The sequence below is a fragment of the Physcomitrium patens genome, chromosome 17 (genome assembly GCF_059467195.1).
Source record: "Physcomitrium patens ecotype Gransden chromosome 17, ASM5946719v1, whole genome shotgun sequence".
Taxonomy (NCBI): domain Eukaryota; kingdom Viridiplantae; phylum Streptophyta; class Bryopsida; order Funariales; family Funariaceae; genus Physcomitrium; species Physcomitrium patens.
The window spans coordinates 10,906,778-10,978,299 of record NC_143426.1 but is presented as its reverse complement, the minus strand read 5'-3'; the positions used below and the strand labels follow the sequence as shown (position 1 = coordinate 10,978,299).

The following is a 71,522-nucleotide window of genomic DNA, read 5'->3' as shown; positions in this document are numbered from 1 at the left end:
AAAAATAAAAAAGTATGTATTCCACATTATTTAAGTTGATTTTCTAGGGTACATCATTTCCAACAAAAGATTAATGATAGATCCTAAGAAGGTCTAAAATATCATGGATTGGAAGGTCTCAAAAATAATTAAAATTATATGATAATTTTTTAAATTTTCTATTTATTATCAAATCTTTATTAAGAACTTTTTTCAAGTTGTGACTCTTTTTACATGTCTAATATGTAAAGACAAATTTAAGTGGAGGAAAGAAGCAGAAATATCTTTTCAAGCGTTAAAGACATATTTATTTTTGCACCAATTTTGTATCATGGAAATTTTTCTAAGATGTTCTTTATGAAAAAAGATGTATTAGACTTTGCTAAAAATATTTTTCTATCACAAATGGAAGTAATAATAAGCTCTATTTGATTACTTTTTATTCCAAGAAATTTTTAGCAACTAAAATTAAACACGAGATCCATGATAAAGAGCTTCTTACAATTGTATATTCATTTTAAGAATCACATTATTATCTAGAAGGTGCTTTTAGTCCAATTATTGTATATACAAATCACAAGAACTTCAAGTACTTCATGTTGGCATGTGTTTTGAATTGTCTCCAAGCTTATTAGAATATGTCATTATTAAGATTTGATTTTAAGATAACTTATAGATTCAAAAAACAATAAGGTTTATCAAATGTCCTTCTAGACATTTTTATTTTGTACTAAAAGAAAGAAATCCAACTTTTGATCAATAAAGAACGATTCTCTTGAAGCTAGAGTATTTTCATCTTTAAGCAATAAAGTCAACATTGATTATTGATTCAACTTTTTTCAAGCAAATTTAAAATAGTATATCATTTGATCTTCTTATCCATAATATCAAGAATAATTCTTCTAAGTCTTATGATACTTTCAAGTTTGAATTTAAGAATAATCTACTCTACTTTGAGGAATGATTATACATTTGAAAAGACAAAGTACATAAAGTCAATGACAAAGAGTCCATAAAGTCAATGACAAGAAGTCATAATAATATATAATCATTTTCAAATGTATAATCATAATTATACTTTGTCTTTTCAAATATATAATCATAATTATACTTTGTCTTTTCAAATGTATAATCATAATTATATTTTATCTTTTCAAATGTATAATCATATAATAGATCATTTTATTAAGATGATATATTTTGTACTATATACAAAATCTATCATAGGTGAAGAAATGGCTAAGTTTTTTCTTCATAATATCTATTATTAATATGGATTATTCGAGGATATTATATTGGATAAGAAAACTTATTTTATATGAAGATTTTAAAAAATTCCTTTTAAGATATTAAAAGTGGATATAAAGTTCTCTTCGGCTTGTCATCTTCAAATTGATAGGCAAATAGAATTGATGAATCAAGTTTTGGAGCAATATTTGAGATGTACTATTAATTGTCATGAAGATGATTGGACAACTCTTTTGCCATTATAAAAGTTTGTGTAAATTAATTTGGTACATTCTTCTACTCAACAAACAACTTTCTTTTCTAGTTATGGTTACCATCTACAACTTGATACTTTTGACTTTTTAAAAGTTGATAATCTTACGGCAAAAGATTTAACAAATCATTTGTAAAAATTAGATGCAATAATGAAGGCATAATTAAAGGAAGCTTAAAAATGACAAAAGGTCGATGAGGATACTTATTGTAAGAAATAACCTTAATTCAATGTAGGTGATAAGTTATGGTTACTTTGTTGCAATATCAAGACTACTAGTCTTTGTGACAAGTTGGACTATCTTATGCTTGGACTTTTTCTTATTAGTAGTCAAGTCAATTTTGTTGCTTATCAATTATATCTACAAGAATCTTTGAAGATCCATCTTATATTTTATGTATCTCTTCTTGAGCCATATAAGACAATGAATATCTTGAGACAAAGACAAATGCCACCTCCTCTTATAGAAATAGATAATAATCAAGAATTTGAGATGGAAGAAGTCTTAGATTCAAGGCGATGCCAAAATAGGTTAGAATATCTTATTCATTGATGCGGATATGATATTAGTGAATGCACATGGGAGCTAACAAAGAATCTTATAAATACAATAAAGAAAGTTGAGGCTTTTCATTGACGACATCCTTCAAAATTAAGATAAAGAATAACAAATCTTTGCTATAAAAAAATAAGATATAGAAAAGATAGCAATCTACCTCTATTCATATTTGGTACTTTTGTACATTTGTGATGCTAAAGTAATGGAGAACTAATAACCTATAGATTCAACTCAAGAACTATGACTTATTTACTTTATTGAATGAAACATTATGATTGTTATAACCTTCAAGATGACGTAATTGAGATGAAGATTTTCAAGAATAATCATCTTCCCTTGAATAGATGGCAAGATACAACATGTTTGGTATCACAACCTTAGAAGAGACTCTGGACGTTTGGTGATTTTATTAGAGGTTGGAACAATTTTTGATGGTATTTCAAATGTTTTATTTGAAAGAAGTTGCAAAGGTCTCATTAATAATTAAATAGTAGGGTGGTCTTCCAGCCCTAGTATAAGACACTATCAATGGCTAAGAAAACCTATCAACCAACTTTGAAGAGAATAAAAATCAAAGTATGTGGCAAATTTAATTTGCTACATTTTGGATTTTTACAACATATGTTGATCATCCTTTGTAGAACTTATTCCTACAAAAAGATTGTAATGTTATGGATATATATATATATATATATATATATTTACTATGATATTTATCTATATGATTAAGTAGAAGTAATTAAAAATAAATTTATTTCATAATATTTTTTTAGAATAGCTTCCTAAAAGCTTCATAGATGTTGTTTTGACTTTACATGTATTTATAGTTGATTGATAGAATAGAAACTTGTTCAATAAGTTAACCATGTATTGATAGCTTGCGGAACAAATTAACTATATGGCATACATATAAAAAACTTACCTTATAAGTTAAAATATGTGTCTTGCAAAGTCAACACATTTTGGAGGTCCTATAGAATATCACCATGTAGCTCTTAGTTAAGAGTATATACAAAGGCAAGAGTGAGCCTTCTTCACTTTTGTCAACATCTTTTTAGTCTTTAGTCTTGTTTCAAGACTTTCTAGTCTTATTGTCTTTGGCAATAGCCATTTTAGTTTGATACTATATCATCTTTGAGTGATTTTTTAATATTTTTTAATGGCACAAGAGTATATTGACATTTTAGTTCTTTGAGGTTTATGTCCTTGACAATAGTAAAAAAGAGATTTTACTTTTAATTCTCTCTCTCTCTATATATATATATATATCTATAAATATTAAATAGATCCAAGTTTTTATTAAATCCATCGTAACCATCATTAAAAAAAAATGACCTCTAAATTCATTTCCTCACTATTGAATCTACAACCAATAAAAACCATCCACATTCATCATGATTACCAGATTCCTCATTAAGGGTGGATCTATTTAACAAAATCATAGATCTATTTAATATTTTCTTATATATATAAATATTGATGCTATTATATGCAATACAATCTAATAAATACAAAAATCCAATAAAGTCTTGTTAAAAGGTATATATTTTTATCATCTATATATTAGTTTTAATTATGATTCTATAACAAAAATTTAATATTAAATTTATGCTAGTTAATACTTAATAATGCATATTTTTTTCCAACAAACAAGAACAAGTAGGCAAACTTAGAAGAGGATCACAATCCGTAGAAGAAGCTTACTAAATAATATACACACACATGTAAATTCTAAATATTTGACCATTTTTCATGGTCAAATTCTACAATACACAAAACTTTCTCAAATTTGCAAATATTTATATGTATATTTATATGATATGGACAATTTTTGAGCAAATAAAACAGAACTTTTCTAAACGTAACAAGTATCCATATCTTCAAAACAAATATTTTCTACAAAAGGAATAGCATTCTTGGTTTCACAACACAACAGTGAGGAAGAAACGAGAAGGGCACACTGCCGAATACAAATGGGGGACTACTTGTGACGAAGACGCTTGCAAGCATACAAATGCAAGCATCGAATATGTTACGGAGGAGAGATGTGTATGAGGGGAATTGTACCCATCTACGACGGCCTGGTGATGGCACTAGTAAGTAAGAATTTCAAGGGATGAGAGTGGAAGAAGACTCCTGCTTGCTTGCTTGTTTGGAAGAAGGGGCTGCCCACTCACTATTATTCCATTCGAACTCTCACACAAACAAACTCTCACAGCAACAGAGGGACAGAAGGAGAAGAAGACGACGAAGAAGAGGGACGAAGTGGGAATGGGAGGGCACCACCGCGTCACGAGGCAGAGGCGCTAGGCTATGCGGGTGTCGTCGTCGTCTCAGTTGCTTTGCTTTGCTCTACTGCTCTCCCTGGTCTCGTCGCATTCCGAGGCCCGACTACTCTCGGCTCGGCCCTCGCCCCCCGTCCCTCTTGCTCTGCCCTTGTCGCTCTCTCGCGCTCTCTTCTGTTCTGCTCTGCGAGGGCCGCACTTGCACTTGCCTTGGCTTCTCCTCCCCTCTCTCTGCCATTCCGGCTGCCGCCCTCTTCCCGCACCATTGCCGCCCTCTTGGGAGCTCTGCTGGGTGCTTCCTCTTTCGAAATCGCGTTTGCGTTTCTGTGCTTGGCGCTTCCTCTCCCTTTTTGCCTGATTCTTGTCGCTAGCGCGGGTCGAATTTGGAGGAGCGCTCGGTGGCGTCGTTGCTGTGGCTGAGCGGCTTCTTCTGCTTCAGGTTCGTGCGTTTTTGGGTGCAAACGCTCTAGGGTTTTGCATGCTTGAGAGGTTTCTGGATCCGGGTCGGGGGTGGAGTTTGGTTGCGACGGCGGACGGGTTTGGGGTGGAGGTCGATTGCGGAGCGCTCGGTCGTTGGACGGTGGTGCTGGAATCTTCCGGATGTTGTTTGGTGTCGTGCGAGCTGTGTCGCGCATTTGGGGCATTGGTCCGAGGACGAGAAGACGCAGTTTGGGTTAGCTGTGGAATTGGATGTTAGCTGACGTGCGCGGAATCGAATTGGGAGCGTGCACGCCGGCTCCAGTCGAGGGGGTTTGGATTTTGTAAAGGTCGTATTTGAGGGTTTTCGAGCCCCATTGGAGTGGTGGTCGTGTTGTGGATGTGGGTCAAGGGTATGCCTGGTTGGTGGAAACGGCGATTGTGTGGGACAGTTGCGTGATAGCTCTTCGGGGCATGAGGGCACGATACAGGATGGCCAGTCTGTGAGATGAACAGGAGCACCCGGGCCGGCTGCGTACCGATGCGGCTTGTTGTGGCGGTGGTTTAGAGCGACTTGCAAATGCAGTGGTCGCTGGGAAGCCAGCATTTGAGGAGAGTGTGGTATTAGGTCAGGGATTGGGACTGCTCACGGACACAAGAGGACCAGAGATGGTTTTCAAGTTGAAGCGCGTGATGCAGCGCGGGACCAAGGGGAAGAACGACAATAATGAGAAAGCTGACGCATCCGCGTCGGCACCCAACACATCTGCTTCAGCTCCTGCGGGGGTGGTAGGTCAGGCAGCTGCCAGCAAAGCCGGCAACAATGTGGGGGCGCGAGCAGCGGTTGGTGCCCCTGGCGGCATCAAGGCGGGAGGTCCTGCAGCAGGTGCGCAGGCGGGTGGAAGGCAGGTGGATGCGGGGAAGATGGCGCCGGGGGCATTCGAGGCGCTGCCGTCGTTCAGAGACGTGCCGACCTCGGACAGGCAGAGCCTGTTCGTTCGGAAGCTGGTCCTGTGCTGCCATACGTTCGACTTCACGGATCCGACGAAGAATGTGAGGGAAAAGGAAATCAAGCGACAGACGCTGCTGGAGCTGGTGGACTACGTGACGTCGGGGTCGGGGAAGTTCACGGAAGCGGTGTTCGAGGACATCACGAGGATGCTGGCGGCGAATCTGTTCCGAACGCTGCCCCCGTCGTCTCACGAGAACACGGGTTCGGAGAACTTCGACCCGGAGGAGGAAGAGCCGACGATGGAGCCGGCGTGGCCGCACCTGCAGATCGTGTACGAGTTTCTGCTGCGGTACGTGGTGTCGAGCGAGACGGACGCGAAGCTGGCGAAGCGGTACATCGACCATTCGTTCGTGCTGAGACTGCTGGACCTGTTCGACAGCGAGGACCCTCGGGAGAGGGAGTACCTGAAGACGATATTGCACCGGATATACGGGAAGTTCATGGTGCACCGGCCGTTCATCCGGAAGGCGATAAACAACATATTCTACAGGTTCATATTCGAGACGGAGAAGCACAACGGGATCGCGGAGCTGCTGGAGATACTGGGGAGCATCATCAACGGGTTCGCGCTGCCGTTGAAGGAGGAGCACAAGCTGTTTTTGGCGCGGGCGTTGACCCCGCTGCACAAGCCGAAGTGCGTGTCGATGTACCACCAGCAGCTGTCGTACTGCATAATCCAGTTCGTGGAGAAGGACTTCAAGCTGGCGGACGTGGTGATACGGGGGCTGCTGCGGTACTGGCCGGTGACGAACAGCCAGAAGGAGGTGCTGTTTCTGGGGGAGTTGGAGGAGGTGTTGGAGGCGACGCAGAGCGCAGAGTTTCAGAGGTGCATGGTGCCGCTGTTTCGACAGATCGGTCGGTGTCTGAACAGTTCACATTTCCAGGTATGCGGCGGGATGGGTGGGAGAAGTGAGAGGAAAGGGGGGCGTTGCATGCGCAGTGGTCGGAGGTGCGGGTGTCGATGATGGGATGTGAGACTGGCACATTGGTATTTTGCGCACGATGGCAGGGGTCCAGAGATGGCAGTGCATGATGTGCAGTGCGAGGATTTCGGGGTAGCTGCCCAGGTGGTGAGGAGTAGGAATTGCCGCAGTGGGTAGGCGTAGGGCATGATGTCGCGGTGTTTCAGTTGGACAGGAGTTTTTGTGATTTTGGAAGGGATGAGAGTTTTGTGGAGGGGCCGGGATGTGAGAGCGTGGTGAAGTAGAACAGGGATTTGGAGTGCCGTAGAAGGCACGGGGACGACTGTGAAGGTGCAGGGTAGGTAGGTTGCGTGGAGGAGTTGGGGAATGAGTCGCGAGCGGGAACGATCTGGTGGAGAGGGTGTGGCGGTGTGGGTATCATGGTGTGGGGTTGAGCGCAGGAGCGTGTGTCGTGGATCGTGCAGGGGGGATGAGTGGGGGTGGGTAGAAGTGTGGATGTTGTAGCGTTTGTGGGCGTGTATGTGAAGTTGGTAGTGTCTGACGGGACGGATTGATGGGTGTTGCGAAACACAGGTTGCGGAGCGTGCGCTGTTTTTGTGGAACAACGATCACATTGTGAGCCTAGTGGCCCAGAATCGGCTGGTGGTGCTACCGATCATCTTTCCGGCGTTGGAGAGGAACACGAGAAGCCACTGGAATCAGGCGGTGCACGGGCTGACGCTGAACGTACGAAAAATGTTTCTGGAGATGGATCAGGAGCTATTCCAGGAATGCCAACGGAAGTATCAAGAAGATGAAGCGAAGGCGAAAGGGATGGAAGAAGTGCGGGAGCAAACGTGGAAACGACTTGAGGCTGCCGGAAGGCAGAGTAGTAATTCGAGCAGTGACAATGCCCTTGCATCGTCGAATGATGTGCCGATTGTAAGGACGGTTGCAAAGGGCACATCAGGGACAGGAACCCCAATAGCCGCTCAGGGTGCAGCTCCAATGTTGGGAAAGTAGCGCTATTGCCTCTTTTCCTTTTCCTTTTGATTTTATTTTTAAAAATCCTCTAATCTTTGCTCTTCTTTGTCCTTCTCCTTCTGCCTCTATTTCTGTTTTTCGCGCCCTTTTTTGTTTTTTGTTTTCCCCCCCCCCCCTCCCATCCTGTTTCCGCTGCTTGAAGAAGCCCGGTTTCCAATTGATGCAAACCTGGATGCTCCTTGTGTCTAGTTGCAGATGAGTATGGTGGCCAGGGTTGATTTGGAGTAGGAAGCTTATGTATGCAATGGGCACGGCGTATTGGCCTAGTTTCGGGCTCTTTTGAGACGGTGCAGAACTGGTCTATAGAACGTCTTTGGTTGGAGACGTGTAGATTTCGTGTGCGGTAGCTTTTTAAGTGTTTCTCATCTTTTGCATCGTTTTCTGGTTTTTGCTCCTGTTCTAGGTATGGTTGAGGCGGAGGGTTTAAGTCAGGTAAGATTGTGTCATCAGTAGGTGTTTGTTTAGCAGGGCATCTTCCTCTCTTTTTCTTTTTCTTTGCTTCCTCTGCCCTCTTACGTCTTTCAATTTTTTGTTTTGTTTTTTTTTTTGTTTTTTTGTTTTTTTTAATTTTAATTTTATTATTATTATTTTTTGTATAGAGAAAGGTCAGGAACAGGCCTATCAAAATCCCTGTGTGAAAATACATCGTGGTGTTCGTTATTTGAAGAATGGTTTATCTGCGAGTTGATAGATGTGGGAGTTTGTCGAGTAGCCGGAGATATCTCTCTCTGGAAGTATATAGAGAGGGATTGGAGAGGGATTTCTGAGCAGTTACGCTGGAAGTGCAGAATTGAGAAAAACGTTACAGGAAGATTGATGACAGTTGGTTAGGGAAAGCATTCAAGCTGTGGAGAAGAGCATTGTAGCTAGGAGTTTTGCTGCACAATTACTTTTATATTGATCAATCATATCGTGTCGCCATGAGAGAGCGTTTGTGACATTTGGAGATGCGCAAACCTGTTGGGTTAACATTGTAGTCTTTCATTAGGTTCCATTGTCTATCGTTGGCTTGGTGCGAACAACTTATCCTGATGGTGCTATATTCTGATTTTATTAGATTGTCGTATTCTCTGTTACTGGAAGGCGTTGGTGGTCTTTGCTGTACTTGCTGTTTAGGATTTAAACTCAGTTAGTTGCAATGAGTAAGAAATTTAAAAATTGTGATTGTGTTGGAATTTTTATTTTTAATTTTTTTATGGCTGAGTGATACTGGGTAGCTTGTTTTATTTTATTTTATGTTATTTTATTTATTTTCAAGGTTGGACACTTAAAATTTATTTTCTTAGCGGTATGTATATAAAAAAATTTACATACTGGAGCTATTCTAGGCTTGCTGGTCGTATGTAGTACGTGCCAGTTATTTGACTATTGGAGCTCCAGCAGAAGCTTGACGCTTGTTTATTGATTTACGTTGTTACTCTGCCTAGTGTTGCTTTTCGCTCTTGTTACTTTTAGACCTTTTTGTCACTTGGATACGTATCTGTTTTGTTGAGGAACCTCGACCGGTGAAATTTACTTTCAGATTGGTGCTAGACGACCTGCGGTGTGGTTCAAACACGTTTTTTTTTCTTCTTATTTTGGAGTTCATTTTGCAATAGAAGTTGTCTCTCGGGAAGATCTGCAAGTAATTTGGATGTGAGCTCGTCTTGATTGGTGCAAGAAACTCATCTGAAAGTGTGGCTGTTGAAGTGAGTTTCTTGTAATCTTTGGCTTCTGACATCCTCAAATAGCTACGGATCTTTATAACAACTCTCTTTTATGGAGTTAGGTACACGAGATTCTATGTTGAGAATGAGAATATGACTGGTAATTTTTGCTGGTCTAAGCATTTGCATTTAGAAATGCATGTTCCTGATGAATTTCACAAAGTCTACAGAATCAACTTATTTACCATGGTAAAGCATCTACTCTATAAATTCAAACCAAATGTCTTGATTTGTTATGATGTGGTGAAGGACCTAACAATTTAAGTAAAATAAGAAAAAGAAATTCTATTTATCAGCAGCCCTCTGAATGTCTTAAATTGCATTGGTAGTTTGTTAGTTACTTCTATTGTTAACAAGAAATTTTTAGCACAAAAAATACCTTATTTTGAAGAAACACTTCTATTTTTTCACCGTTCAATTGTTTTATTGGCCAGCCCCTTTCTCCAACCTGATTCATGTAGAAGAAACACCTCCAAAAGAACTAAATTGAAAATAACACCTTCTTTGAGAGCAAATATGAGTTATATGTTAGCTTCTCAGTAGTGCTTTATTTCTTGCTATTGAAGTGAATGCTCTGCATTCTATTTCTCACATATTTGGAGTACAACATATTCTAAATGTTGTAGCAATAGTTTAAATGTACACTAGTTATTAAAAATAAGGGATTGTTGCCATTTTTCTTTCATCAAAGTTTTAAAATTTGAACTTCTAATCTAGTGAAGAAATACCTCCAACTTGTTGTAGGAAACATTCTCTTACTATATTACAAATATTGTCCTTTATTTTACAAAATGTGTCCACACTTCAGATCCAAAGCTTTTTAGTAATATCCAATGGTAAAAAAAATTCAAAAGCTTTGTTTGTATCTACCACTAGCTCAAAATCTTCAATGTGGTCAATTTATAAGTAGTATGGTGAAAGAGATTGATAATATTGACTTTTGGTCTATACCATAAAAATGACTACTTAGGTGTTTGCAACTATCTAATATTGTATTGACAATATTTTGCAGTTGAAAAATCTTGACAAACTTGAAAAATATGTAATTGTGCTTTATTTTTTGGAACATCTAAATGTATTTTAAAATAAAAATATTGTCCATGAATTCTAAGTTAGAAGTATCATGTCATTTAGAAGAATTAATCTTGATATCATGTATAAGAAAATTTGAGGATATGATTGTATATAATTAATAAATATTAAATCAATAGTTAGTATTGATTTCATTGCTCAAAAAATATTTTTTAAAAATTTAAGAGAATTATTTATTATTATTATTTATTATTTATTTTATTTATTTATTTTTTCTCTTTTGATGCAAGATAAGATTGTTTAGAAAAGATGTTTGATAATTTTTATTGTTTTCCTGGCCAATATATGATATTGAATACAAATTTTGACAACATGCTTCAATTAGCTTGGCAACAATTCAAAATGTATGCTAACTTGAAATACTTGAGATTCTTGTGATATGTACAAATAATCACTAAACTAAAAGCACCTTCTAAATAATGGTACCATTCTTGAAATGAATCCACAAATCTAAAAATTTCTTTGTGTGGATCTTATAGCTGATTATGGCTACTTAAATTTTTTCTTGAATAAAACGCTATTAAGTGAAGATTGTTATCTGTTGTCATTTGTGACAACGCTACATGCAAGATAAAGTTCAATATGCTTTTTTTTAGAAAAAAATGCCTAAGAAAAGTTAACATGATATAATATTAGTACTATAGTAATAATCATCTTTAAAGCTTCAAATTTTGCTTTGGCTTCTTTATTTCACTCAAATTTTTCTTTACAAGCCAAATATGTAAATAAAATTGTAATTTATAAAAAAATCTTGATAAAGATTTGATAATAATTGAAAAATTCTAGAAAATATTTCACATCTCTTATAGTTCTTACAATCTTGCAATCCATGATAGTTTGAACTTTCTTAAGATCCATTATAAAATTATTATTTGAAATCATATATTCTAAGAAATCAACTTGAGTTGTATAAAATATACACTTCTCCATCTTGGCATACAATCTTGTATCTATAAGTTTTTGTAATATATAAAGAACATAAAGTTCAAACTCTTCTATATTCTTAGAGCATATTAAAAAAAAATCTAGATAAAAAATAATATAATTATCTAAAAGCTCTTTAAAAACATCATTCATGAGATGTTGAAAAATAAGTGGTGCATTTGTAAGTCCTAAATGCATAACATTATGTTGAAAATGCTTGTACTTAATTCAAGACACTATCTTCTATTTATTACTTTTTTTTAATATATATCAAGTTGTATGCTCATTTTAGATCTATTTTTGTATAGATTGTAGCCTAGTTCAATTGATCAAGAAGTTCTAACATCAAAGGTAGATAATACTTATTCTTGATGGTAAACTTGGTGACTCTTTAATAATCCACACACATCTGCAATGATCTATTTTTTTTTTCTTTACAAACAAAATAAGAGCTCTTGCTTGAGATTTTGAATATCATATAAATTTTTTGGCTAAGTTCTTATTAATGTACTCTTTGAGTATAATTGATCTAAATGATGTTTGAGTTCTTTTGTGAAGATCAATTGGGCAATCATAAAAATAATGTTTTTAAAAAATATTTTATTTATCTTTTCAAAAACGTCTTGATAATCCTTATACTTGATTAGAATGTTGTTTGAAGTTTTTCCTCCAATAAAAATAGATGTGGCATAAATAACAAAAGATGATTAATTTTTGCAGCATGTATTCAAGTTTTTGAACCTACAAATAAGAGTTTGGTTGTACTAGAATTAGGACTTTCTACTTAGTTAGTAAAAGTCTTGGTTATATTATTAAAGAAATTAAAAATATGAAAAATCAAATATATTTAAAGATCATATGCTTCTAACCACAATAAGTCTAAAATGACTAGGTTAGAGATAGATTTAACGATATTAAATATCACTAAGTTATTATAACCATATGTTGCTATCTCTATAAGAGTATTTTCATGAATAACATCTCCAAAAGAAAAATGACAACTATCTATGACTTTTGTAAATACATGGTTAAATTTTTTTTAATAATGATATTTTATGTCTTATAACAAAGAATTTATTTTAAAACAAGTTAAGGCTTTTAATTCTAACAAGGTAGAGAGTTTTTGATTTTTAGGTCCCATATAAACATTGTTGTGTTTTGTATGAATTAGCTTAGAAATGCACTAGACATCCAATTGTAGAGGGTTTGTGATTTTTAGGTCCCATATAAACATTGATATGTTTTGTATGAATTAGCTTAGAAATGCACTAGACATCCAGTTATAGTAGAGTATGATTTTATCTTGAAGTTAGATTTATAGTCCAACAAAATAATGCATAAGGTGTTTAGAAAGAGATTCATCTTAAATAACCTAAATAATTTTATAATAATATATTTAACTTAAAATAAATCTTAAATAATTTTAAAATAAAATCTTTATTAAATCTTTTTAATTTTTTTTTTTAAATCTAAAAATCTACAACAAATCATATAGAAATCTTGAAAAAATCCCAAGAAATTCTAAAAAAATTACAAAGAAAATTTAAAAAAACTATAAAGAAACTATGAAGAAATCTTAAATAAATCCTAATTGAACCATCATAGAATTCTAAGAAAAACTTAAAAATCCTAACCAAACTTCAAGTAAATCCTAACAAATCTTAGTTAAACCTTTAAAAAAAAAATACTATATCAGATTTTATACCTTAATAATTATTATGTTAACATTTTATTTTGATTCAAATTTTTTATTTTTTTGCTGAGTTTTCTAAGTATTAAGTATAGTTGGAAAAAGTATGCTGCGGATCAACAAGAGTCCACCAAGAAATGTAGAAGCATTTGATTGAAAGTAGAACCAATTTACACACTAGTAGAGATGTCATAATTCCTTTGAAAGCTCGGTAGTTTAAATAAAAATTCTAAAATATTAGCTCACTATTGATCTGCAATGCAAAGCAGAACTTGAATCACCAGTACTTAATCATGCTTTAATCGTTGTGCAATCCTTCCAACTTCAGTTTTACAGCCGTCAACAAATCTCTTGATCCCATCTATTGCAACCGCAGACATATCTGATACAATACTTTGTGCACCTCGTAGCTTCTCACTGACAATGGATCTTGAATCCTGTACCCTGTCACTAGTGGATACAAAGGCGCCTTGAAATGCTTGTAATACTCTGCTCCTCTTTAACTCCAATAACTCCCATTGACTGCACTTGCGGCCTTTTCGAAATCGCCGCACTAGATGCTCACAAGCACCATCAATCATAGACCAAGTGGCACGCCGCTCTTTCTTGACTGCACCACACCGAAGTAGAGCCACCACCACTGATGGATGAGCCGAACTTGTCTCCAGTAAAACGCAATGTGAATTCTCATTCTCCATCTTCCGATTCCATGCTCACATATACACTCACTTCGAACGCCAAGCCGCAAGGAGGGGGGGGGGGGGACCTCCAAATTCTTCCTTTCGCATTTACAGCGCAATTGCCATAATCTACTTGACTAACAACAACTTTCAAGACACTGGAGCCCAGCAAAAAGAGTTCCAACACATACAACTACTCCGGCTCAGCACTTATCTTTGATCTCACATCCATGCGCAATTCCAAATTGCAATGCAGTTCACAGGAACAACCTCATGCAAGATTGACTTTGTCATAGTGTATGCCTTACAATATGTCGCTTATTGGAGGCCTACAACTTCCACTACATTCACAATATGTCTCTTATTGGAGGCCTACAACTTCCACTACATTAATGGGCCGCCTCCGCCGACTGCAAATACAAATGCATAAATGCCACACGGGGAGGATTATGCACCAGAAATCCACAGATTGATGTGCTAGGTCTCGAGTTCTACCTTGTAACAAAAACTCTCATTCAGCTAGCGAAATAGAACGCACACAGGCATTATTGGACCTTCGCTATGCTAGATTTCAGATAGCATCAACAACCAATTGGCTACAAAAATCATCCAGATAAACTCACACCACACCACATTCACATGCTCTAGGACGCAGCCGCGGACGGAAACAATGCTAGAAAAGAGACAAGATTTGATGCTGAATCCCAACACCAACTAGGAGAAGGAAAGAAAAATGCCGACACTCTTCCACACTCTAGCAGCACCACATTGAATAAGCAACAGCCGCTCTGCCGATTACAATCGAAACAAAATCTCGTATACAAGAACACCTTACTAATCCATTTTTGAGGCGAACTAATCAGCAACAATTTCCGCTTACAACCGTCCTAGCTGCCGAATCAATGGAAGGAAAAACAAAGCGTGCGTCCACCACTTAAAGTCGCCACTAGTAGAGAATTGCTCCAGCCGCAACACGCCTCCACTACTTGAACAACCTCGCAGTTGGATCTCGAGAAGAACATGCCAAGAAAAAAACGAAGAACTTCAAATTCCTAGCTCCACGCTGATCACAGAACAAAAGGAAAGAATGTTGCACTGCAGCATCTCCAAGGGGGGATGAAGAGGAAGAATTGTAACGACACACAAAGGTGAGGGAGACTCACCAAAATTGATTTAAAAAAAAAAATCCAGGTCTTGTACTCACTCAATTTTGTGACTTAAGGTTTCCTTTTTACCTTGATTCATAACCAATTCATAACAACTCTTACGGATTTCAATCTCTGTAACAAAATACTTTCTTCTTTCTTTCATCCAATAATTGTGTTACTACACAAAATGTCTATTATAAAATAATATAAATTTTTTGAGGAGAGAATATGACAATTACTAGGTGTTGAATAAGACTCCAATTAAACAGTCTCTATTTTAATTGAAAAAACTTTATTTTTAATACACCATCTTCATTGATAGCAATGTTTGTCATTTTGTGGTTGCATTGCTTCTTTAGACAATATTTAATAATGTGCTTAGGTTCTTTAAAATATAACCACAATCTCTTTTGATGACATTAAGATTTTTTTTGCTTAAACTATTAAAATATATCCTATCAATTTGCATAGGTTTTGGCCGTAATAAATTAGTTTCTAAAAGTTTTAAAGTTATTTTCATAACTTGATTTATTCTTCTTCAATCAAATTTTTGTTCTTGGTACCTTTTAAAAAGTTAATTCTTGCATGCAATGGCTTTAGTAATAATTTTTTTTAAAGAATCTATTTTTTTTATTGATAATAAATATTTGATATTTTCTTTTAATTTATATTAAAATTAATTGATAAAAACTTTATCATTCTAATCCATGTTATAAGCAAACTTTGGAATTTAGTAGCATATATGATAGTTGATTATGATTATTATTGTAAAAATAAGAATTTTATTTTTGCTATCTTTTTTTTTTTTTTTTTTTTTTTTTTTTCCAAATATGACTATAAACACTTCTAGAAATGAATTTAGATCATATAAGAGTTGTGAATCCTTTTCTATAAAAAAAAAACCAATATAAAATATCACCTATAAATCAAACTTGAGTTAATTCTTTAGGATATTGAAAAGGATGTAAGCTTAAATAGAGCTTCATTTGTCATAGAAATCTTCAAAATTTTAATCTTGTTCTATCAAACTTCATTGAGATGCTAATTTTTGCTTCTTTCATATTTGTAATAACAAGGATTTTTAGATTTACTTGTGAGAGTAATTTACTTGCTTCTTTCATCCATATAATTTTTTAGCATAAACATTAGATTTCATATTACATACATTAATATTTATAATACTAATAAAATAATAATAAGAATTAAGTAAAAATAAAAGTATTTTTTAATAATATCTTAAAAGAAAGTTTCTTATAAGTTTTATTAATAAAAACTTTACTCTATGAGTGATTGTAGGTCATTGGTAGGTTAAAAATTTTGCTAATAAGTTAGACCCATGTTGGACATGTTGACCACTTGTTTTATAAGTTGACTACATATTGCACATATTAGCCACTTGTGGTACAAGATAGTTATGTGGTGTATATATAAAAAACTTATTTGGCAAATTAGACTTGTATTTTGCAAGTTGGAGATATGTTGAATAATCTATAAAATATTGCTACATTGATATTTAATTAGATAGTATATATGGAGACAAGAGTGATATTTTCTTCATTTTTTTCAATGCATTTCTTTTATTCTTACTTTAGTTTAAGAATATCTAACTATTTGTATTTTGCAATAGTAATTTTTGTCGTATTTTATATCTATCTTTGATTTGTCTACTTTTTTTTTTGGATGTTACAAGAGTATATTGATTCTTTAAAGATTGTTTATGATTTATGTCCTTGACATCTTATTATTGACTTCTCCTATAGGCATAGGAATAATATTTATATAGTTAAAATTGATAATACGTGAAATTTCTACCTTAAGAGTATTAACAAGCTTGTAAAGATTTATAATACTTACAAATTTATTTTTTCTTCAATTAAATGTTATATATATATATATATATATATTATTTCTATTATAATTTTGAAAATAAATCTACAAATCAAATTAAAACATGATAATCTATAACCTCTAATATCAAATAAAAATTTCTACAAAAAAAGTAGTTAATTTTTTTGAAGACAACAATAAGAAGTAATATAATCTATTCACTTCTAAAAAAAATATATATATATATATATATAACAAATTAATACCTCTTATCAAATTGCAAAGGATATGAATCATAAAAAAACTCTACAAAAGAAAAATAGTCTTGTAATATTCAAAAAAAGAAAGTAAACAAAATAAAGATGGATATAAGATAGAAATTAGAATAATTTTTATCAAATACAAAGAGATTGTAGATTCTTGAATTAAAGCAAGAATACAAGAAAGTCATTGTTAAGATAGAAGAAGGCCTTATACTTATCTCCATATTTACTATTAAATAAAAAAGCTATATAAAAATGTTTTCTATGTCATCCAACACATGTTCAAGTTATAGGACATATATCTTAGTTGTAAGATAAGTTTTTAAGATGAGTGTGACATGGCCAACTTATACAAAAAATGACCAACATGTATAATATAAGGCCAACTTGTTGGCAAAGTTTTCAACCTATCAATCACCTATAAATACATATAAATTCAAATCCTTATCTATGAAACTTCTAACAAGCCTCTCTATAAGATATTATCAAATTTATTTACTTCTATTTATTTCTACTTAATTTCTATTATCTTTACTAATATTGATATATCCATGATAATATGCTAGGCCATTACACATAAAGTATTTTTAGATATAAATATGGATACTACTATATATAAATATTATTTTTACTATTGTCGAGATTTTTAATTACATCAAAGGTATAATTAATTAATATATCAAGATATCAAGGACAAGAATTCAATGAAGACAAATAAATAAGTAAAACTATTTTAAAAAAAGATGATAAAATAAAAATAAGTAGGTATGTATATTTAAAAAGGAATTAAAATGGCTATTGTAAAAAGATAAGAAAATTAGAGACTGTTGAAACTAGACTAAAAGAAAAAAAATGAATTGATAAGAAAGAAGAAGGCTTTATTTTTGCCTCTATTATCTAACTAAGAACTACATGGCAATATTCTATAGAATCTTTGATACATGTCTAATTTGTATAACTTATATCTTAACTTATAAGACAAGTTTCTTATATGTATGCCACATGGTTAATTTGTATCATAAGCTATCAATACATGTGATAGGTGGCTAACTTATTGGCTAAGTGTTCAATCTACCAATTACTTATAGACATGTATAAATATAAATCCGCATCTATAAAGCTTCTAAGAAACTTCTTTATAAGATATTATCAAATTAATTTACTTTTATTTATTTCTATCTATTTATATTATTTAGAAAATTATTAGAATAAATATTTATATCCATGGTATTATTCCTTCTTCTAGGAATAAGTTCCACAAGGAGCGATGATCACATGATGATAAAGTTTAAAATGTGACAAATTATATTTGTCACATACTTTGATCTTTGTTTTTTTTTAAGATAGTGGATAGGTTCTTTTTGCTACCAATGATATTTCATTCTAAGATAGAAAAAATACCTTAATATTTGGTCATTGTTGAGGCCTTTGTAACTTCTTTCAAATAAAATATTTGTAATATCATCAAAAGTTGTTTATACTTTCAGTGAAATCACAAAATATGGAAAGTCTCTTCTAAGATCATGATATCAAAAGCATTGTATCTTATCATCTATTCAAGAAAGAACATGTCTTTTTTGAAGGTCTTTGTTTTTTTTACATTGACTTGAAAGCTGAGACAATTATAATGTCTTATCTAATAACTCAGCAAATAATAGTTCTTAGGTTGAATTTGTTGGCTCTTGATTCTTTACCTTGTTAGTACCACTAATATAAAGAAATCATAATAAAAGATAAAAATAAAATATAATCTTTATTAAATATCTTTTTTTTATAGCAAATATTTGCTTAACTCTTCATTTTGATTTTAATGGATGTTATTGATGAAAAGCTTTTATCTTCTTTGCTACATTTGTAAAATTCTTAATTGGCTTCTATGTGCATTTATAAATATTGTATCTATGCCAATAAATAAAATATTCTAACCTAAGTTGGCAGTGACTTGGATCTAAGACTTCTTCTATCTTAAATACTTGATTATTATCTGCTTCTATATGAGGCAATGATATTTATCTTCTTCCTAGGATATTCACTATCTTATATGGCTCAAAAAGAGATACATAAAATATGAGATGGATCTTTATAGACTCCTATAGATATAATTAATAAGCAACTGAATTGATTTATTTATATAAAAGAAATGATTAAAGTCTACAATAATCCAACTTATCACAAAAAAAAGTAGTCTTCATATTTTGACAAAATAACTATATCTTATTATTAATATAGAATTAAATTTGTTCTTTGTAAAAGGCATTCTCATTGATCTTTTGTCATTCTTGAACTTCTTTTAATTGTATCTTTATTGTTGTATTTAGCTTAAATAAAAAACTTGCCAAATATTTTGCCATAAGATTATCAAATTTTGAAAAGTCAAAAGTATTAATTGTAGATGATAATCATAATTAACAAAAAAAAAGTTTTTATTAAATAAAATAATGTAGTATGTTATTATAAGTAAATTTTTTTAATAAAAAAAGAATTTTTTAATCATTTTATTGGTAATTGATGGTACATCTTAAATATTGCTTCAAAACTTAATTTATATACTCTATTTACCTAACAATTTAAAGATAAAAAACAAAAGATAATTTTATTTCCACCTTTCAAATCTTGAAAAGAATTCTCTAAAATCTTGATATAAATTCATTCTTCTTATTGGATATAATATTCTTTGAAAATCTATGATAACAATAAATATTGTTAAAAAAAATATAGTTATTTCTTTACCTATGATAAATTTTATTCATGATACAAAATATGCCACTATGGTAAAACAATCTATTATTACAAGTATAAAATCATAAGAATTTAAAATTAAAAGATCGATAATAAAGTCTATAGAAGCAAAAGACCATAGTTGATATGAAATAGGTTATAGCTAAAAAAGTCTATAAGGTTGATGACAAGAAGTTTTTGATTTTGAACAAATATCACATGATTGTACAAAGTCTTTAATTACCTTCTATATTTTTAGCTAAAAAAAATTTCTAAATATTACTTTCAAAGTCTTGTTGTATTCAAAATATTTAATTATTAAAAAATTATAATAAGTTTAGAGAATACATAATCATGTTTTGCCTTTTAGAATATATAAGTTTTCCTTGAAATAGTATAGATTATTCTTCAACTTGAAGTTAAAAGTATTATGAGATTTAATAAAATTATTTTTAATATCATGAATAAAAAGATTAGAGGATAAATTCAATTGAATTTACTTGATAAAGGTTGAAACAATAGTCAATATTTATTTTATTGTTAATAGATGAAAATTCTTTATCTTAAAAAAATTATTTTTTAATAATAAAAAATTGCATCTTTTTTTTTTTAGTACAAGGTAAAGACCTCTAGAAAGGATGTTTAATAAACCTTGTTGTTTTCTTAGTTAATAAGTTATTCTAAAATCAAAACTCAATAAAGATATATTATAATAGATTTGGCAATGATCCAAAATACATGCTACCATAAAATAATTAAGATTCTTCTGATTTGTATCTAAGGTAGCTATATTAAAAGCATCTTTTAGGTAATGATGCTATTTTTGAAATGAATCCATTATTATAAGAAGTTATTTCTTATAGATCTTTATAAATGTAAAATTCACTCATCAACCCAAATTACAAGATGGCCTCAATTAAGAGTTGCTTGTAATTAGAGGTGTGAAGTGGAAAAGAAAAAAATAAGAATAAAAGAAGAAAAACACAAAAAATTGAAATAAATGAAATCAAACAATTATACAATCCAAAACTTGATCTAATTTGTTCATTGAATTTTTATCTCATAAAAAGTAAAAAAATAAAAGTAAAAAAAATATTTTTTAAAAGATATTTTTTATCTTTTTAATGATGTAAGAAACATATAAATTCGAATTACTTTGAGTAGGTTATGAAGGTTTAAAAATAACTAGTAAATAAATAAAAAGTTAAGTAAAAATATTTTACCTCAAGGATAACTTTTTTATAGATCAAAGGATCGAATCTCACCATGGCTCACATGTAGTGTATAAGGGTGTCTTAGAGAGGCCACGAGGCCTTAAACTTATCCTCCTAACTACCTTCAAGGTGCTATAATCCACATAGGACTTGTGCACCTCCTTTCTTTCAAGAACTACACTAGTTGCTGGTCCTCCTATTTTCTACTAGTAAAACCAATAATTTTGCATTTTTGACTTCACCATGGTGTTTTAAAACACCTTATTAGCTCTAGGATCTTGTGCGGCCTTCAAATCTTGCTTCATTTCTTCATAATGGCTTCTGAAGTAGTAGAACTTATTTTTACCAAAGTCTTAGAAATTGTTCTAAATAATTTCTAAATAAATTCTAAATAAATTCTAAATAAATTCTAAAAATTCTTATAATGGTTCTATAATACTAATATCAGTTTAAGGCTATAATTTCCTATCATGATGATTTTTTGTAGTAATAAAAATAATATAAATCTACTATAAATCTTACTTTTTATATAAATAATTAAAAAGATATGAGGTTCTTTTTCATGCTTCTTTTAGCTACTAACTAACATTTATAGTTTTTTTATAAATAATATGTATAGATATGTGAGTCATCAAATTGACTCACTAGTTATTTTAAGACAAAAGAATATATTTAGAGTGCCAAGATTACAATTGTTAGGTAAAGATGTGCTTAGAGGTTGTTAAATTAAGGAAAATAATTTTAATAGAAAAGAAATGGAATCCTAGTAAGTCTTAGAGGCAATTATCTTAGTTAGTTTAGTATTTTTTATTTATTATTGAATATTAAAGAATATTTATTGAGATCAATATTTATATTGGCCTTCTATCTATACATATTAGTTATAAAAAAACTATAAATATTAGTTAGTAGTTAGAAGAAGCATGAGAAAGAATCTCATGTCTTTTTAATTAGTTATATAAAAAGTAGGATTTGTAGTAGATTTAAATTGATTTTATTACTATAAAAATCATCAAGGTAGGAAATTATAGTCTTAAATTGATATTAATATTATAGAACTATTAAAATAAAAATTTAGAATTTATTTAAAATTTATTTAGAATTTTTTAGGAATTTTTAGAATAATTTTCAAGACTTTGGTAAAAATGAACTTTATCACTTTGGAAGCCGTTATGAAGAATTGGAGTAAGATTTGAAGGCCATATTAAAATCCTAGGCTAATTGGATGTTTTTAAACACCATGGTGAAGTCAAAAATCCAAAATTATTGGTTTTACTAATAGAAAGTAGTAGGACAAGTAGCTAGTGTAGTCCTTATAAGAAAAGAGATGCACAAGATCCATATGGGTTGTTGCACCGTGAAGGTAGTTAGGAAGATAAGATTAAGGCCTCGTGGCCTTTTTTAGCAACCTATAGATACTACTTATGAGCCTTGGTGAGACTCAAACTCTTGATCTCTTAAGCAAGTTACTTTTGAAGTAAAAATTATTTATTTAAATTTTTATTAATTTATTTATTTATTTTCAAAATTTCATAAATTTCTCATAGTAATTCGGATTTATATATTTCTTATACCATTGAAAATATTAAAAAAATATTTTTTTAATTTTTTATTTATTTATTTTTTACTTTTTACTAGATAAAAATTTAGTTAACAAATTATGACTAGTTTTGTAGCGTAAAATTACTTGATTGTACTTATTCCACTTGTTTTGTATTTTGCTTGTTTTGTTTTTGTTCTTGCTACTTTCACTTCACACCATGCATTAGAAGAAACTCTTAATTGATGCCATCTTGTGATTGGATTAAGGAGTGAATTTTATACTCATAAGATAGAAGACAAATAGAAATATTGATCTTAATAAATAATCTTTAATATTCAATAATAAATAAAAAATACTAAATCAACTAAGATAATTTTCTTTAAGACTTATTAAGATTCTATTTCTACAATTAACATTTTAAATTTTTATTTGACTAAATATTTTTATATTATTCATCGTATATTATGGATTTAAGTATTCTAAATACATTTTTTTATCCAAAAATAATTAATGAATCAATTTGATGACTCACAATCTTATAGTTGATTTGAATTATTAAAAAAAATTAGAAGAAAAAGCTATTGGGTGGAGTTTGTTATCTACTTCTATTTGAAATAATATGGCATTCAAAGCAAAATTCAATGTGTTTATTTCCATAAAAAATACCTCAAATAAATCAATACAATATAAGATTGGTGAAAAATTCAATGTTATTTTTAAGGCTTCAAAAGATGCTTCGACTTATTTGCTTCACTCAAGTTTGTCTCTACATGTCAAACATCTAAATAGAGTTATAATTTGAAAAAAATGTTAATGAAGATCCAATAGTTATTAATAAATTCAAAAAATATTGGATATGTTTTATTGTTCTTGGAATATTCCAATCCATGATAGTTTAGATCTTCTTAAGATCTATCATAAGGCCATTATTTTAAATGATGTATCTTAAGAAGTCAACTTAAGTAGTGTAAAATACACACTTTTCTATCTTGGCATGGAATTTTGTATTTTTAAGTATTTGTAACACATGAAAAATATAGAATTCATATATATTTTTTATACTTTTAGAATAGATTAAATGATTATTGGAATAACAAACAAAAAAATCATCAAAAAATTCTTAAAAGAAAACATTCATTAGATATTGAAAAGTTGGTGGCATATTTATATGTCTCAAAAGCTTGACATTGTATTCAAAATGGCCATACTTGGTTTAAAACGTAGTCTTTTATTTATTTCATTTTTTAATACGTACTTGATTATATACTCTTTGTAGATCTATTTCGATATAGATCTTAGTTTGATTCAATTGATCAAGAAGTCCAAATATCAATAATAAAAGGTATCTATTTCTAATAATAATCTTGTAAAGTTTTTAATAATGCACATATATCTACAATGATCCATTATTTTTTTTTACAAATAAGATTAAAGCTCTTGTTAGAAATTTTGATTGATTTATGAAAATTTTGGCTAGATTTTTATTAATATATTTTAAAAATTTAGCCAATTTATTTTGTAATAAATTATAGATTGATCTAAATGGAAATTGAGTTCTCTCTTGAAGATCAATTGAGCAATCATAAAAACAATGCTTTAAAAGAATATTTGTATTTTATTTTTTAAAAACATATTAATAATCTTATTCTTGGCTTAGAATGCCACTTAAAGTCTTTCTACCATTAGAAACATGTGTGGCATAAATAACACAAGGTAATCTTTTTTGGAACATGCATTAAAACTCTTATATCTACAAATAATGATTTAATTGCATCAAACTTATGACTTTTTATTTACTTAATAATACTCTTAGTTATACTCTTAAAAAAATCAAAACTATGAAAAATTAAATCTATTTTAGGCTTACATTATTTTAGCTACAATAAAATTAAAGTAATTGAATTAGAAAGAGATTTAATTATTTTAAATATTAAAAAGGTATTATAACCATTAGTTGCCACTTTTATAAAGAATATTTTATGAATAATATCTCTAAAAAATAACAAATAATTATTTATGAATTATATATGAATAAGTTTAATTTTCTTCACTAAAAATATGATATGGCTATTAACAATTACTTCATCTAAGAAATAAGTTGAAGTTTCTGAATATAATAAGACAAAAGCTTTGTAATATTTAGATCCTAAAAAAAATCTATTGTAAAACAAGGAGAGGATTTTGAGGAGAGAATAGGACCTTCACTAAGTATTATATAAGGTTCCAGCTTTACAGTCCTATAGTAGTTACATAAACTTGTTTTTCAACATATTATTTTTTCTAATAACTATATTTCTTATTTTGTAGTTGTATTGCTTCTTTAGACAATGTTAAGCAATGTGCTTAGATTCTCTATAATATAAGCATAATCCCTCTTATCAATGATAAGTCTTTGCTTGCTCAATAAAAAAATTAAAATATATTATATTAATTTGCATATCTTCAACTTTTAAATGTATGTATTGAAAAGACATTGATATTGTCATTGAATTGTAAAAACATTGAGGCCCATTTGTACAATTTTTAGATCAAAATTAAAAAATTCAATTGTCACACTTTACAACAAAGTAAATTACTTGACTTAATAGCTAAAGGTTAGGTAAGTTGAATATCAATTTCTTTATTTCATATTACAATTTATAAAAAAATTGACTAATGAATGCAACATCATTCTATTTGATATCATTAGCAAGTTATTAAAATTGTGAAGCATATAATATTATAAATCAATTCTCTTGACTTAAATATAGATCTTATTGATTGCAATATGAATTGCATCATATTTTTCATATATTGATTCAAACTTTGCCAAAAAAGCCACCAAATTATCTAAAATTGAAACTTATTATTCAAAAAAAGATAAAAAACCATGATAAAAGAAAAATTAAAAGATAAGTTCCAATAAATATGACTTGTGATTTTAGAGTGGAATAGTTTTGGAATTGAAGTTCAATCACTAATTGTATTTGATTGATAAATCTTCAAAACTTTAATCTTGTACCATCTAACTTCTTGGACATAGCAATTCTTAGTTTTTTAAAATTAAAATTGTATTCTACAATAAGAGAAGTAATATGATTTGGTGTAGATGTTGAAATAGCTCAAATCATCTTTATATCTTCACTTCTTGCTAATCTTATTGCTTTTTGTGATATTAAATTGAATTGATGCATTGCAAGCATTAATTTTCTTAGTTATTTTTATATTTTATACTATTTTGTTTTTTATTAAAAAGCTTTTTCTTAATAATATTAAAAAAAATCTAATATTACTCAAGATAAGTAAAAGAAAGGACTTAAGAATAAAAAAATATTAAAAAAAATATTAGTTTAGAAGAGGATAATTCACAACTTCTAATTTCTTTATGTTTTATTAAGAAAAAAAAATAATCCACTTTTAATCAAGAAATGATAAAACTTTGATATTATAAGTATACTCTTTTCGATCAATTAAAGACAAGAATTTGATGAAGGAAAATAAATAAGTGAAACTATTTTCAAAGAAAGATGACAAAATAGAAATAAAAAAAATATGTATATTCAAAAAGAAACTAAAATGGCTATTGCCAAAAGATAAGTAAACTAGAGATCCTTGAAAGTAGACTAGAAGTAAGAAAAGAGTTGACAAGAGTGAAGAAGGCTTCATTCTTGCTTCTATATATACTATCTAATTAAGAGCTATATGGCAATGTTTTATAAGACTTCTAACATAAGTTCAATTTGTGAGATACATGTTTTAACTTATAAGGCAAGTTTCCTATATGTGTGCCACATAGTTGGCTTGTACTACAACCTACCAATACATACAATAGGTGGCTAACTTGTTGGCTAAGTATTCAACCTATTAATCACCTATAGATACGTATAAAGATGAAACTATGTCTATGAAGCTTCTAGAAAGTTATTCTGTAAGATATTATAAAATTAATCTATTTTTATATATTTCTATTTATTCATATTATCAAATTAATTATTGAAGTAAATCTTTATATATATATATATATATATATATATATCTGTGATATAAGGTTAAATAGTCAAAACAACATTTAGCAAAGGTTGCTCAAACTTTTAAGTATAATAGTTTTGATTGGTAGTTTTGGATGTTGACTAGATATTTTGAGAAGAGAAGTAGGATGATGTAGTATGATAATCAAACTATAAAGCATAGTAAATATTTTCTCAAAAATTGATTCAAATAGATTAATGTTAGAAAATGCTATTATCAAAAAATTAAAGATGTTAGTTAAATTGATAATATAGAGAATCAAGGAATTCAATCTACTTCTATCTTCAAGAAGGTCTATACTTGTCTAAATTGAAGCCTATTGTTGTTTGAATTATTATCATAAGCCTAATAATATTTGATCCTAGAATTGTCTTATAGAATTTTTTGAATTGCTATCTTTTAAAATGTGCAACCTTTGCAAGTATATCAATCAATAATTGACAAAAATATTCAAACTTTATGAATGTTATACATACAAAATCAGATCGGTCTAATAGTATATTGATTAGATTGATTGATAGCGAGCTAGTATTCTCAATGATGCAAAGGACCTTTAAAGATCTATTGAACAAGTTATTGATCTTAGGAAGAATGATCTTTTTTGTTGTAAAGTTGAAATTTCATGTGTTCAATGTAAAGACTTAGCTTAGAGTAGAAATATTTTACTTGCATTCATCACTAGATTAGATTTGTAATAGATTAATTTATATCAATCCAAAGACTTATAATATAGTCATCTTAAAGGACAACAATATTGATAAATTTCTTAATCATATAAATGCAAGGTACTATTTTAATTCTCTATTTGTGTTTAAAGAAGCATATTAGACTTTATTTATTAATGCGGGCTTCTTTAGCTAGGCTCTTCTATTTAAATGAGAAAACTTTAAGAATGTACCATTATTAAATGTTCTTTCTATACTTTAAATAAAATATTGTGGTATAATCTTCTTGATACTCTTGCGCAAACATTGTAATTTGCTTAGGTTGAATAGTAGCTATAGCTAAATTAAAGTAGCAAATTGTCACGGACAGAGAAATACAGACTCGAGATCTAACAAGAAGTTCAAGAAGAACTGGCAAGAACTAGATTAATCAAATGAGAACAACACCAGAGAGGTGAACTAGAGTTCCAAGAGATGTGTTGTCGAGACTGAAGAACTCTTCAGCCTCGATTCCAATATATACTTCTATTTACGAAGCTTCTCAAATAACTTCTACCAACTAAGAAGCTTCTAGAAGGTTCCAGAGACTTGCTTCTAGAAGGTTCTAGAAACTTATTTCTAGATGGTTCTAAGGACTATGACTCTAATATCTTCTGCCAACTAAGAAGCTTCTAGAAGGTTCCAGAGACTTGCTTCTAGAAGGTTCTAGAAACTTGTCTCTAGAGGGTTCTAAGGATTATGTCCCTAACATCACCCCCTCCTTTAGCTTCGAGGTCTCTGAGAAGCAATGTTGTTGATCAATACCAATGCAAGAAAATGAAGATCTGTCGCATAATGTCTGCTATGAACTCCAACTGTTGTTCACGAGGCAAGTGGTTCATCGACCCTTGAAGCCAATGGTAGTGGCCCACTCGTTCAACTTCTGACCAAGCATGAACTTCCGTGTCCTCATTATGAAATTTTCCAGCAAACACGCCTTCTAGCTGACCATCGTAAGCAGGCTCGGACTCTAATACAATCACCAGTGATCGGTTACTCGGTATCCTCTGTCGTCGTCATGGTGTAGGCAGTTCTTCATCTCAGGGTCGCCTTTGTGAGCTAGTCGGTTGAGATAATCTGACTGGCATTGTATCTATCTCTTGGCTATCCATATCAAAAGACCAAACTATGGCTACTAAAAAAATTCTATTTTATCTTGGAGAAAATAACTACATCAACTACGAATTTTGGTGGTGCTCTCCCCCTTTCTTATATTCTTGGATGAGCAAGCTTCAGAAGGAAGCTATCGTCAAACCGGCTTAGGTTTATGATGATATTGTTCATGAAACTGCTGTACCTTTTGCGATGCATTGGCGAGATTTTTAGCTGGCTCCCACGTTCGCTCATTAATGTCGTAGCCGCACCAATGAACAAGATACTCCAACTTGTCTCACCTTTGTTGTGAATCCAGTACCTTTTCAACCTCGTATTCCTCGTGATTCTCGATCTCAATACTAGGTGGCAGACATTGTACTCTTCTAGGAAAAGACGACTCTCGATAAGGCTCTAACAGAGAAACATGAAAGTCTAGATGTACCTTCATAGAAGCCGGTAATTCCAGACGATACGCCACTGGATTGATTTGCTTCTGGATGATAAATGGTCCCAATCTTCGATAGTCCAACTTATCATAAAGTCGCTTGGTCTTGATATTCCGTCGAAGAAGCCATGCTTTATCTCCAATTTTGAAAGTAGGTGCTTGATTCTGAAATCTATCTGCAGACGCCTTGTCGGATTCTTGAGCGGATTATAATTGAAGCTTCAACGTATTTTGAAGCTCTGATAGTTATTTCACAAATCCTTCAGCGGCTGGATTGTTATTTATTTACAGACTTAATAAATCAAGCTTCGGATGATACCCATAGTTGGAAAAGAATGGTGTGTATTGAGTCGACGCATGGAGGGTGTTGTTATATGCAAACTCGACTAGCGACAGATATGTGGTCCAATCGTCTTGCTGATAGTTGATGCTGCATCGTAAGTATTATTCCAAGACTTGGTTCATCCGTTCCATTTGGTCGTAAGTTTGAGGATGAAAAGCCAAAGAAAGCTTGATATCCACCTTCAGTAACTCAAAGAGAGATCTCCAAAACTTTGATACGAACTGGGTTCCTCGATCTAATACGATATCATCTGGTAGTCCATGATATCGATATACATTATTAAGAAAGAGCCTTGCTGTGACTTCACTGGATGATGTCTTCTTATAAGGGACAAAGTGCGCCATCTTTGTAAGCCGATCTACCACGACAAAGATGCCGTCAAATGAGTTCGATGATGGAAGGTCCATGATGAAGTCCATGGAAACTGAAGACCATAGTTGACGTGGAATCGGCAATGGCTGTAGGAGTCCATAAGGGCGATGCCGAGGATTCTTAGATCTTGAACAAATGTCGCAGGAGATGATAAAATCTTTCATATCCTTCCACATTTGGGGCCACCAAAAATCTCGAGAAATAAGCTCCAAGGTCTTGTTGAATCCAAAATGTCCCGTAGTTGGAAAATCGTGGAGAGATTGAAGAACTCGGAGTCATGCTGGTCCTTTTGGGATATACAACCGCTCCTCAAAGTATAAAAGATCTCCCTCCACCTTGAATTTGTCGTCATTGGCACGCTGCTTGATATCAATGGCTACTGAATCTTTAATGGTCGCGGCACGTACCTGATTCAAGAAGTCAGCATCAATTGGCACAATAGTAGCACAAAGCCGAAATTGCTCTGGCTTCAACAACGTCGTACATTGTTGATCAAACGCTGCTTCTTCAGTCTTTGGTACAAGATACGATCTCCTCGATAAGGCATCAGATAGTCCTTGTTGCTTTCCAAGTCGATAAGTGATAACAAAATCGAACCTAGATAGCAACATACTCCACCGAGCTTGACGTCGATTTAGAACTCGAGCCAACATGAAATACTCCAAATTCTTGTGATCTATGTATACAATCACTGGGTGTATAGCTCCTTCAAGAAAATGACGCCATTCTTGGAAAGAATCCACTATAGTAAGAAGTTCCTTATCGTGAATCTCATAATTGATTTCAACAGCAGAAAACTTTCGAGAATAGAATGCAACCGGATGGAGCTTCTTATCTTCTCCCATTTGTGAAAGTACAGCTTCCAAAGCAAAATCCGAAGTATCAGTTTCTAAATAAAAGGCCTTTGTAAAGTGTAGGTGTACCAAGATTGGAGCCGTAGTAAATGTAATTTTTAGGGCTTGAAATGCCTTCTCCGCTAGAGGTCCCCATTCTAGCTTATCCTTGTATGTCAACCGAGTGAGAGGAGCAGCAACTTGAAAGTAATTCTTGATGAAGATCCGATAGAAGTTGGCAAAGCCAAGAAAGCATTGTATGTCTCTCACCGTCTTCGGAACCTCCCAGGACACGATTGCTTCCACCTTCTTGGGGTCCATCTTCAAGCCTTCCATAGTCGCAACGAACCTCAAAAACTCCATCTCTATTTAGTGAAATAAACACTTCTCCAACTTGACATATAGTCCTCGCTTGCATAGTTTCTCCAAGACCAAACGAACGTGCTTTTCATGCTCTTCGTCATTTTTGGAGAATATCAGAATATCATCCAAATACATGACAACAAAATCGTCAAGGTACTCTCGAAAAATGTCATTCATCATATGTTGAAAGACCGCTGGAGCATTGGTAAGATCAAAGGGCATGACATTATACTCAAAATGGCCATACCTTGTACGAAACACTGTCTTCCACTCATCTCCTTCCTTGATTCGTACGAGGTTGAAAGCTCCTCTTAGATCAATTTTTGTAAAAATCCTTGCATGTCCAAGTTGTTCTAAGAGACCAGAAATCAAGGGTAACGGGTAACGATTCTTCTTTGTTACCTTGTTGAGGCCTCGATAGTCCACGCACATCTGCAATGAGCCATCTTTTTTCTTCACAAATAAGATGGGTGCTCCAGCCGACGATTTTGAATGACGAATGAAGTTCTTGGCTAGATTCTTGTCGATGTACTTCCGCAACTCCGCCAACTCCGTCTGGGATAGATTGTAGATTGGACCAAAAAGTGGTTGTGCTCCTTCTTGTAAGTCTATGGCGCAATCATATGGTCTGTGTTCCTGTAGCATGTCGGCATTTTTCTTTTGAAACATGTCTTTAAAATCCTTATATTGCTCCGGTATACTTGTTGTCGAGATCTTCTCCCCGGTAGTTGGAGCTGCATAAATGACAAACAGTGTGCCTTCCTTGGATGATCTTATAAACGCTCTTGCTCCAATAAATAAGGATTTCTCTATTCGGGGTTTTTTACTAGGCTTGCTCTTAGGTGGTTTTGTGGAAAAGGTCATCTTCTGCAACTTCCACTCTATCAATGGGTTATGTTTTTTCAACTAGGAAAGACCAAGAATAACAGGATTTGATGGGGTTGTAATAATATTGAAAATAATATGACTACTATGGTCCTTAAACGTCACTTCTATAGGTTCTGGTTCATGGGTGACACTACCAGACAATAAAGATCGCCCATCTATGACCTCAACGTGAACAGGTTTGGATTTTTGTACTAAAAGGATCTTATGATGCTTCGCAAATTCTTCATCTAAGAAACAAGGAGATGCTCCTAAATCTAATAATACTAAGGTTCTCAGTTTTTGAGGGCCAATAAGCAAAAGGATTGTAAAACAAAGGGCAGGTTGAGCGGAAAGAAAGGAACTTGGTTGTTGTTGCGATATTTCACTATCCAGCCGCACGGTTCCTATTGTAGCTGGGCATTCTCGTTTTCTTGAATAAACGCACCCCTAGTCTTAACAATATGTCGATTTTGCTTCTTGGGACAGTTTCCAACTTTGTGGCCTTCTTCACCGCAATACAAGCATAGACCTTCCTCCATACGCCGCTTTTTTTCTTCTAGAGTAAGGGATTTGACACGTACCACATCAATTTGCATGTCTTTTACCTCTGAATGTGAATTCACGCTGCTTGCCAACATAGTTGGGGCATGGCAAACCGTATGTTGTCTTGAACGTTGATCTTGATGACATTGGAATAGGCGGTTATCGCACTTCAGAGCTTGGTTAAAAGCTTTGTTGAGCGTTTATAGATTAGGAAGAATTAATAGCAAATCCTTCACATCGTCCCTTAAACCCCAATAGAATTGACTCATCAACGCTTCTTCGTCCCAATTGATGTCGCATGCTAATTGCCTGAAGTCCGATGTATAGACTGATATAGAACGCATCCCTTGTTGTAGTGACCAGATCTTTGTTGTAGTCCATGGAACCTTGTCGTGTTCACCAAATGCTTCTGCAAATGCCTCCAAAAAGGTTTCAAAGTTGTTTAGTATGGACGATCGTTTCTCAAACAAAGAAGCAAACCATGATAGAGCTTGTCCTGTAAGTAAGGTTCCAACAAGCCCAACATGTGACTCCTCCGTTGGATAGCGTTCGGACTGTAAAACTGTTATCAACCTGATTTGGTTGACGAATCCTCGAAACTTGGAACGCGTACCATCAAACTTATCCGGAAGGCTAACTCGGGGCTCCTTATGTTGTAGAATCAGTGGTGCTTGTTGAACTTGAGGCAAATTTGCTTCTCTAAGTACAGAAGTTTGAGGCTGGTACAACCTAGATTGTGCCATCCCAAATGCTCCATCATTATGAAGCCTTGCCACGACTCCTTTAATCTCTGCAGTTCTTTGCGATAACGTAGAGAGGGCATTCATGATAGCATCTAACTTGGACTCTGAACTTTTCGTCATACTAATGTCTTGGCCCCCGGCCATTCTAAGAGAAGGACAGAAATGACTCTACAAGAAGACAATATTGGTTTAGAGGAGGATACTCCGCAACCTCTAAAATGCCTTAAGATTTTCAAGAAAAGGGATAATCCACTCTCTCCAAGAAGAATAAGACTCCAATATTGTAACAAAAGAAATATCAGTTTAGAGGAGGGTAATCTGCAACCTCTAAAATGCTAGTACACTTCCAAGCAGAGGGGTAATCCACACTCTAACAAAGAAGAAACTAGCTCTAATATCTGAGGTGAGTGCAGTCTCGACAAACTGTCACGGACACAGAAATACAGACTCGAGATCTAACAAGAAGTTCAAGAAGAACTGGCAAGATATAGATTAATCAAATGAGAACAACACCAGAGAGGTGAGCTAGAACTCCAAGAGATGTGTTGTCGAGACTGAAGAACTCTTCAGCCTCGATTCCAATACATACTTCTATTTAGGAAGCTTCTCAAGCAACTTCTACCAATTAGGAAGCTTCTAGAAGGTTCCAGAGACTTGCTTCTAGAAGGTTCTAGAAACTTATTTCTAGAAGGTTCTAAGGACTATGTCTCTAATATCTTCTGCCAACTAAGAAGCTTCTAGAAGGTTCCAGAGACTTGCTTCTAGAGGGTTCTAGAAACTTGTCTCTAGAAGGTTCTAAGGATTATGTTCCTAACACAAACAAAGAAGAGATAAAGAATGATTGAATTTAGAAATGTCAAGATATATGGAGACAATATATACTTTCAGATTGTTGAATAGTATTTCATATACTAAATAAGATTAGATGGAATAAGAGAGATTCATTGTTAGGTGTTGACTACTAAAATAGGAAGGAAGAAAAAAAAGATAAAATTGAATGTTGTTTCATTGTTGTAAATAGAAATTGGTACCATTTTTAAGAATGTGGAAAAGATAATGTCAATTTTGAACATCAGGAGATTGTTTAGAAAATAATATGGTTTAAACTTATTGATAATGACAAGATTTGGATCAATGTTCTTTTTCATTTTCTTATCTAATGATAAACTATAATAATGAACTACTTATTTTATCTATTTGATTTTAGACAAAACTAATAACATTTATCACAGAAGCAGAACCACTAAAAACAAGCTATTAGGTGGTTATCCAGAGCCAATAAAAACTGATTTACATGACTTCTTGGCATCGAAATTCTATGCCGTAGGTTTAAATAGGATTTTGCAGGGATTGGAGTTTCGTGCTGTTGCGATGGTGAGATCAGAACAATGGGAAGGGAAAGTTGTGGCTCGTTGCGTTAGAATAGAATCACTGGACCAAGGTTTTCCATGTACGATATCTGCTTGTCAAGACATCGCCGGCGCATTTCTTCAGTTAAACTGACTGTTGAGGATGTTTGGGTGAAGACTTGCTACATGCACATCGGCTCCAATGCAATCCTTCACGGTATTTTGGCAGCGGTCATTTGCTTTCACATGCTGAAGAGATTGACGTGATGAGGCGGGTATAGACCTCCGGAATGAAATGTCTACAAATGACCTGGATGCTGAGTGAAACAGTAAACATAAGCACAGCGCACCGAGAAGTGGACTCTAATCGGTTGCGCGAGTTCAGCGCCATTCGCATTTGGGATAGCTTTGCAGCTTACGGAGAAATGCACGCATGGACACCTAATCCAAAACAAACAGAATGATGTTTCTCTGGACACCCTTCTAATTACCTCTTCATTTGTCAATATTCTTCCCTTGAGGCTAACTTTTCTACAGGCTACACAGAAGTCCTTGACATTGCTCTCATTGTGCTCGTCTCTACAGGTAGAAAAATCTTGGAAGGTAGAATGAAGATTGTGGACGATGGGTTCTGTGTGAGCATATATTAAAACCACGGTGATTTTGCCGATTTTTGTTTTTTATTTCTTGTTAATCTGTATTATTTACCACTGGTTTCTCGAATTGCGACAGAGTGTCCCAACACTAAATTGTCAAGAAACTTATCATAATCGCTCGTGTGGTTAAATCTCAACAGTTCTTGTGAAGTAAAAATCTGCACCGACGTGGTAATGAGACTTCACAGAGCCTCACATCCTCCATAGATGTGCCTTCGCTGGGGTAGGAAGCGAAGCGCTTAGGCTTGTCCCTACTGGTCTACAGCCTACCCTCAACAAGCCTTGATCATCGTCAGCTTTTTCCGCAGCCCAATCACCCACATTTCAGAAAACAGCTTGGGCTTTAATCGATAAGACAGGAGGTGTATAACCTACAGGTCACAGACAGACTGGAGCTGCGGTACTGCTCTCTCGCGCGTCACGAATGCCCAATTCGGGAATGCATTGCACTGACTTCCAAACATGTTTATTCCCAAACTTTGTAGTTCTCCGAAGAACCAAAGAGATTCTCTTCTGAATGGAGCCACGTCATCTCATCCTTCTGCATCTGGGTGGTCCAGTGGAGAGGAGCAAATCATTGGGGATGGGGCAAAAGTGTTCATTGTCATTGGGGCAGTAGTCCGAGCCACTCTTTTCAACAGCATGAACTGACTTCAATACCCAAATCGGCTCTTGAGTCCTCCTTAGCGTGAAGGTCAGAGAGGTGGTCTAGGAAAAGTCCGGGTTTAAGGAATTGCTTTGGCGATGGCCATGGATGGCCGGATCTTTTGTGCAATGAGGAGAGTCGAGATAGCTTTTGGTCCAAAATAGACTTCAATATTCCTTCGACTTTTTTGAAGGCCGATCCTTTTTTACTTTTCAGCTAGGCAGCCTTTGAACCATGATTGCTGGAGAATTTAGGATTTAATACCTTGGTATGGCTCAAAAGCTTGAACTGTACCCCGTATGTGAGTCTTTGCGAGTTGTGTCGTTTCGGCCTCATTTGACTGAATGCTGAAGACTGTTAAGGTGAATTAGGCCTTCCCCGGTGCACTTCGTAGGTTTAGTCAAGGATTGCTGAAGAGTGAATAGTGAGCAGTGTCGACTGCAAGTTTTCAAGTTCTCTGAATCTCTTACCCATCTCTGGTCAGTCGGCTCTGGAGTTGGATTTCCTTTTCGGGGTCGAAGTTGATTCGTTCTCATCAAGGTGGAGGTTCTGATGAAGGAACAATTGCGTGACAGTGGAAGGGTAGAGCGTGACTCTGGTGCGAGATTATGTGTCAAGTCAGTCCCTCGCTTACGATTAAGGGAAGAAGAATTTGACGGGGCGGTGGTTGGCATTACGAAGGAAGCATTGCTCCTCAATCATGTACAGATTCAATCTGTTGGCGATCCGTTGAGATTAAGATGAAGAAGAATGGAGAAGCATTCCGCCTCAGTTTATAGTTTGGATTGATAAGTAGTTCTCAATTCTTCTTTATTTCCCATTCTCCATGACCTTACCCATTGTGTTAGGGTTTTTAATCTAGTTTGTGTTTCATTACGTGCACGAAGACCACTTTCTGCTTACAGAATCTACTGCCAAATGGCTGCCGCGAGGTGGAGAAGGTTTAGTAATGTTGCCACCAATTGTCGTAAATGCTTCGAGACATCAAGCCCGGAATTGAAATTCAGTTGGCATTTAGCTTCTCCACACACTTTTGGGAGATCACAGGTGGATTCTACCTCCGTCATTCGACATTGTGAGCACGAACTCATACGCTCGTACAGCACGTTATTGCCAGCTACTGCTCCTTTCCAGGTTACTGATTGTAATTTCAAAGTGGACCACAATTCCATTGGAAGGGGAAAAGCGCAAGTGGCCAGGTTTCATGATCAAGGAGGGTCACGACGACAAAAACGTGGAGCGAAGGGTTTGCAAGCCCATTCTGTATGCGCGAGTTGCAGCACCCCATTAATTGCCCCAGTGGCGTCCGTCTACACCTTTGATTCGGTGCTGACTTGCCCTAAATGTAGAGGCGCAGAATCTCTTGCGATCATTGAGCCTGAGGGGGCACCTGAAAATACAGAAGACCAGGGTACAAAAAATGTTTCCGGAGGCTCGATATCGGTGCTATCGGTCGCAGAAAGTGCGCAATTGCGTGAAACTGTACAACGTATTTCTCGATGGCACGCTTCCCGAAGGCCATTGAATCGTGATGAGCCACATCATTGGCAGCTAGGTGCAGGTCTATCGTCCCATCCTTCTTCTCCACCTCCTCCAAATTTTGTACAAGCAGCTGCTGGTTCTTACCCTTCCAGCGCCAACCTTGTCCGGCCGCTCACTGGAACTAGAGCTTCAGAAGGATCAAGTGGTGGGTTTGGCTCTGGAGACTCCTGGGGCGGCTCTTCCCTTGGGAAAGTCCTTCCCACCCCGCGAGAAATTTGTCAAGCTTTGGACAAGTTTGTTGTTGGACAGGAGCAGGCTAAGAAGGCACGTGTACATTCCACCTCCTCATCGTATGTGTGCAGAACCACTAATTTTCTTTTTTCTGCCAAGTGCCATGTTAGTCATCGTGAATAATTCAGAATGTTAGTTTGATGTTGCTAACTTTAGTATGTATTATCAGAATGTTGGTAATTTTCAATGTCATGGTTGCTTGTTCGGATAGCTTGTCTTCGTCTGTTTCATCTTGGTATTTTGGTTACTTTTACCACATTTGTTAGTGTTGTACAGCAACATTGAATTGACCGCTTTTAGGTTTATATACTCAACGTATTTGATGCTGTTTGGATTGCATTGTGGATAAAAACCTTTGCTTCTGTCACACTCCGTGGATGAGTGAGGATCTTTGTGGACGTCTTTTTCACCTCTTCAAACTTGTCTTCTAATGATTGGGAAGCAAATCGATTGCAGTTGCAAGGGTTTGTGTATTCAAGACTCAGTCAATAATGAACTAACCTGCTGTTTACTCAGAAACTTCTATGGCTGGGAATTATGTCGTGGAAGATCAGTCTTCGAAAGATTCGCAGCAGAAGGAATGATTTTAGATTCGATCAGACAAGAACTAAAATTCTGGTACCCTGCAGATATTGTCCGTGGCGGTCTATAACCATTACAAACGCATCTACTTTGAATCCATGCGGAAAGGCAATGCGAAACCCACAAATGAGGGGTATTTCTTTATGATACACACCGTTCTGCTTCATGTACAAGTGCAATTGTCTCGTATGCTATTGTTACATAATATATTAGCATTCCATTCTACTTGGATTACCAATTTCCAAAATAGTGAAGCAATGAATATCCGTCATGTATGTGGAGGTGCTTCATTACGCTCTGTGAATATACATCACTGGCATATAATAGTCGGCAATCAGGACATTTCGCTCTCGATGAGAGGTGGTGCTGGTTAAGACTGTCGAAGAGATTATTGAGTTACTAATGTACATTGTGAGATACCGATTTCAAATTCTTGTGATGCACCTGCAGATTTGGTGTGAGCGAAGTTGAATGTGAAGAGAATGATGTGGAATTGGAGAAGAGTAATGTTCTCCTTATGGGTCCCACCGGATCTGGTGAGTTAAAGTCTTAGTTCAGCAGTTGCTTATTTTGGGAGCTGAGCGCACATACTTTAGCTACTCTCTAAGTCTGAAACCAGAGATTGCTTTTCGTTATCCAGGCGACATAACCCAAAAGAATATTGATATTTTGTACTTCTCTGACAGGTAAAACATTGCTTGCCAAAACCTTGGCTAGATTTGTAAATGTACCTTTCGTCATTGCTGACGCTACGAGTCTCACGCAGGTAACTGATCAGAACATGTTGTTTGAAGGTTTTGCTACGTCCTAAGTAAAGCTCTACGCAGAAAAAAGTTTAGCCGTTCTTTTTCCCAGACCTGAGGTTGAAGTTGGGTTCAGAAGTTTTGATGTCTTTTACCTATTTGAGATAAACCACATTGGCAACTATCTCATAATTTCATATGATTACTGATCCTAAAACTTCGTGTTTACTAAGATATTGTGGGAATCCTTCTATTCATGGAATGTTTTGACTCTGTTCAGGCAGGATATGTAGGAGAGGATGTTGAATCTATACTTTACAAGCTCCTAGTGGTACGCTTCTTATGTACTCTGAGAGTGACTATGTATATTCTTCAATTCTTCCTCATAACTTAACCTGCTCTTATTGTGTGTGAGTTACGATATACTACTATTTAGAAAGTGTAGAACGAAACTAGGTCAGCATGTGCTTGAAGCATAGCGGTATATCTACGAGGCATTCTCTCTTGCTGAACGGTTGGATGTGTTACTACAGGAAGCAGAATTTAACGTACTTGCTGCCCAGCAAGGCATCATTTACATTGATGAAGTGGACAAAATCACAAAGAAGGTATTCTTTTTTTATCCTAGTACGAATTTCTGGCTAGTTCTTGATTGGTAGAGTAGATCAATTGTTTTTAGATAGCACAACAGTGGGCAGGACTCGGATGTTCTCTTGGATGGCGTAAAAGTTGTGTATAAATGCTTGTATCAGAACAAACAAATACTGAGTAACCGTTTCTGCCCTTTTCTACTGACTTTCACGCCCTCAGTTATAATTTTCTTTGAATGCAGCTTCGCAACTCAATACTGACACTCAGTGTATGGTTCAGGCTGAGAGTAAAAATATTAGTCGGGATGTATCTGGTGAAGGTGTTCAGCAGGCACTATTGAAGATGCTTGAAGGCACTGTACGTTTCTTCTTTTGTCCTCTCTCACAATTCTGCAGTTTCTTGCTATATTTTCTGCCAAGCACTAATGCAGGTATCCAGAGGGGATAACGAAGGAAACTAGTTTCGATCCTGATTCAGTGTGCCTTGAAACAGGTTGTGAATGTCCCAGAGAAAGGGGCACGGAAACATCCAAGAGGAGAACACATTCAGGTACTGTGTTTCATATGTTATTTTACCCTCGGAGCATGCCATTTTTCATCTCATTCTCTTACTTGCAACTCTGCCTTTGGAAATGAAAATTGTTGTTTGTGCCTAATTTGTGTCAGTTTTTGTGAAGTTTTTCTGCGTTCTAATGAGCAATTCAAATGTATGTTATGGTCTGGTCTCTTCATTATCTTTCAGTGTAAGCTCCTACTTTGGTTGTATATTTCTGTGAACAGTTAAGTTTGTGCAGATTGATACCAAAGACATTCTTTTCATATGTGGAGGTGCTTTCGTTGAATTGGAGAAGAGCATTGCAGAAAGGTAGGCTTCTTCATCTTCAAGTGTTAAGGTCAACGAATAGCATTTCATGATTTATTTGTCTTCTTTTTGATAACTTTTTGTTGTGTTATCAAACCCTCATGCCTTTCAACCTTCGTTTCTTGTTTCAGGAAGCAAGATTCATCAATTGGTTTTGGAGCACCTGTTCGTGCCAATATGCGAGGAAACAAACTGATCGACGCCGCCATTACTTCATCTTTGCTTGAGACGGTACCTCACATCTTTAATAATAGTACTCTTTTCCTTTGTAATTTAATTTAAAAGTGGCTTTTAAATTGGACCCGTCCCCCTCGAGCATTTTTTCATGCCTGCAGAAATTTCTTGTCAACATCCTTCAATTTCAGGTTTCTTTCCATGGTTTAGGCATGTTCTAGGTCTGATGAAGGTATGTAGATTTGCTTTGTTGAACCTTTTCAGTAGGAAATTGAGCACATGCCTGTTTTGAAGTTACAGATTACTTGACAAGTGAATTTTGACTAATTCGTGCAGGTAGAGAGCAGTGATTTGATCTCTTATGGGTTGATTCCTGAATTCATCGGACGGTTTCCCGTGATAGTCAGTCTCTCTGCACTTGACGAAGACCAGCTTGTCCAGGTATTTGCCATTGTCAGTATGATGTGCACTCTCCTTGGGAGACCGAATGACTATCACAGGATTTACGGCACATTACGTTATTTGAGTACTCTGATAGTGGCACTTTCGAGTATATTATTAGTTTTGTCATTCTACATTCTTGCTATAAGTTTAAAAAAACACACTTTATGTAATAGAATAATGAAGAATCTTCATTCACGATGGCTCTAATTTTACAGGTCCTCACTGAACCCCGGAACGCTCTTGGTAAACAGTACAAGAAGATGTTTGCGATGAACAATGTAAGTACACTGTGCTTGAACTATTTGTGCTCTGTAGTTAAAATCTATCTAGCAGAAATTTTAGAAACATGTACTTGGAAAATTAGCCATTGCGGTGATTTTAAGGACACGTTTTAATGATTATTGTTTTTTGTATTTCTTTTTTTTAATCATAAACAATAACGCGGTAGATCCGTGCCTGGTTCTGTTAGGTGAAACTCCATTACACAGAAGGAGGTTTGCGGAGGATTGCCCAGAAGGCCGTGGTTAAAAACACTGGTGCACGTGGGTTACGTTCCACATTGGAAACTGTACTCACTGAAGCTATGTACCAAGTTAGTCTTCCTCAAACTATACATTGTAGTGTGCATGGATCAAACGTTTCAGTAATAGAGCTTTGTTTTTTTGATTCTTTCATAGTAAGAAACCGATATGCTTAACCATAATGAGGCCATGACTGTGTTAACATTCATCAATACAACTGATTACTGTTGACTTGTTTTGCGACTACTGCTAGGTGCCAGATAGTATTTCGAACGAAGGTGAGCAGGTAGATGCTGTAGTACTGGATGAAGATGCTGTGGGCGCACCCGATGGAAACGGAGAAGGTGCAAAGATTTTGCGTGGCAAGGGTGCGTTGGACTTCTATTTGAGAAATCTTAAAACACCAAGCGAGGTAAAGTGCACTGCAGATTTTGATACTCGGTGCACCTCCATGATTTTGGACCTCAAGATTTACAACCAACACAATGTGTATAATGTGGATTTTGTAACTAGATGAGTCTATACGGAAAGAGGCTAAAGCCCATCGCTCCAAAATTCCACCTCATGAGATCATTCTTGTTCCGACATCTTGCACCTTTAGATAAGTGGCAGGAGGTGCCATTGTATTAATTAGATAAGTATTCCTCTTTCGCTTTCTCTAGTATTGACTGTTATTATTTTAACTGCTGCAGGATGGAGCACAAGTTGCCTCAGAAGAAGAGGAAGTTGAAACGGATGCAGACATGGCTGCAAGGGCGGTAAATTTGTAAATTAGTATTTACAAGTGTACAGTTTCGAGTGAAGACTAACATTATTGATTATTCTATACATGGTAGTATTGGTTGGATTCATTTTTAGTAGTTCTTACTGCCAGTGAAGTTGTTCCTGCAATCAAGAGCCTTAATATTCTTACACTTGCCCATGAGTTCAACAAGACCTTATTAATCAAAGATAGGGTCCGTTTAACCAGGGCTGGTAACTCATTAACGTGATACTGAAGTAACTGATATTTCAATCCATACAAAAGATTTGTGGATTTTTCGCCCTTAAGAAAACGTCATAATTTTCTTGACTCCCAGATATCTGCGTGATGATGGAATCTTACTGTTGACTTTTGCTAATCATTGTCAGTGATTATTTATCTTGTTTTATTGGTTCTCCCAAGCTTCTCTAAAGCTTGTGGCAGTAATGACTAGTTAGTAGCAATTTGGCAGCCGCTCTTGTTCTGTATGAAATAGACAACACATGTTATCCATCAAGAACTAATTGTCATCAACAATGGACCTCCCTGCAACTGAAGGCAGACATCTCGCACAAGGATATGTGTCCACATCGTTGTGTAGCTTGTTTTTCACAGTAGTGATAGATTTTGCTCGAACTTTCTAATGCGGATGGGTAGTATGCTAACATGTAAAAATTCAATTAATTTGCAAAGATTGTAATTAGAAATAGTTGAAATGGGATCTGTGTCTGTCGATGAGCATTTTAGTATTTTGTTACTGCACATCTAAAAATTAGCTTTCTTTATAATTGGATTCCACCAACACTCATCCACGTCATGCAATTTACTGGAAGTTTACACTTCAACTGCTACGATGTACACGGTCTGATATTATGGGGTAGAGCTCATGTATTTTAAGACTATCCATTCAGTCTTTCATTGTTCTCATCACGTATCTTGTTGATATCTGATGCTGGTAATCAACGCACAAATTAACATACAACTACCCAATTCCCCGAGCCTTGACAGCGTTGCCAATGCAAGTCATGAGTAACAAGCAATTACATACAGTTACGGCATGAATGTTAACCTACAAACGTCTCAATTGATCCGCTAAATAACTGATGACGACTTCTCTGCTCTTCTCCCTTCCATCAATCTCTCTTCATGGGGCTTCATGGAAACCACCGCCCATTCAGAAGAACCCAACCCTAAATGAATAAACTCTTTCTACACACCGTCTAACTCAGTACCAATGAGGTAACCGTTTGATGAAAATAATATCCTTCAGGCTGAAAAAAACTCCATTTCACGTACTGGGAGCACAAACACAACCTGAAACGGCATATTGCTCAATAACCTTCGTTACTCATGAGATACTGCAGAAAAAAAAACATTTCTCTTCATCGTAACCGAAGGTTTGAACCATTCCTGGGTTCAGGAAGGGACGTGTTGGGTCCTCTCCGTTCATTCCCAGAACTCGAACGTCCTTGACTGGTTGATGCTTGAAAGACGGTGGGATCATAATTGATCACCATCCCTGTGTTCTCTGCATCAACTTGTCCCAAGAAAAAAGAAAAAGAAAAAATAACGAGGAAGGAAGGAAGAAAAGAAGCAAGCAATCATGACGAGGAAGAAAAGAAGAAGTGGGGTTTAATCCAGAATTAAAAGATTGCGATGCAGTTTATGTGGAACTTCTGTAGCACTTTTGATTTTAGAGAAGGTCTCCTGGGCAGCGAGGGTTTCAGGATGATCCGCTCCCAGCATAACGAGTCGAATACTTATACATGTGCGGCAAAGCTCCTCCCCCGCGTCGTATTGTCCGCCTCGCATCAAGAGCTTGGCTCGAGATTCCAGAAGGTGGGCTTTCAGAAGGGTCAGGTCTCGCCATTCGTACTCGTCAACCTGGAGAAAAGTACGAAACAAAGAGGCTTTAAAGCTAAGGTTCAAGTATATTCCATCTTCGGGCTTAGGGTATTAAGTCTGTAAGTCTAAGATCATCACTAAAAAGAAGATGTCAGTTAATATATTACACTTGTTTCTGTGGAATCGTGGAAAAACTCGACCATACCTGATGCGATGGGCCAGCATTTCCGGATCTCCAGCATAGAGATTGATCCCACCGGTCCTGATTTATCTGCGAGACGTACGATTTCTCAACTTCCTCCAACAACACGTAGCACAGGTGCAGGACCTCAACTGCAGCCGAGCAGCGGGAGAAAGTGTTGAAGGCACGCTGTGCGAGAGGCAACACAAGACGCCGGGCGAAAATAATGAGATCCGGCACCTGCATCTCCACAACGGCTGGCTCGCTGCCAAATCGTAGCACTAGATAGGCTGCGGCCCAGAAGTGATTGTAATGGAGCACAACGCTGCCACTCTTGCGAACAGCACGCACGAAGCACCGCGCTGCAGGTTCACCTCCTCGCATTTGACAATAAGACTGCCAGTCACAATAAAACACCCCATTAGATGATGCATTCAGATACCAAACACCGACGAAGCAATGGATACGGACGCCTCACCTGTATGATGTCAGGGAAGTAGAGACTATCATCCCGAGCAGAGGCGCGCGCAAGTCCGAGCCTAGTCAAAAGATCTCTAGCATCGGCCTCGGAGCGTCCATTCGATGTCGACATCCAACAGCTCAACATTGAAATAAAAAAATTCGTCCGTCCCCCCAATTCCTTTTCAAGCTTATTCGCAGCCAATGCGAGAAGCCAGAGCGGGCAAGGGCTGGGTCCAAACCATCCTCCCACATACGCCATGCGAACTGCCAGGCTCTTGGCGCCGGTTCCTCCAGCCATGAGATTGAAGCACACGTCCAAAAGTTTCACCAGAAACGTATTACTGCGCAGAACCATATCGTCTCTACCCATGGAATTAGAAGTAAACGACGATTTCTTGGTTTCTACCGTCCCCATCTTTGCAAGAATCTCCGAGGGCTTCATATCGAATTCATTGATGAGTCTCCCCACTATGGCAAGCCCAAACGGAAGCCGACCAAGCTTATCCTCAAATTCTTTGAACTTGTCGATCTGTTGCACGGAAAAGGATCGTTCCTCCCACTTCCCGTCGCGCATGAGAGTAAGCGCTTCAAAGCTCGACAAGTGGGGCAGCTCCAGAGAAATATCAAAATGCATGACGCGAGGTAGACGTGTCGTGATGATGACATGGGTGGCGCTTCCTGGTCGTGGCAGAAGTTCTGTAAGATCCCGTCCATCCAAAGGGTCGCGCTCAGCATCCAAGTTATCGATGATGAGAAGGTAAGGAATGTCTGTCTGCAATTTGTGTCTAATCGTCTGCACAGCTTCTGCCTCTCGCTCGTCGAATGTCATCACTCGCCCCCTTCCTGTAGTATTACCCGTCTGACTCTGATTCTCCGTGGAACCCACGTCCACGCCCAAGACACTGGATAGATTCAGATAGTTTTGACGGAGATATCGAGATTCCCCATTGACCCACAGTACCATCTCAAACTTCTGCGCATTCCTGTATGCATACTCTAACGCGAGCTCGGACTTTCCGATCCCGGGAGCTCCTGTCACTACGCAGTAATGACTGAACCTGAATTTGTCATTTTCTCCTCTCCGATCGTTAGAATCACGCCGCTTTTGCTCGCGTGACGACCGTCCCCACGTTCCTCGTCGAGAACCAGAATGTTCCTTCAAGTTCCCACTGAAGCCTTCTCTTCCTCGCTCTAATTGGCTTTGGGTCTGAAAGGGATCCCTGCACAGTCCTGAGAATTGACCTGAGGATTGATAAGGCCACACAACAATCTCCTCGTGAGACTCACCGTAATTTGAGAGTCGAGTGGCCTCCAAGTCTTCTGTTTCCGCCTTGCTGGAGTCGTCGCTCCTGCGTGCCAAGGTTTGTGCAACTGTTCCTGATGAATCCACAGTCGTAGCATTGCCACCAGAGAACAACATTTTATCCACTACCTTCAACTCCTTTTCCCTCCCTGCAAAGTACGCATTTCTTGGCCACGGGAGCTCCTCGTGAGCTTCTCGTTGATCCTCGATGTCCGCAGCGCTGTGTCGTCCCAATGAAGAACCGACCAACCTTCCTACTTGACGAATACTCTCTCGCCAATTCCGCCAGTTCGCCTCCACGCGCCTATCTTCCACCGTCAACAGCCCTTCCACGGCATCTGACCAGCTTTTCTCACCCCCCTTGTACACACTCCAAAGCTCCCCGCCGTCGACCTCCCAAATCTCCCCTCGTTTCTCCACGATGTCTCTCATCAGGCAATCAGGAGGAGCTACATCGAAAAACACTGGCACAAGATTACCCCGGTCCAGGAAGATGCTAATCTCCTCGATGGTATACGGATTCCGGAACGCTTTCTTAGTGATGAGGACCACGCCAAAAGTAACTGAATGAAGAACACTCAGCGCAATGTCATGGCTCCGCTGTTCAGAGTACAAGGACCGGTCGGCGATAAAGCATGAAGTCCCGTGGGACTCCAGCTCCGCATGCATCCACTTCGCATATCTAGCCAACAAGAGGTCCGTCCCGAATAGTCCAATGTATACATCGCAGTTTTTTGATGAGGTTTCCAATGACGACAAATCATTCTCGGCAGCTTTCTTCTCTTCAGTCGTGTTCCCCCGACTAGACGACGATGGACCTCCCAGTAGCGCAGGCTGATTCCTTCTCTTTTGATGTTCCGATTCCCTAAACGAATACCTTCCAGTGGTATCTCGCCGTGGCAAACTCAAAGCTACCGGGGAAGTTGACGTGGACTGCGATGGTCCAGTGCTGGCAACCTTGAGAGAGGGTGATCGATGCGGCTCGGAAATGTCGTGAAGCTGCGCTGGGGAGGGAGCAGGAGAAGTCTGAGAAGGAAGAGGGGGAGATCCAGGTGTTGGAGGCTCCGAAGACATGCCATGAGAGTGTGCTGTAAGGGGAGTACTCGTCTCAACTGAGAGACCTTCAAATGTCTGTTTCTCAGGGACAATGGCAGAATTGAACAAGCTCAGTTGTAAGGATGAGACCTGCAACTCTTTAGATCTTATTCCTGAGGAAACTACAGTATCTGAGCATGTGCTGGAAACTGGTAGATCGGAGAGGGTTTGCGAGTCCTGCGCAGCAGAATGAGGCAGGATGATTGAAGGTGACAACTGTTCGACTACAGCGACAAAAGTCGGATGCTCTAAGGAAAAATATTCTGGTGAGGTGCTCAAGATTTCCTTGGCGCCGGCTTCATAATCTACACTCTCATCAGCTGGTCGAGGCAACTCATCGGGTTCAAAGAGTGGCTCCGAGGACTCACTGAATACACGACTGGGGCGAACTTGAGTGGAGAGAGGATTATTTGGAGGAATAGCAGGCGACGCGAACGAGGTGGCTTGATGGCCTTTCTCACCGGTCGACTCCCACACAGACCCAGATGATGATGATAACCTCGCAGCACTTACACCACTAGTAGCCGACAACACTGGAGGTGGTGATTCCTTCTCAAGTGGCAATTGCGAAGACTGCCCTCCGGAGGTTTGAGGTGTTGATGATCCCTCATGCTCCACTTCCATAGAGCCAGTGTCACCATGCAGTACCCCAAATTAGACACGAAAATTTTTCAAGTGTCTCGCTTCTGGAAACTATCAGAGGGGCATCGGTATGGACAGGTTGCACCAATCCTTCACATAACACAAACGCTCTCATTCATTGTACAAACCTATCCAAGAACCATCCACCCGACCTTGGCCCTCCCCCGCATTCCACCAGTGAGTTCACCCCTCATCCTCTGTGCTCTACCTCGCATGCTCCTCATTTCATCAGCGAGCAATAACCCTACAACCCTCTACGATTTCAACGCTCCTGAACCTACATAGGCTGAATCAATGAACCTGTCCGTAACGGAGCAGCCCGCAAGCCTTCCGGCTTAATCACAACTGAAACAGAAAACCAACCAGCCAAACCTAGCACAAATTAAAACGCAAAACAGGTTCAACCAGCAGCAAACCGACAGAAAATGGACCGACGAGGAGCGACGACTACTTGAATATTACCCACCCTGGTCAGTTGATCGCGCCGTGAGCAGTGAAAGATGCTGTGGCCGTCCACAATGCTAACTCACGCGCTGATGTGATAGCTTGAAATGTGGGAGATCGGTCAAGTTCTGTTCCAGTACTGACGACTTGCGGTTGGGTGTCTAGTGTTGGTCCTGCCAAATAAAAGCTCTCTTCCATGTCCTACTCGGAATCCTGCTTACAGTTTTTGGGTTCATGTCAATTACACTCCAGGGCAGTCATATTTCCACAGCTTGGTGCTGCATTACTGCCTCTTTAAATTTTTTGGGATGCACTGGATTCGAGGAATATTGAACTCGGCTAATTTAAGAAACTCCCAGAATGAAGCATCGTGCAACTTCTCTCATGGACTGAAGCTGCTAGCTTCTGCTGCGCTTTATTCCATGCAAAGATTCACAGTAATAATTAAATTTAGGCACAGCGGCTATTGGTCTGGGGATCGCAAACCGTTCTGCACATGCCCTCAAGTTTCTCCACACAGTTCTCTGTTCCACTCGGAGCGAAAAACATATTTGCCATTTTTATCCTCAGTGGCCAATTTCTAATCCTCAACAAGCACCATGGGATTCACCCAATCAAAGGCTGTCTCACGGGAAGTAGGTGCCGGAGATTTGGGATAATAGAATGTCATTCTTTTTACGGTAGTAACCCTAATAATTTCAGTATAAGCCAGGAATAATTTAAAAAGAAACAGAGACAGGTTCTGGATTCATTACTTGAATTCATTATTCCATGTTTTTCAGATAAAAATTCCCCGCCACAATGCTGGGATGCAAACGGTGCGGGGACGAACCTTCTGCTTTGATTTCTACCGAAGAGAACCTGGGAAAGTCGGCTCTGAAGAGATGATCGAGTCGTCCTTGGATGAACATCGGGAAGCAAGACGAGGCACCAATCTCGTGTGGTCCATGAGATTAAGATAGCGAGAACCACGGCACTGGTTAGCCCACTTGCATCCATAGAAACCCTTGCAATGGACACTTCCCAATCATTTTTCTACTTGGATTCTACTCATCCTTCCGATGGTTGTATTTCCTCCCAAGTGTCCAGTGTCTCCGTTCTCACTGCAACTCAAAGATGACCTTCATTCCCCGTGCGACATGCTTGCACACCATGCGAAGGGAATCTGGGTTAGATTCTCTATATTTAGGAGGAATTTGGACTTTTGATGAGAACAAAACAAAAGGAAAATAGCCTAGTTCTGCATGTGGTGAGCGTATAGTACTTTGGAAATTGTTTTTTGGTCCGAGAATACAGCTTATGAAGAAGCGGAGGGAGAATGACTTTGGGGTGGCGAATGAGAACTGGCGGATGAGGTACTAGCGGACATAAGGGAAGTCGACTTCGTGTTGGGATTGTGCTGATAATCTATTATTAAATATTGCTAGGGCAGTGCAAGTGGGCTGCCCACTTGCATCCGTTATTGCAGCACTCCAGTCCACCACAGTTCATCTCCTCGTCATCCGCCTGCTCTTCTGCCTACCTAGGACATGGGATCTCCGCCGAAAACAGCTCAATCTACATTAAGTCGATGCTCGATCGCCACCACTGTTTTATATTAGCAAACTTATCCATGAAACCGCTGCATAGGTTCCTGAGTTTGATGCTCGTCCTGAGAAGCCGCTGTGAGCGCGAGTAAATTAGATCTTCGTCTAGAAGCTTCTAACATGTTTTCTCAATTTCCTGCTTGCCGTGTGATCTTTAGTTCTGTGATGCTCATGAGTTGTTGACAGGTTCAGTAATCCCAACCTGTTTGCCATCGAAGGGAGATGGAGATTGCGAATAAATATAACTCTATTCTATGGTCATTTTCTTTCTGATGTGCAGTCCACTTCGGTTCCAGAACGTCAACTCAAATCCTGTCGTCAATTTCAATACCCTGAAGGATATGATTTCGGAGCCACCCATTTGTTGAATTTATGAGATCATCGACATGTTCTGTACAGATGAATCTCCAATTGAGTCGTACACTCGACCCCACGGGTGACGAAGTGAGCAGTAAAAACGCTTCGGAGGCGTACCCAGATGGTTTCTCCTCTGGGCACATCTCAACACTGTCTTTTAATCTACTTCATGGGAGTCTCAACCCTTCCTCCTCCTCTAACTCTCGCACAGACTTGTGCATTAGTGGTACTTATGAGGCCCCAATCAAACTACCCTCAAGTTCCTCCATAGAAGTAAGTTGTGTTCAACAAAAACCGAGTGCCAGCAAAATTTACCTGAAAAGTATAGCTGCTCTGTTTGCCACCAATCGTATCTTTGAACTTCGTATCGGTCTGAGGAACACAAAAAGAACCATCACCTTCATCAATGTCATATTTCCGATCCTTGATTTGCAGTGCCTCTGTCAAATTGGTTGACATCTCCCGATTCTCATCGCTCTCAGACTTTGCAAAGATGTTGATGTCGAATTTTGTAAAAAAAAAATCGAAGGAGCAGTATCTGTTCAATCAGGCGCTCCCCGGAACTAATTCCATTTTTGACAGAGGTGACAAAAGTTGTGTCCATCATCCTGAGAAGCACGATAAAAGTCTTAAATACCAACAGACGGGACAATATGGTCTATGAAAATTAACCAAGAACATTCAAGAGTCCAGTTGGCGTTAAATTGTTCCGACAACGTCCAGCTGAATATACGCAACCACGAAGCTGAAGAGACACTGCACAAACTAAGATGACCACTTTGAACACCTCAGTGAAATGTCGCATGCAAAGCAGGCTAAAGAAAGTCGAATACCGTTCCCAACGATCAGTTATGCTCCGGTATACCACTCTAATAGGACTTACCCGACATGACCAAAGAGAATCCTCACAAATGCGAATATGAAATGGACAAGTTGTAAGTCGACATAAGTACATTATGATCTCGTCCTCTATTTGGTTCTGATTTAAATTTTTTTTCTTTGAGGAGTGTAAAGGAGGTCGTATTCACTTACCAAGCGCATCTTCCTCTAACAATCGTCAATAATGTGACACATCTTTGCTCACTTCGGGCGACAGGAGACAAGGTCACTTTCGACATCCTCCCACAAGAATGAAAATTATGCAGGAACAAACTGTAGTAATCAAACTTCGCACCTTTAACAGACTGATCAAACGTATAACCCTCCGAAGCGTTTCCGGAACAAAATTGTTGTCGCTTCAACAACCCTCACAAGTTTCATTATCTCGAAATGGCGGGGATCAAAGCAATGCCCGCGACGCCGATGGCAGCTCTCATGATCCAGACTCCTACGTTTCTTAATGAAAAAACATACAGCGGTCATTAACCGAATTGGAAACCAACGAAGGTCTTGATCAAGATGCCGGTCACGAAGACGCCACTTACCCTCCTCTTTTTGGACTTTATTCGCCTTCAGTTGCTCTTTTGACGCTCATGCTGTCCCATGCATTCTCTGTAGCATCTTTTTCTTTTCAACACCCCACTAATATATGCTCCTGCAACAAAGTCGAGCGCAGAGCCATGTCTGTTAAATTGCGCAGCCTCCACATATGAGGTCCAGCAAAGAGGGACCGTCACACTCTCACTGCCAGACTGTGAAAATGAAGAACTGCGTCATTCACCATAAAGAATGGCCCATTTTTACTTTATATTATTTCCATCTAAAAGGCAAAACTTCCAAAAAAAAAATTAATTAAGCAAATAATTTTTATAAAAAATTTTGGACCACAATCTTTTTAAAGGATTTTGTAGATATAAAGATTCTCAAATATAAAAAATCAATATAACTAATAAATTATTGCTTTGCTTATAAAGTCTTTGATTACAATTCTTTAATTATAAAATCTTAATGTGATATAAGCCTTTTCTATATAATCTTCATTAAAAAGTGATTTTAGTTAAAACCAACATTTAACTTTAAAACTTTTGTATTATTATTGTAAAAAATTTTGAATTATAAATTTATATACATATATATTAAAATATTAAAATGTTATTATTATTATTATTATTATTATTATTATTTATATTAGCTAGCTTTAAAACCTATAAAGTTAGTCATCTATTACTATTATTATTGTATAATTTATAAATAAATATTTTTTATAATCAATACTAAAAATTTATCTACATATATATTTAAATTACTTGTTGATATCATCAAGCCATATATAATATTGAATGTCAAGACTAATATGAAATATTAAAAAAAATTAAAAAAATTGGTCTTTCCTAAGATACTAATATCATAATATTTATGTATTTTAATATAATAATATTATCATATACCAAAAAAATTATTAACTTAGAACTTTTATAAAATCTATATTTATTATATTTATTTGAATTCAACCATTGTGGCATTTATAACAAGTTTTTATATTTATTTACAATCTAACTTATTATGTTGATAAGGCACAATAAAGTTTAGAAGTTGTTAAATCAACCTAGGTATATACTAAATCAATCCCCCCATTATAACTATCATTAAAAAATAGATCATCTTTAGATCTAATTCTTCACTTCAAGATTTATAGCTAATAAAAAAAAATTGGTCAATTTTCATTGTAGTTATTATGACTTTTACCATGATTTTCAACATACACCATTATTGACACCTTAAGCAATCCTAGATTGCAACTAGAAATCACATACAATGTCTCAAAGATAATATAAAATTAAGTCAACAATATTATTGTTATTGTTGTTACTCTTGTTGCTATCAACTATAATATTATTGCTAATATTAGTTGGAAGAACAAGAAAAAGAAAGAAAAAAATAATAAATAAAAAAAAAAAAAAAAAAAAAAAAAAAAAATTGAAGTAGACATTACAATCATCATTCTTTGTGTCATTGTCTAATTTAAATTCTTCTTCTTGTTCTTGTATTTTGAATTTGTATAGCAATTATTTTGACTTCAAAACCTAAAAACATAAAAGAGATGTTGCATTTATGTATCGATATTGGAGACTTTGCTAATATCCAAGATATAAAATCAAATGTCAGCCAAAGTTGGTGGTTTTGATGGATAGTGGTGCAAAGCAAGGAGACTACTACCACTAATCTTACTAGGTGGTACATAGGTGCATTTGCATTATGCCTATGGACCTTTACATATATAGATGCCCTCCAACTTTTGAAGTCATACCATATGGGTTGCGTCAATTGCTATTTAATAGGCTTTATCACTTTTTGTGTAATTAAATTATCAACGTATTAATTCTTTTGAAAGATAGAAGCTTTTGCAACAACATGTGAGCATTAGGACTTAAAACTTATTTTTACCATAAAACTATCAAATGCTTTGTAAAGAAAGTTGTTTAGGCCACATATCATAGAAGAAAAATATATCATTCTTCCATCTATTCTTTTTGTCCACAAGGTGGTCTATTTTCTATTCATTTCAATATTAATAATATAATTTGGGCAAGTAGATATTTATTTTTTGATGCCATATATATTATTAAAATCATAATTTATTTTTTTATTTAAAATATATATATATATATAAATTTATAGATTATTGTTTCTTATTTTATTGAAAGCTTCTTTTATTGGTAAAATAACAACAATAATTCATGGAATATATAGGTTGTAGTGTGTCAACAAATCCAAATTAGCTTGCCACAGTAGCACTAAAAATCCAAATTTTATCTAAATTAGCTTACTAAATTAGTACTACAAATTCAAACTATATTTAGATTTTTTTACCATATTATTACCAAAAATTCCAAATTATATTCAAATTGATTTGCTAGATCAATGTTATAAATCCAAATTTGTTTGCAATCTAAATGCAAACAATTATAAAAGAAAAAAAAAACTCAAGAAAGATAAGTAAAAACATTATGTTTAGTTTCTTTGCAATTCTTAGAAAGGTGTACATTTACAGCCGTTCTTTTGACATTTTCTAAATACAAAGGTGTTTGTTGCATAGATCTTTTTGTACAGGCATGGAATTATCTTGATTAACATACCAAGCCACTAGAATGCCCTTATGGAGCATTAACTATTAGATTCTTGAGTGCTATGATTATTGATGTCAATTCCAAAAATTGTTTGCATATCTTTTGCTATTGGTAGAATATCAACAATTCATATGCACAATCAATCACTTCAAAAATAAGATTTAGATTTTCAAAAGCAACAAACATATCCTTCAAAATTAGTTTAGCTATCAAAAGAGAGATATTGACTAAATGATATTGACAATAGAAATTGACAATTACTTGTCAAAGATATGAATCTCAAAAAACTAAAAGATCAATACATTCTTGTATCATTCAAAAAAGACTAGATAATTATTCAAAGATGATATAATATTAAATTAAAATGGCTATTGCTAAAAATAAGAAGACTAGAAATTCTTAAAACAAGACTAAGAATTAAAAAGGCATTCACAAGAGTGAAGAAGGCTTCACTCTTACTTCTATATATACTATCTAATTAGGAGCTATGTGGCATTCTATAGGACCTCTAACACATGATCAACTTGCAAGACATGTATCTTAACTTATAAAGCAATTTTTTATATGAGCTCTACATTGTTAGCTTGTACTACAAGCTATCAATACATACAATATATGGCTAATTTATTGGCAAAGTTTTTAATCTATTAATCAACTAAAAATACATATAAATTCAAAGTCACATCTATGAAGCTTCTAAAAAGCTTCTCTATAAGATATTATCAAATTAACTATTTTAATCTACTTCTACCTATTCATATTATATAGGTAATTAATAGAATAAATATGTATGTTTATGACATTACCATAAATTTATCATTGCTCAGCATATTCTAAATATAATATTTAGACAAAATATCTATTGTAATTGTCAAACCGCCCAAATAGAGAAGATTACTAGTATTAAAAGATATTAGTAGCATATTAAAAATTTTCAAACACGAGATCTAGAGCATGTATCTATACTTGCTTTTTAATACTTTTGTAGAAAAAAATGCTATGATGAAAATATACATGAATATATTTTGAGCTCTTATGTGTTTTGATCTTTTTAGCTATATTATCAAAAAAGTGAAGAACAAAATTTGAACATCTCAAAGATCATTGACAAAAACCTTGATGAATGACTTTAATACTAAATATTGATCTTTTTCATATGATATAGTCATGTCCTTGAGGTGGAGAGTACTATTTGTCCAAGTTTTTACAAATTATTTTTTATATAGAATCCAAGTTTTTTATAGATACTCAACAACCTCATTGGCAAGCATGAGTGAAAATTTCGTACAAAGATTGGCTTACTCCATATTAAAGGCCCTCTCAAAAGATACATTCATGATATTGGTCTAATTTGCGAGAAAATGTTACAAACTTCTTTGTAATTCAAAGAGAAAGAATTTCTTGCAGTTGGCCAAGATGTTCTTTTAAATGTATCAAATACATAACAATAAGATAAATATAATATAATAAGACAAAAAGATATTTTGAATAGCATTCATTAGTACAAAATCTTAGTTTATGCTTGTGATGAAGAGTTGAAGGCTCTTATACAATTAAACAAGTTGTATTATTACCTTGTAAAAGAACAACTTAATCTCCTTTCAAAGGAAAGTAACCACAACAACAAAAAACATATTAAAACTTATTGCATCCACAACATGCAGTATTGGCATCTTGAATCCATTGATTTTGTATATATAATATTTTTAAAATATATATATATTTTAAATATTTTAAATAAATATAAATAAATAAATAAAACCTACTTTATTTAATGCATCATATTTATATGCATAATAATATCTAATGTTATAATGATTCTCATAAGAATAAGAATGGACAAATGTCCATCAAGATTAATTTCTTGAAGACATTAGTGCTCATTATATATGGTACAAGAAATCATATAACTTTTAGAGTTTCTCTTATATAATGCAATCACCATATTTTTTAGTGCCATGTCATCACCTTTGTCATATTTTAAAATAATGTGTGGCCCTTTGGAGTGGTATCTAAAAGCATACATATCCTTGGGAGTTGACAAAAGTATATTCACTTTGTTTCATGTCTTCAAATATTTTAAACGATCCTTATGATGGTAGATGCATGTTAAGAAAATTATTCATTTTAGGATGGAAGCAATCTAAAATCAACAATTTTCCATCTGTTCTTTATTTAAAAATAGGAAGAGGGCTAAGGAATTACAAGGCTAGTTTCTTGTAAGAGCAAAGCAAAGGAAGGACACATGCAAATGAACTTGCAATCAAATAAACAAGTGTGCATGGTTTCTGCTCTAAATAGTGGTAAAGAAGGCAAAATCAGGATTATATAGATTCTATAAACCATTATTACTATTAATTGTAACAATTGATGGTAATATGTTGTTATCTTGGTTATTTCTATGATTATACAAATTCCATTTTTTAATAACTATAATTATACCAATCTATTTTTTATGATAGTTATGATGCTGAAGAAGAGCTCAAGAATGTATGTGCAAAGGATATAGGGAGGGAGAAGGGAGGGAATTATGATGGATAGATTGATTTAATAATTTCCTGAAATTTTAATACTCATATCATATGTGATTTAATTTTAAATATTTTTATGAAATATAAATAATTACATCAATTTTATATTATACTTATGTTTTGTGAGTTAAACTAAATCTCTATTACTTAGAAGTTTATTCTAGTTCACAACAAGTGAATTAACTATATAATTTTATAAGTTGTAGCTCTTATTTAAATCCTTATTGAACCACTCTTTATTCTTCTTAAATCACCCTAGGTAATCAAGTCCAACCTCTACCATTAACTCACACTTATAATAATAAATCACTCACAAAGTTAAAAAAACAAAACAAAACAAAACAAAAAAAAAAAATGATTTAAAGGTAGGAAGTTAGGATTTAATTTTAAAAAATAAAAAATAAAAAATAAATCAATACTTAATCAAGGATGAAAATTTTCATGGATGATCTATTATGAATCATTTTTTTTGGATGAATTGATGTAGACAGATGAAATGTTATTTGTAGATGATAACTCATTCTTGGATGAACCTTGTGAACAGATGAATTTTAATAAAATAAAATAAAGTAAAATCAACAAACAAAAAAATAAATTAAGAGTTAAGAGAAGGGATTTTTTTGGGCAAGATAGAGTTTGAGCCCACACTGCACACAACCTACGAATGTTGCTCTTCTACGTTTCACTAATCTCGGTTCAATTTCTAACTGTATGTGCTAGGAGAGTCACAGATGCTAGTTGTTCATATGAGGTTCTTTAGTAAGGCCAACGGTATTATCGACAACCAAGCTGCATACATAAATTCTCTTACTACACTGTAAATTGCACTGCCTGTCTAACAATGACACAATCATGGATTCCAATGGGCAACTTCCTTTAGCTAATGAGCATTGACAGAATCGGAACTAAAATTTTAAACACCTTCAACAGCACTAAATTTTGGATCACGTTGCTTCTCCGATAGTGTCAGTAGAAGCTCTAAATATCAAGACGCTTGCTCAATTGTTCCCCTTCATAGTCACATCTCCAGGTTAAAGCGTTGATCTTTACTATTAAGATTAGGGATACCAGCGAGCTCGCGCCTGCCTACCAGTTGCAGCACATCGATTGATATCAAGCAGTCCAGCAGCACTCGCCTCCTCTGCCTGATCGCCTAGTTGCAAAAGAAAAACAGTGAGGGTCGGCCCAACACACCGCACTTCTAGTTGCATATCCTATTGTGGCAAAGTCCTCCGCCTCCGTTCCCTTCTATAGTAGAACCTCTACACAATCTGATGTCAACACGACCTGAACACCAACAGTTGATCCCAACAACTAGGGAGTGAAGGAAAAAACAATGAGCCCCCTCTAGCTCCACAGTGCAGCACTCACTATTGACGAGAAGAAGAAACTGATCAACTCGGAAACCGCACATTAGAGCAAGGGAGAATTCGACAACCATTGCCGAGTATCCCAACGAACCGCGAGACCGCCGTCGAACTATCGCTCCATGCTACGAACTCAAGTCTTGGTGCGCCACCACCGATGGTGACCACTACCTCGATCAACTTAGAACCACGAGAACCTTGAGTCAAGAATTTAGTTGCAATGATGACCCAAAACAAAAGAAAACGGAACTTGGAAACGACTACACCGCAACCTCAAGCGCCGCCGCCATCTAGAGAAGACTCCCGCACAACGACGCAACAACCCACACTGTAGGAACTAGGCTGGATAAAGGAAAAAGAAAATGAAGGAGGAATTTAACCAATCCGTCGCAATGCCGCCGACGAGCGATAATAGCCCCGACCACTAGGACACCGCGCGGACACCACCAATCTCAGAATCAGGAAGAACCAGGTGCTAAATCCAGGACCGTTTATTGTCGTGTAATAATGTGAGCAAGGAGACTAAGGCAGCAACAGCAACACTCTCAAGTCGTTGCTTCTACTAGGTCGGAACTTGCTCCAACACGCACCGCAACTCTGCTTGAAGCAGCTTCACGACCTCAAGCAGCCGCCAGAGACACCGCAACCAAGTCGTTGCCAGAGAACCGCCGTAGCACCTCACCGAGACACAGAAAAAACCCAAAGAGAAGAGCTTCGCCGCTAGGGGAAAACCGAGCTCCAGAACCACCAGCACCTCCTGATTGAAGCAACTCCACGTCCAGAATTCTCAACTAGACACAAAACACACCCCGCAGCCACACATACGTAGAAAAAAAGACACACATAAGGAAAATCCGCAGGGATCAGAGCCCGGGACTCATCATACACAAAAAAACAGGAAAAAAGGGGAAGGTTCTGGGGCAGCTTGGACCCCATCGACAAAGAGGCTGCGAGAGTTTAGAGGCAACCTCTCGCCTTTCCCTTCATCTTCTCTTTTTTCTTTTTCTTTTTCTTTTCCCCTTTTCCTTCTCCTCTTCTCTTTTTTTCTTCTTTTCTCTTTTTGATTTTCCTTCCTCTACAACATTTTTTCTTTTTCTACTCCTTTGATTTTGCTTCTAACTTATTTCTTTTTTTACTCCCATAATATATATTATTTTTTTAAGGACTACTAATAAATAAAGTTTTCCTTTTTCTTTTGAATTGGTTTGAATCAACAATTATTTCTTAGCTTTCTATCTTAAACAAGAATCCACAACAACAAGGGTTACTCCCATTGGACTGTCATCTAGTATTAGCTAACTTTAAAAAAAACATATTCATCTCAGAAATTTGTCTTAATAAATTCTACCCTAGGTTGCATATCCACTATTAGCAATTCGTTTTTTATTTATCTAAGAATTCTACCACTAAATCACAAAAGTTGTGATTTTAAGCATAATAATTGCATTTTATGTGCAAAATATGCAAGCGAGTCAATTTGGTGACTCACATGTCCATAATAATTTAACTAGTTTCACTTCTTGCTACAAAACAAACTTCCAATATTATTTCAAAAATATAGATATTTTTTCATACATGTAATTAGCTTCTACATTAATTCACTACATTATCCAATTTTATTTTAAATACTTTTACATATCTATCTACATAAGTCAATAACCCATATCACAAGTATTGTGTATCTTATATACAAACATCTATATAAGTTATTGTTACTGCCACCATAATTTGCTACTTGTTTGACATATGTTTTTAGTTTTTATTATATTTTCATATAAATTGTTCAATCACATAGTTTAAAAAGTATTGAAAATAGATTTTTGATTAGTTTGGAAGGTTTTAGGCAAAGGTGACATGTGGTAAATGGAAAGTTCTGGTGGCAACAAAAAAATTGTGGTGGCATCAGTAGTACTTTATGTATATGTGTATATATATATATATACATATATATGAACATTCCTACTTTTTTATGCAACTCAGAAGGCTGAGCTTGGGACGCCCCATCCTGGAAATTATCCAGTGAATCCTTACTGATGGAAACGGGAAGACCCAATGCCAAAGTAAGAAGGTCCTAGAGAGTGACCTCCATGGAGTGGACAAGCAAGTAAAGAAACGCGGCAGCACCAGTCCAGAGCTGAGATCATGGGATCCAGGTCCAACAAGTAGGGTGCTCAGTGGCTCAGCTTTTAAGGATACTGCGTCATGCCTGTGTTTCGAAAACACTATTTTATTATTTAACGAAGCATCATGTCCTGAGAACAGCAGCAAACACGCTAAATCCATGAAGTCCCGCCTCACCAACTGTGACCCATGTGTTCCACACAAGGTCAGGTCAATGCAACAATGGTCTCGACTCATGGACTCTTCAAAATGGCAAACAAATCGCAAAGAGGATCTAATACGACATAGTAGAAGGTTCAGAGTTTTCTTTTTTTTACAAACGAGATGTGAGCAAGACTGTGGGTCATTGCCAAATAGTATTTCAACGTACTGAAATCGGATTGTACCCCTAACAGTGAAACCAAGCCTTATCACATTATTTCCCTGAAGGATGTAACAGGTAGCTGGGATATTCGGTATGATCCATATTGTGTGCGAAGTCGAGGAACGTTAAATGACTACAGATGTGTCTTGAAATGGGTTGCGCCAATGATTTTTTCTCAAACAGACACCTCATCCACACCTTCGAGCTTCTGCACGGCTGGGGCCGGAACTTTGGGAGATGGGCTTGGGGACGCATGTGGGCTGGGGGTTCTTGGTCTAGAATTCGAGCGATGCACGATGGTTTCCCCATTTTTGTCCTCCGGAAACCTCACAACAATAACGGGACACTCACAATGATGAAGGCAGTAATCGCTGACGCTTCCAAGACGAGCTTTACGAGATCGTCTTGTAGCACCTACACCTGCCAGGCACAAAAACCAGACGGGTTTAATCAGACTTTCCGAGAGCGATTGCACAAACAACTGCATTTTCTGGGGTTATAAGCAACAGACTCATGTTGTGCGTCAAATCCCATGCAATAATTGTTGCTTTCGTTTTCTTCAAAATCTTATTGTGGGATAGCTTTTTCAAAATCAATTGCGACACCGCATCATGACTGTAACAAGTAATGGTCGACTCTAAACCAAACACAACCTCGCATGTTACTCTGATATTTGCAAGGTTTAGAAGATGCGGTACAGATGGGGACACATGGCAAGGATGTTCACAAGCATGGCGTCGGTCATAACACTTGATTCAAGAAGGAAAATGAAATCAATAAACCCCTACCTCGGCTTCCCATGATCATTGCACTGACTCCAAGACGCTCAACCTCCAAGCAGATTCGCTCTTTCATATCATGGTCTTTCACAATATGAATCTTGTACGGTATTCCGGCGTCCAACAGCGGTTTGGCAAGGTCGGCGCTCTTAGTCTCAGTAAAGGTGTCAAAATCATCTTCCATTTTCTGCTGAGACTCCTTGTCATCAGGTTCGAGAACTTGGTCCGTTGCGCCCCAGTCTGCTCCGAAAAGAACACTCGTAGGCCGCACATGGAGGATGACTACGTTGTCGCCAGGGCGAAGATAGTTGGCCACTGCCCACTTCACCGCATAGGCACTTTCATCACTCAAATCAACTGCAATCGCGATCTTTCGATCGCTTCCTTGAGTACCTGTAAGCGGCATGCTTCCCTGCAAAGTATCTCCATAGCAATTTAGCATTTTTCAAACATAGAGCCAAAACACAAAAACCAACATAGAAATGAGGCAATGTCCATGAGGTAAAATATGAGAAACATAAGATAAAACTAAAATCGTTCTATGCTTCGAAAAACAAGAGCTCATCTAATGAATACCTAAATTGACATTTAGTCGACAAGGGTTCTGGATATACACTGTCGAATGAACTTAATCATCTCGAGTATATCACCAAGTATTTGAAGTCATCTTATTAAGGGTTAGAGGGCCATGTTAAAAGCTACAAGTTCTCAAGATGCGCTTTACATGTTATTATCATACAAAACAAGATACGGTTACTAGATTAGTCGTACATGAAATAAGAAGCTAAGAGACCGATTCTCGTCAGTCAAAGACATTCGCGTTCAAGATTGGAATGACCCTCAAAAAAAATCACCACCTGATATCCAAGATGTTCTCAACTAATGCACTTAAACCACGACTCCTAACTAGGCCGTTTGATTTTTTTTAAGGTCAGTGTTTCAAAAGTTCGTTAATCTTTAGAATATATTTAAAAACATGGGTCATTCACAACCAAACCATGGCAACTCAAGTTTCCATCACCAAAACCTTCCAAGCATCACACCACCATGCCTTCCTCTCAAATAATCAAATGACTCCGCCACAAGTACTGCTCGTCGCTTCATGAGAACACATTCAAATATTTCGCTAAGCAACAGTGCATGGTTACTTTCACCAATTTTTCAACCCTTTCAAAAGTATTTGTGACAGATGCAAGAGAAAAATTTCAACATCGCCTTACAAATCCGGTCATCTCCCGCAACTATCTCAGAGAGCTCTACAAATGAAGTGGTCGCCCCAAAACCAACACACATCGTAGCTTTTTCTCCCTTCAGCCACACAAGCTGTTAACGCCAAAAATAACACGAAAAATAATAAATATGGAGCCAAGGAACAACCACCTGATAGAAAACACGATACTCCAACAAACCCTAACCCGTCCCCCGAGCCTTTCAATCGCAAGTGCAACACCGTTTGATTACTTCTAGTCCCGCAGATTCCACGCTACCCGCTGCAAACGTCTGCTAGCAAACATAGAACCTGATATATACCTCAGGGGTTCAAGAAAGCATCCCTTAGAAAGTGAACCGTGGAGAAAAAACAGAAAGCGTATCACTGACGCACGAGTAATCAACAGAAAGAAGCAAGGAGTATGGACGCCAAGGCAAGGAGGATGAGAGCGAGGGCACAAGGTTTCACACTAGTCAACACTGCGAGAGTAAAACAACGATGCTCAGAATTCCCTAAGTGACAAGAATGATGGTACACAGCGACGAAGAAAACGGACATTCATTTCGATCAGTTCTCAGGACAGATGCAGACAACTTGAGCAGCCGGGATGAAATATGGACCAGTAGCATAAGATTTTCTGTACCAAGGAACCCATCGACCACAGAGCATCCTCTGTCATATAATTCCTGAAAGGCTGCGTCACACGCAGCCTCAATTCATTTCCTAAATGACGAAGTTGCTACTAAGCAACCCACCAAAGCCTCTCCCGATGGAAATTTTTGCGAATTTGCGTTTGCACGTCGACCTGAGAATTGATTCAAACAGATCTCACTTGAAAGTTATTTTCACGCTACACGGTATCAACATCGTGACACTGTAATTTCAATGCAGTTCAACCATCAAATATGATAAAACCGTTTGTGTGAGTGAAATAAAAGTAACGCCAGTGGAACTTGAATGTGTAATTTAAATGAAGTGCAATCTAACGTTGGGGATATAATCACAATAAGAAACATTCGCACACAAGACAAGCAGCTTCCAAACTGACAACATGAAACACGCAGGAAAGAGGAGAAGAAAAAGAAAAAGACACAAAAACATTTCACATATTAGCAAAGTTTAACACCAGAAACAGCAGGACAAGAAAAGGTCACGAAATAAACATGCGCAATAATCTGACAAAACGGAACACTTGATCATCAGATAGAATTATTCGCAACAAGGCAACAGTGCAAAGAAACACCTACTAAAAGTTTGCAATGATAGTACAGAAGGTTTCTGCATCTCCAAATGACACAACCGCCCTCTTATGGGCACACGGGATGATTGATCAATATTAAAGTAATTGTGCTACAATGCACGTCTCCACAGCTGGAATGCTTTCTCTCACCAACTGTCACCACTCTTCCTGTAATGTTATACTCAATTCTGCACTACCACCATAACTGTGCAGAACTCCTTTCCAAATCCCTAACTATTTACTTCCAGAGAAAGATATCACTGGCTACTAACCAAATCTTCACATCCATCGATTCGCAGATGAACCATCTTTCAAATGACGAACGCCACAATGTGATTCACGCAAACCCCCAGGGGCCTGTTCCTAACCTACCTCTATACAGAAAAATAAAAAAGAAGGAAAGAAAGAAATAAAGCAAGACAAAGAAAACAAGAAAAAAAGAAAAAAGAAGCAAAGCTGGAGCGCACTCTTCGCCTGTGTCATCAACTTCACCATCGTACATCTCATGCTAGAGAGAACAAGAAAAAAGGCTACTTTCCCAACATTGGAGCTGCACCCTGAGCGGCTATTGGGGTTCCTGTCCCTGATGTGCCCTTTGCAACCGTCCTTACAATCGGCACATCATTCGACGATGCAAGGGCATTGTCACTGCTCGAATTACTACTCTGCCTTCCGGCAGCCTCAAGTCGTTTCCACGTTTGCTCCCGCACTTCTTCCATCCCTTTCGCCTTCGCTTCATCTTCTTGATACTTCCGTTGGCATTCCTGGAATAGCTCCTGATCCATCTCCAGAAACATTTTTCGTACGTTCAGCGTCAGCCCGTGCACCGCCTGATTCCAGTGGCTTCTCGTGTTCCTCTCCAACGCCGGAAAGATGATCGGTAGCACCACCAGCCGATTCTGGGCCACTAGGCTCACAATGTGATCGTTGTTCCACAAAAACAGCGCACGCTCCGCAACCTGTGTTTCGCAACACCCATCAATCCGTCCCGTCAGACACTACCAACTTCACATACACGCCCACAAACGCTACAACATCCACACTTCTACCCACCCCCACTCATCCCCCCTGCACGATCCACGACACACGCTCCTGCGCTCAACCCCACACCATGATACCCACACCGCCACACCCTCTCCACCAGATCGTTCCCGCTCGCGACTCATTCCCCAACTCCTCCACGCAACCTACCTACCCTGCACCTTCACAGTCGTCCCCGTGCCTTCTACGGCACTCCAAATCCCCGTTCTACTTCACCACGCTCTCACATCCCGGCCCCTCCACAAAACTCTCATCCCTTCCAAAATCACAAAAACTCCTGTCCAACTGAAACACCGCGACATCATGCCCTACGCCTACCCACTGCGGCAATTCCTACTCCTCACCACCTGGGCAGCTACCCCGAAATCCTCGCACTGCACATCATGCACTGCCATCTCTGGATCCCTGCCATCGTGCGCAAAATACCAATGTGCCAGTCTCACATCCCATCATCGACACCCGCACCTCCGACCACTGCGCATGCAACGCCCCCCTTTCCTCTCACTTCTCCCACCCATCCCGCCGCATACCTGGAAATGTGAACTGTTCAGACACCGACCGATCTGTCGAAACAGCGGCACCATGCACCTCTGAAACTCTGCGCTCTGCGTCGCCTCCAACACCTCCTCCAACTCCCCCAGAAACAGCACCTCCTTCTGGCTGTTCGTCACCGGCCAGTACCGCAGCAGCCCCCGTATCACCACGTCCGCCAGCTTGAAGTCCTTCTCCACGAACTGGATTATGCAGTACGACAGCTGCTGGTGGTACATCGACACGCACTTCGGCTTGTGCAGCGGGGTCAACGCCCGCGCCAAAAACAGCTTGTGCTCCTCCTTCAACGGCAGCGCGAACCCGTTGATGATGCTCCCCAGTATCTCCAGCAGCTCCGCGATCCCGTTGTGCTTCTCCGTCTCGAATATGAACCTGTAGAATATGTTGTTTATCGCCTTCCGGATGAACGGCCGGTGCACCATGAACTTCCCGTATATCCGGTGCAATATCGTCTTCAGGTACTCCCTCTCCCGAGGGTCCTCGCTGTCGAACAGGTCCAGCAGTCTCAGCACGAACGAATGGTCGATGTACCGCTTCGCCAGCTTCGCGTCCGTCTCGCTCGACACCACGTACCGCAGCAGAAACTCGTACACGATCTGCAGGTGCGGCCACGCCGGCTCCATCGTCGGCTCTTCCTCCTCCGGGTCGAAGTTCTCCGAACCCGTGTTCTCGTGAGACGACGGGGGCAGCGTTCGGAACAGATTCGCCGCCAGCATCCTCGTGATGTCCTCGAACACCGCTTCCGTGAACTTCCCCGACCCCGACGTCACGTAGTCCACCAGCTCCAGCAGCGTCTGTCGCTTGATTTCCTTTTCCCTCACATTCTTCGTCGGATCCGTGAAGTCGAACGTATGGCAGCACAGGACCAGCTTCCGAACGAACAGGCTCTGCCTGTCCGAGGTCGGCACGTCTCTGAACGACGGCAGCGCCTCGAATGCCCCCGGCGCCATCTTCCCCGCATCCACCTGCCTTCCACCCGCCTGCGCACCTGCTGCAGGACCTCCCGCCTTGATGCCGCCAGGGGCACCAACCGCTGCTCGCGCCCCCACATTGTTGCCGGCTTTGCTGGCAGCTGCCTGACCTACCACCCCCGCAGGAGCTGAAGCAGATGTGTTGGGTGCCGACGCGGATGCGTCAGCTTTCTCATTATTGTCGTTCTTCCCCTTGGTCCCGCGCTGCATCACGCGCTTCAACTTGAAAACCATCTCTGGTCCTCTTGTGTCCGTGAGCAGTCCCAATCCCTGACCTAATACCACACTCTCCTCAAATGCTGGCTTCCCAGCGACCACTGCATTTGCAAGTCGCTCTAAACCACCGCCACAACAAGCCGCATCGGTACGCAGCCGGCCCGGGTGCTCCTGTTCATCTCACAGACTGGCCATCCTGTATCGTGCCCTCATGCCCCGAAGAGCTATCACGCAACTGTCCCACACAATCGCCGTTTCCACCAACCAGGCATACCCTTGACCCACATCCACAACACGACCACCACTCCAATGGGGCTCGAAAACCCTCAAATACGACCTTTACAAAATCCAAACCCCCTCGACTGGAGCCGGCGTGCACGCTCCCAATTCGATTCCGCGCACGTCAGCTAACATCCAATTCCACAGCTAACCCAAACTGCGTCTTCTCGTCCTCGGACCAATGCCCCAAATGCGCGACACAGCTCGCACGACACCAAACAACATCCGGAAGATTCCAGCACCACCGTCCAACGACCGAGCGCTCCGCAATCGACCTCCACCCCAAACCCGTCCGCCGTCGCAACCAAACTCCACCCCCGACCCGGATCCAGAAACCTCTCAAGCATGCAAAACCCTAGAGCGTTTGCACCCAAAAACGCACGAACCTGAAGCAGAAGAAGCCGCTCAGCCACAGCAACGACGCCACCGAGCGCTCCTCCAAATTCGACCCGCGCTAGCGACAAGAATCAGGCAAAAAGGGAGAGGAAGCGCCAAGCACAGAAACGCAAACGCGATTTCGAAAGAGGAAGCACCCAGCAGAGCTCCCAAGAGGGCGGCAATGGTGCGGGAAGAGGGCGGCAGCCGGAATGGCAGAGAGAGGGGAGGAGAAGCCAAGGCAAGTGCAAGTGCGGCCCTCGCAGAGCAGAACAGAAGAGAGCGCGAGAGAGCGACAAGGGCAGAGCAAGAGGGACGGGGGGCGAGGGCCGAGCCGAGAGTAGTCGGGCCTCGGAATGCGACGAGACCAGGGAGAGCAGTAGAGCAAAGCAAAGCAACTGAGACGACGACGACACCCGCATAGCCTAGCGCCTCTGCCTCGTGACGCGGTGGTGCCCTCCCATTCCCACTATATCTTCAAAACAAAAGAAGAAGAACCCACCCCCATTCTTCGTCCTCTCTTGGTTGTGTCCCTATGCTGGTCTGTTTGTGTATGTGTGTACATGTTTGTATGTGTGAGAGTGCGTCTCTCCCACCGTGCTCCCTTGGTTCTAGTGGAGCAAGTGGCAGCTTCTCATGAACCAACAGCAGTATATCCTTCTCTACTCTGCCCCCCCTTCCCCGACCCTCTCCCCCTCGGCCCTCTTCATGCGCTCATGAGCGCCATGGTCGCGACCTGGGCGTCGCGACTGAAGTTGGGGTGGAACTGTATTCACAGTGTCGTTTCCAACGTAGACACGTCCCCAGCATACCACTACTGCTTAGCTCTCTTCATGTCCTCATCAAAGCTTACGACGTTGGGCAGGGCCCTCATTTTGTTAGGGCCTGATTTCCCCCAAGAGCCATCCTTGCTCTCTCTTCCAGTTGGGCCGTGAGGTGTTTCTGTGTTGGTGAAATCTAACCCCTTTTATTTCATGGTTCACGTGCATAAATTATCAAATTTAATTCATTGAGTTCATGCTTTCATAGTTTGTAATCTTTTTAATTATTTAATGCAAAGTGGTAATTATTTAATGTAAAATGGTAATAGTTGTGTATTTGTTTTTTCTTATATATATATATATATATATATATATATATCAAGCATGCATCATTGCAGATGCTACTAATTGCTACCTACAAGATGTACTTATTTCTACTTTGTTTTTTGTTTATTTGATTAAGTTTTTGTTTTATTACCATATTGAACTTCACTGAAAAAAATCATGAATGTATTCATATGAAAACTAAAAACTTTGTTAATTTATTGTTGAAAATAAAAGATAAATGTTATATTACAAGTTGTATAAATGAATTTACTGCCCAATCATTGAACATAAAAAGAGGATAAATCTTTTAGAAGCAAAAATCAAATCTAAGGTTTTATAACAGCCAATACAGGAACAACTACAAACACAATGATATATCAGATTTATCATTATTATCATTATTATTAAAATACAAAGTACGTAGTTTATATTGATTTTTGACATTATGTGTTTTTGACAAATGAAGTTTTTTTCCACATATTTTTTTTATTATTTCTATTTCTCTCCAAATCGTAATTTAAATTTTATGAATTATTCATTCATTTATGTTGCACAATTGATTTTGTTAAATACTATTTAATACAATTTTTTTATAAATGCAACAAAGAAAATTTGGTTAGAATATATAAAATAGTCACCACCTTGTAACATTTTGTAACATTTAAAAGACAACTGGATTTTTGAATATTCAAAGTAAAACATTTCGATAACATATTTATGAGATAACAATTTTTATCCAAATTTAGTTCCAAATTTTAAAATTTAAAAGGAAACAGCTGCAAAATACAATTTAACACATCTTATATGTCATACTTGGTTATCTTGATAATACTAGGTTATACACCATTGCAACGATGATTTTGTTTAATACAAAGTAATCTTTTATTGCTTTAATTTTTGGTAAGTCCTTTATCTTCCATCTAAAACAATAGAAATGTCTAGGTGCAAGTTCTGAGAGTTGATGTGTCATAATACAAATATTTTTAACTACTAAATCAATGTACTACAACTTGTCATTGAAATACTCAACTTTATAATATTAAAATTTCTATTGAATTATATTTCTATTGTCATATAAAATTAAGACTTCTAAATTTAGTTAAATTATTAGTGTGTCTTTTTTTGTTTTTTTGAAACTAAATTATTTTTACAACCACATTAATAGCAGTCAAGCACAATGCATAATTCATTGCAAATATTTAATTTTTTATTTATTGCCATGGTCCAAAATTATAAGATAATTTTATTAATTAATAGTAACAAACAATATCAAATAAGTTGTTTAAAATGTCAATATTAGTAATAGTTTCAATAATGTATCTAAAATTTTATTTTAACAAATTTTTGGATATTATTATAAATACAATTTAGCTCTAATACATACAAAATTTATTAACAACTATACAATTTATAACTAAAAATTAATATAATATCATGATATTTGTTGTCAGTAAATGGCATTCTTTAAGATGTAAATGGTGTTCTTTAGTGATTTTTTTCTTACTACTACATTCATGCTTAATAAGTGAATGATATGTTTATTTGGATATTCAAGTATTAATACAAATAGATCATCTCAAGCTACCTTAGCAAAGGCAATAGCATTTGTTAAAGATGATAGAATTTTTAAAAATTAAATTGCCATGGTCCACACTAAATTTTAAGATAATATATATATATATATATATATATATATAACACATAAAGCACAACCAACTTGAGTATCTTAAATCCAATTCTTATAGAAATCCAAGTATTCATTCATAGACAAAACAAATCCATGTATCCATTTTTTTTATTATTATTATTTGGATCAATTCTAATAAAATATTAAAAATTAACATCTTTGATATAAGAATATATGATCTTTTTTTTTTACAAACATATCAAGAAATTAATACATATGTTTTTTTAATATTAGTATTTATTTAATATATTTTACATTATTCATTACTTAGAAAAAAATATAAAATTAAAATATATACTAGATACTACTACTTATCTACTAGGATTAAATTTTGTATAGTTTGATTTTATTAGATTGAACTTGGTTGTGAAATCCGAAACTACACAATAATAGTTTAACACATCTTTTGTACATATAAATTTAGGTTAAAAGATAAGACAATAAAAATGATAAAAATATCTTGATTTTTAAAGTAGAAGTATAATTTTATTTGCTCCAAAACCAGGTTGTTAATTTATTAGTCATATTAAATAAAAGTTGATATTATGTATTTAATTTAGAATTACACATAGATACTCAAAGGCACAATTTTCCAACTTTGATTTCTATAGATCTATGAGAAGATGTTAAGTTTACACTAATTAGTTTTAATATGTAAAAACTACCTATGAAATTGCCTATAGAATATGAATCATTTCATATTGCAACAACAAGATTAAGTTTATTTTTTTAAAATGTTATTAATTTTATAATACGAAATAATCATCACTTATGATTTGTATTGTCCATAATACCTATATACAAACATATTTTTATTATTTTACCAAGAATAGGTAAAATTCTTGACTATAAAAAATTATTAAAAAAAAGAATGTGAATTAATTTAATTATAAAGAATAAAATTTTAAAAACATTATATTATAACTTTAAAAACCATTATTAGTTATTCGAAAATAAATTGTAGCAATTTTTTTGGTATTAATTATATATATATATATATATATATATATATATATATAAACAGACTTATACACATCACCAACATATTAAATTTAACTGTTTTGAATTGGTAGAAAACAAAAACTCAAAGTGAATTAGAATATTTCTTGTAGCCCCCTATGGTTAAATTATGCTATATTTAATTAGTATAATGTAATTTAATATATTTGAAACATTTATACTTAATGTTATCAAAATAAATAAAAAAAAAACATCAAAGAGAAAGTAAAAAAAAGAATAGAAGAATTAATAATTGATATACTTTAATCATGTCATTTATTTAAACCAATAAGAATGTAGTTAATCTAAAAAAACTAGGTTTTTATTAACAATAATCACATTTAAATTATGTATAAAATAAATTTCCATATATTTCAAGACTATAATGTAATGTTAAGAAATGTTTGCTAAAATATTTTAATCTTTTTTTAGACATACATTTTTAATTGATTATTGAACTGAAGAATTTTGTTATCTAATATAGAAAAATTGAAGTCTATCCAAAGTATTATAATATTAAAATAAATTCCTTCCAAATATATGTATTTGATTAAATAGAAGTAGTTTAAATTTTAATAGGTTTTAATTAATTGATCAATATAGATGTATTGATCTATATTGATCAATTAATTAATAATTATATATATATATATATATATATTAATGAAATATTAAGTAAGAATATCTTAAAATTTAAATTCTTTAAAATATTTAATTATCAAAAAATATTTAAGTATTATTTTTATATTTAAAAATGTAAAAATAGTTCCTTATTAAGAAATTTTAAATTAATAATGATGGCTTAAATTTATCCTAGTTAAAATGATATAATATCCAAATAAAATCAAGATCTTGTAGCTCTTAATTTAATATTTATT

General features: G+C 36.4%; 6 protein-coding genes across 15 annotated transcripts in view; 3 read left to right on the top strand and 3 right to left on the bottom strand.

Annotated features, from left to right (window-relative positions):
- Window positions 1-5,399: 5,399 nt before the first annotated feature.
- LOC112294602 (serine/threonine protein phosphatase 2A 57 kDa regulatory subunit B' beta isoform) lies at window positions 5,400-8,604 on the top strand. Its single transcript, XM_024545248.3, has 2 exons — window positions 5,400-6,637; window positions 7,250-8,604. Exons 1-2 carry the CDS (start codon window positions 5,411-5,413, stop codon window positions 7,676-7,678), a joined length of 1,656 nt encoding a protein of 551 aa, XP_024401016.1. The 5' UTR covers window positions 5,400-5,410; the 3' UTR covers window positions 7,679-8,604.
- Window positions 8,605-35,383: 26,779 nt separating this feature from the next.
- Window positions 35,384-42,238, top strand: LOC112294449 (CLP protease regulatory subunit CLPX1, mitochondrial). Of its 2 annotated transcripts, XM_024544867.3 has the most exons (16): window positions 35,386-35,833; window positions 36,047-37,277; window positions 37,874-37,959; window positions 38,277-38,362; window positions 38,513-38,592; window positions 38,850-38,900; window positions 39,103-39,177; window positions 39,440-39,517; window positions 39,653-39,709; window positions 39,954-40,024; window positions 40,153-40,252; window positions 40,532-40,636; window positions 40,855-40,917; window positions 41,109-41,231; window positions 41,414-41,572; window positions 41,853-42,238. In XM_024544867.3, exons 2-16 carry the CDS (start codon window positions 36,390-36,392, stop codon window positions 41,928-41,930), a joined length of 2,100 nt encoding a protein of 699 aa, XP_024400635.1. In that variant the 5' UTR covers window positions 35,386-35,833; window positions 36,047-36,389; the 3' UTR covers window positions 41,931-42,238. The 2 variants fall into 2 exon arrangements, with proteins under 2 accessions (XP_024400636.1, XP_024400635.1); XM_024544868.3 differs by having other exon boundaries at window positions 35,384-37,303.
- Window positions 42,239-42,903: 665 nt separating this feature from the next.
- On the bottom strand, window positions 42,904-51,484 carry LOC112294448 (uncharacterized). Of its 7 annotated transcripts, none has more exons than XM_090243753.1 (7): window positions 50,850-51,484; window positions 50,133-50,425; window positions 48,707-49,851; window positions 47,897-48,087; window positions 44,407-47,775; window positions 43,953-44,324; window positions 42,904-43,786 (listed from the first exon to the last, which is right to left on the bottom strand). In XM_090243753.1, the coding sequence occupies exons 5-7, from the start codon at window positions 47,410-47,412 to the stop codon at window positions 43,535-43,537; spliced, it is 3,630 nt and encodes a 1,209-aa protein (XP_090099879.1). In that variant the 5' UTR covers window positions 47,413-47,775; window positions 47,897-48,087; window positions 48,707-49,851; window positions 50,133-50,425; window positions 50,850-51,484; the 3' UTR covers window positions 42,904-43,534. The 7 variants fall into 7 exon arrangements, with proteins under 7 accessions (XP_090099879.1, XP_090099880.1, XP_090099881.1 ...); XM_090243754.1 differs by having other exon boundaries at window positions 48,707-49,662; XM_090243755.1 differs by having other exon boundaries at window positions 48,707-49,536.
- An 8,447-nt stretch (window positions 51,485-59,931) lies between these two features.
- LOC112294056 (universal stress protein PHOS32) lies at window positions 59,932-62,672 on the bottom strand. 3 transcript variants are annotated; one of them, XM_024544173.3, is made up of 3 exons: window positions 62,364-62,672; window positions 60,996-61,398; window positions 59,932-60,627 (listed from the first exon to the last, which is right to left on the bottom strand). In XM_024544173.3, exons 2-3 carry the CDS (start codon window positions 61,390-61,392, stop codon window positions 60,383-60,385), a joined length of 642 nt encoding a protein of 213 aa, XP_024399941.1. In that variant the 5' UTR covers window positions 61,393-61,398; window positions 62,364-62,672; the 3' UTR covers window positions 59,932-60,382. The 3 variants fall into 3 exon arrangements, with proteins under 3 accessions (XP_024399941.1, XP_024399940.1, XP_073396346.1); XM_024544172.3 differs by having other exon boundaries at window positions 62,367-62,672; XM_073540245.2 differs by lacking the exon at window positions 62,364-62,672 and adding an exon at window positions 62,207-62,328.
- Window positions 62,673-63,487: 815 nt separating this feature from the next.
- Window positions 63,488-67,314, bottom strand: LOC112294053 (serine/threonine protein phosphatase 2A 57 kDa regulatory subunit B' beta isoform). The gene is made up of 2 exons (XM_024544168.3): window positions 65,008-67,314; window positions 63,488-64,395 (listed from the first exon to the last, which is right to left on the bottom strand). The coding sequence occupies exons 1-2, from the start codon at window positions 66,232-66,234 to the stop codon at window positions 63,967-63,969; spliced, it is 1,656 nt and encodes a 551-aa protein (XP_024399936.1). The 5' UTR covers window positions 66,235-67,314; the 3' UTR covers window positions 63,488-63,966.
- Window positions 67,315-67,433: 119 nt separating this feature from the next.
- LOC112294055 (uncharacterized) overlaps window positions 67,434-71,522 on the top strand; it is an 8,742-nt gene continuing 4,653 nt past the window's right edge. Inside the window, exon 1 of the mRNA XM_024544170.3 lies at window positions 67,434-67,638. Coding sequence (XP_024399938.2) covers window positions 67,434-67,638 — 205 coding nt within the window. The remainder of the gene's footprint in view (window positions 67,639-71,522) is intronic.

What these genes read in the sequence shown, in the direction of transcription:
- LOC112294056 (XM_073540245.2), bottom strand. An exon ending in AATGATCATGGGAAGCCGAG is followed by an intron (nt 60,628 to 60,995) that starts GTAGGGGTTTAT and finishes TGTGCCTGGCAG; the next exon opens with GTGTAGGTGCTACAAGACGA.
- LOC112294448 (XM_090243753.1), bottom strand. Translation starts at nt 47,412, where the DNA reads ATGGAAGTGGAGCATGAGGGATCATCAACACCTCAAACCTCCGGAGGG. An exon ending in ACTTCCCTGACATCATACAG is followed by an intron (nt 44,325 to 44,406) that starts GTGAGGCGTCCG and finishes TGTGACTGGCAG; the next exon opens with TCTTATTGTCAAATGCGAGG. An exon ending in ATGCTGGCCCATCGCATCAG is followed by an intron (nt 43,787 to 43,952) that starts GTATGGTCGAGT and finishes ACTTTTCTCCAG; the next exon opens with GTTGACGAGTACGAATGGCG.
- LOC112294053 (XM_024544168.3), bottom strand. Translation starts at nt 66,234, where the DNA reads ATGGTTTTCAAGTTGAAGCGCGTGATGCAGCGCGGGACCAAGGGGAAG. An exon ending in TGAACAGTTCACATTTCCAG is followed by an intron (nt 64,396 to 65,007) that starts GTATGCGGCGGG and finishes TGCGAAACACAG; the next exon opens with GTTGCGGAGCGTGCGCTGTT.
- LOC112294602 (XM_024545248.3), top strand. Translation starts at nt 5,411, where the DNA reads ATGGTTTTCAAGTTGAAGCGCGTGATGCAGCGCGGGACCAAGGGGAAG. An exon ending in TGAACAGTTCACATTTCCAG is followed by an intron (nt 6,638 to 7,249) that starts GTATGCGGCGGG and finishes TGCGAAACACAG; the next exon opens with GTTGCGGAGCGTGCGCTGTT.
- LOC112294449 (XM_024544867.3), top strand. Translation starts at nt 36,390, where the DNA reads ATGGCTGCCGCGAGGTGGAGAAGGTTTAGTAATGTTGCCACCAATTGT. An exon ending in TATGGGTCCCACCGGATCTG is followed by an intron (nt 38,363 to 38,512) that starts GTGAGTTAAAGT and finishes CTTCTCTGACAG; the next exon opens with GTAAAACATTGCTTGCCAAA. An exon ending in TACTTTACAAGCTCCTAGTG is followed by an intron (nt 38,901 to 39,102) that starts GTACGCTTCTTA and finishes GTGTTACTACAG; the next exon opens with GAAGCAGAATTTAACGTACT.